Raw genomic sequence first — 72,089 nt, 5'->3', positions numbered from 1 at the left:
TCATTTCTGATTTTGTTAATTTGGATTTTGTCTCTGTTCCCTCTGGTTAGTCTGGCTAAAGGTTTATCTATCTTGTTGATTTTCTCAATGAACCAGCTCCTGGTTTTGTTGATTCTTTGTATAGTTCTTTTTGTTTCATCTTGGTTGATTTCAGCCCTGGGTTTGATGATTTCCTGCCTTCTACTCCTCTTGGGTGTATTAGCTTCTTTTGTTTTAAAGCTTTCATGTGTGCTGTCAATCTGATAGTGTATGCTCTCTCCAGCTTCTTTTTGGAGGCATTCAGTGCTGTGAGTTTTCCACTTAGCACTGCTTTCATTGTGTCCCATAAATCTGGGTATGTTGTGTCTTCATTTTCTAAAAGGTTTCAATTTGTTTTCTTACTTATTCCCTGACCAAGGTATCATTGAGTAGAACATTGTTCAGTTTCCATGTGTATGTGGGCTTTCTATTGTTTTTGCTGCTATTGAAGACCACCCTTACTCCATAGTTATCTGATAGGAGGAATGGAATTAGATTGTTCTTATATCTGTTGGGGTCTCTGTTGTGACTAATTATATAGTCAATTTATAAGAAGGTACCATCAGGTGCTAAGAAGAAGGCATATTCTTTTGCTTTGGGATGAAATGTTCTATAGTTATTTCTTAAATCCATTTGGTCCAAAACTTTAATTAGTTTCACTTTGTCTCTGTTTACTTTGTGTTTTCCTGATCTGTCCATTGAGGGGAGTGGGTTGTTGAAGTCACACACAATTATTGTGTGGGTTATGATGTGTGCTTTAAGCTTTAGTAAAGTTTCCTTTATGAGTGAGGGTGCCCTTGTACTTGGAGCATAGATGTTCAGAATTGAGAGTTCTTTCTGGTAGATTTTTCCTTTGATGAGTATAAAGTGTCCTTCTGTGTCTTTTTTTGATGACTTTTGGTTGAAAGTCTATTTTATTGGATATTAGAATGGCTACTCCTGCTTGTTTCCTGGGACCATTTGCTCAGAAAACTGCTTTCCACCCTTTTACTCTGAAGTAGTGTTTGTCTTTGACACTGAGATGTGTTTTCTGTAGGCAGAAAAATGTTGCATCTTTTTTTACATATCTAGTCTATGTCTTTTTATTGGGGAATTGAGAACATTGATGTTAAGAGATATGACGGAATAGTGATTGTTGTTTCCTGTTATTTTTGTCATAATTTTTGTTTGTGTGTTTATCTTCTTTTGGGTTTGTTGAAAGAAGATTAATTTCTTGCTTTTTCTAGTGTGTAGTTTTCCTCCTTTTGTTGGTTTTATTCCATTCATTATCATTTGAAGGACTGGATTTGTGGAAAGATACTGTGTAAATTTGTTTTTGTTATGAAATACCTCGGTTTCTCCATCTACGGCAACTGAGAGATTTGCTGGATATAGAACAGTTTGGTTTGGCATTTGTGTTCCCTTAGGGTCTGTATGACATCTGCCCAGGCTCTTCTGGTTTTCATAGTGAGAAGTCCAGTGTAATTGTGATAGGTCTGCCCTTATTTGTTACTTGACCTTTTTCCCTTACTGCTTTTAATATTCTTTGTTTGTTTAGAACATTTGGTGTTTTAATTATTATGTGATGGGAGGAATTTCTTTTCTGGTCAAATCTATTTGGAGTTCTGTAAGCTTCTTGTATGTTCAAGGGCATCTCTTTCTTTAGGTTAGGGAAGTTTTCTTCTATAATTTTATTGAAGACATTTACTGGCCCTTTAAGTTGGAAATCTTCAGTCTCTTCTATACCTATAAACTTTAGGTTTGTTCTTCTCATTGTGTTCTGGATTTCCTGGATGTTTTGGGTCAGGAACTTTTTGTATTTTTCATTTTCTTTGACTGTTGTATCAATGTTTTCTATGGTATCGTCTGCATTCAAGATTCTTTCTTATATCTCTTGTATTCTGTTGTTGATGCTTGGATCCATGACTACTGACTTATTTCCTAGGTTTTCTATGTCCCAAGTTGTTTCCCTTTGTGATTTCATTATTGCTTCTACTTCCATCTTTATATTCTGGATGTCTTTGTTCAATTACTTCACCTGTTTTGCTGTGTTTTCCCTTAGTTCTTCAAGGACTTCTTCCTATTTACTTGTGTTCTCCTGTATTTCTTTGAGGGAGTTATATATGTCCTTCTTGAAGCCCTGCTGCCATTCTGTGTGCAGTTTAGCTGTGGATGTATTTAAGAAGCCTTCCCAGCATATCTGTCTGTGGGATGGAGTCACCTCCAGTGAGGATGCCAAGACACCATAACCTGAGACAGAGAGGGAGGTACAAAGAACCTGTCAATGTTCCCATTTGCCAGCCTACTCGTGCAGACCATGGTCTTATAAGATATTTTGTCTCATGTCTCCTAATACATTTCCTTTCTTATTTTCTCTACACTTCACACACATTTACTATTTTCTATTCTTTATCTTAGCATGTGTTCTAGCAAGTGTTCTACATGTATTGGTGTAGGACCCCATCTTCTCATCTTTTCACAAGTATTTCCATTGACAACCTGTCCTCTACATTTGATTGCAGATATTTTTTGCCCTGGCCAAGGCAGTGCACAGTCTCACTTGTATTCTTTACAAGGTACTGATGACATTAAAGCTCCTTTCTCCAGTCATCCCTATCAAAGTATGTTCTCTTTCCAGTGTGGTCAGAAATGTTACAACTAAGTTCTGAGCTTCCACCTTAGCTTTGCAGACTGCCTAGGTCTATGCTTGTCTTGACAGGCACTGATGTCACCATCAAATGGAAGAGTCTTGTGCTGGACACAGCAGCTCCGTTTAAAAGGTCAGTTACTTTCACAGCTACGAATCTGTCATTTCAAGCTCTCCTGGCTTTTGAGGTTGCTGACTTGTCATCTGATGTCATTCTCACAGAGCTATCTTGGAGGGAGGGTTGGCAATCTTTAGTTGTAACATGTAAGACTCGTTCTGGGGTTCACGTGTTTTTGTGATTAGATATTTTCTTTATTTACACTTCAAATGTTATCCCCTTTCCTTGTTTCCCCTCTGAAAACCCCCATCCCATCCCCTCTTCCCCTGGTCACCAACCCACCCACTCCTGCTTCCCTGTACTGGCATTCTCCTACACTGGGGCATTGAGCCCTCAGAAAACCAAGGGCCTCTCTTACCATTGACCATCTGCTAATATGTGACTGAAGCCATGGGTCTCTCCATGTGTACTCTTTGGTTGGTGATTTAGTCCCTGGGAGTTTTGGGGTTACTGGTTGGATCATATTGCTGTTCCTCCTATGGGGATACAAACCCCTTCAGCTCCTTGGGTCCTTTCTCTAGCTCCTCCATTGGAGAATATCTTGATTATGACGTGTTTTTGCGTGGTTCCTCCCTGATCATGCCTATTCACAGTGTATTTGTGAATAGCATTGACTCTAGTTCTGTTGGTTGACTTGTCAGTGCCTGTAGACTTTCTCACATTGCTCTTGGTTTGGTTGGGTGTCCCAAATATCTGGACAAACTCATCCCTTTCTTTACATATTCCTCAAAGTATGGTAGTCTTTATGTCATCTCCCAGTCTAGAAATTCCTTCTCAGCTTCATCTCATCTGCTTCAGTTTTCAGCCATGCTTCTGACTTGATTGAGTGGATCTGTCACCTGCATAATTTCTGTTTGCTCCCAGAGCTCCAACTTCCTTGCCAACTCTCTCACAAAGGAGAAAGTTGGCAAGGAAAGTTATCCACTCGATTGCTGGCCTTTCATCCACTCTGCCAATTTTCTCATCTGGGGCCTGAAATGGTCTGCTTACTTCTTTCATTAATTTGGGTCCTGCACAAGGCTGTGTATCCTCTGAACACTAAGACTCTAAAATGTTTTTCATAAATTTCACACACACACACACACACACACACACACTTTCCTTGATTCTATTTCTATTTGTTCTAGTGTTCTATTTGGAGGTGTGATGACAGTGAATATTTTCTCATACATGTGCGCAGGCGTGTGTGTGTGTGTGTGTGTGTGTGTGTGTGTGTGTGCATGCATTTTTGAATGTGCATGTGTTTGTGTGTTTACACATTGTTGGGTGGATGTTTCTGTCTGGCTTTTAACTCATTTTCTTCATTAATTTCACCTCTTTTATTGTTTCTGTCCGGTTGTTGTCCTCAGCTGAATTTGTTTTCTATGCATTGTGTGGGGTGGGGAGGGAGAGCAAGAACAGCAGATGCAGTGATTGACAGCCCGCCCAACTTAACCTGAAGTAGAACAATTGTGCTTCACCTGTGGCCCCAGTCAGGTCCAGGTCCAGTGGAAGTAGAGAGCTTTTGTCTAGGCAAGCTTTTGTCCAGACTGCACCCAGTTTAAAGGCAAAGGTCTCATGTTCCTTTGACTCTGCATTCCTAGCCAGTGAATGGTAGGGAAGGTTACTTTGTTCAGGGGATTTACAGAGACTCAGCCTCATGCTCTGGTGTCCTGTTTCTGCTTTGTCTCCACAGTCAGGGCTGCCTTGACACATCTAGACCCAAGGCACATCCCTGCAGCTGGTCTAGTTTACCTGACTATGGATTGTATGTTTTGGCTTGTGTTCACATCTGTGCACAGAGGAGGCCAAGGGCATTTTCAGCTTTCTAAATTTTTAATGAAAGTGTTCTGGGTGAATTAGATTCCTCCCCATTCATAGCGGAATGACAGTGGGCCTGGGTCTCATGGACGTGACATGATTTGTACAAGGAACCTATCCCGTCTGTCTTGTGGCTAGGAGGTTCAATGTATTTGGGTCCATCCTGGTTCCTGTTTGGATCCACTGCCATATCTAGGGTCTTGATCTGACAAGATAGCCTTGGAATAAGGATCTTCTTAAGGGTATAGATTTCACCCTGCCTATGGTGAGCATGTAACTGAGCCTGGGTGGTTAAGGTTGCACTGGAATGCTGGCTGGCTTGATTGACTCTAGCACACATCTCAGCTGGACTGGAACAGAGGCACTGAGCTGCTCTGTGGGCCCCAGCCAAAACCTAGGTCCACAGTGCTGCTTCTGATGTGCAAAGATGTATCATTCTGTGACTACATCTCTTTGCTTTTATCTCTCAGGATACTTCAGGATCTATTCAAATTTTCATGTCTGTATCTCCCCAACATGTATCAGTTTTATTTATAAATAAGGCAGCTATGAACATGGTGGAGCATGTGTCCTTGTAACATGTAGGAGCACCTTCTGGGTATATGTCCAGGAGTGGTATAGATCAGTCCTCAGGTAGTACTATGTCTAATTTTCTGAGGAATCACCAAACTGATTTCTAGAGTGGTTTTTCCAGCTTGCAATCCCACCAACAATGAAGAAGTGTTCCTCTTTCTCCACATCCTCTCCAGCATCTGCTGTCTCCTGAGTTTTTTCATCTTAGCCATTCTGACCAGTGTAAGGTGGAATCTCACTGTTGTTTTGATTTGCATTTCCCTGATAACTAAGGATGCTGAACATTTCTTTAGGTGCTTTAGAGCCATTTGAGTTTCCTCGGTTGAGAATTCCATGTTTAGCTCTGTACCCCATTTTTAATAGGGTTATTTGACTCTCTGGACACTAACTTCTTGAGTTCTTTGTATACATTGCATATTAGCCCTCTATCAGATGTAGGATTGGTAAAGGTCTTTTTCCAATTTGTTGGTTGTCGTTTTGTCCTATTGACTATGTCCTTTGCCTTACAGAAGCTTTATAGTTTTATGAGGTTCAATTTGCCGATTCTTGTTCTTCAAACATAAGCCATTGGTGTTCTGTTCAGGAACTTTTCCCTGTGCTCATGTGTTCAAGATCCATCCCCACTTTCTCCTCTATAATCTTCAGTGTGTCTGGTGTTATGTGTAGATCATTGATCCACTTGAGCTTGAACTTTGTGCAAGGAGATAGGAATGAGTCAATTTGCATTTTTCTGCATGCAGACCTCCAGTTGATCCAGTACCATTTGTTAAAAATGCTGTCTTTTTTCCACTGGATGTTTTTAGCTCCTTTGTCAAATATCAAGTGACACTACATGTGTAGGTTCTTTTCTGAGTCTTCTATTCTATTCCACAGATTTTCCTGTCTATCTGCATGCCAATACTAAACAGTTTTTATCACTATTGTTCTGTAGTAGAGCTTGAGGTGAGGGATGGTGATTCCTGAAGATCTTTTGTTGTAGAGAATAGTTTTTGCTATCCTGGATTTTTTGTTATTCCAGATGAATATGAGAATTGCTCTTTCTAAATCTATGAAGAATTGATTTGGGATTTTGATGTGGATTGCATTGAATCTGTGGATTGCTTTCGGCAAGATGGCCATTTTTACTATATTGATCCTGCCAATCCATGAACATGGGAGATCTTTCCATCTTGTGAGATTTTCTTCGATTTCTTTCTTCAGAGGCTCAAAGTTCTTCTCATATAGACACTTCACTTGCTTCGTCAGGTTCACACCTAGGTGTGAAATATTATTTGGGACTATTGTGAAGGGTGTCATTTCCCTAATTTCTTTCTCATCTTGTTTATCCTTTGAGTAGAGGAAAGCTACTGATTTGCTTGAGTTAATTTTATATCCAGCCTCTTTGCTGAAGTTGTTTATCAGCTTTAGGAGTTCTCTGGTGGAAGTCTTGGGGTCACTTAACTATTCTATCATATCATCTGCAAATAGTGATATTTTGACTTCTTCCTTTCCAATTTGTATACCTTTGACCTCCTTTTGCTGCCTGATTGCTCTGGCTAGGACTTCAAGTACTATATTGAATAGATAGGGAGAGAATGGGCAGCCTTGCCTGGTCCCTGATTTAGTGGGGACTACTTCAAGTTTCTCTCTGTATAATGTGATCTTAGCTACTGGTTTGCAGTATATTGCTTTCACTATGTTTATGCCTTGTATTCCCAATCTCTCCAAGACTTTTATCATGAAGGGATGCTGAATTTTGTCAAAAGACTTTTCAGCATCTAAAGCAATGACCATATGGTTTTTTTTCCTTTAGTTTGTTTATATAGTGGATTATATTGATGGATTTCTGTATATTGGACCATCCCTGCATCTCTAGTATGAAGCCTACTTGGTCATGGTGAATTATAGTTTTGATGCATTCTTGGATTCGGTTGGCCAAGATTTTGTTCAGTATTTTTGCATCAATGTTCATGTAGTGTTCCTTGAGTTTCTATGTTGTGGAAACAATTGAAGGGTATTGGTATTAACTCTTCTTTGAAAATCTGATAGAATTCCCTGATAAACCCATCTGGTCCTGCCCCCCCCCTTTTTTTTGATGAGAGACTATAAATGACTGCTTCTATTTCCTCAGGACTTATGGGACTATTTAGATGGTTTATCTGATCCTGTTTTAATGTTGGCACCTGATATGTATCTAGAAAGTTGTTCATTTCATCCAGGTTTTCAAACCTTGTTGAGTATAAACTCATGTAGTAGAATCTGATGATTTTTTGAATTTCCACAGTTTCTGTTGTTATGTCTCCCTTTTCATTTCTGATTTTATTAATTTGGATACCATCTCTGTGACATCTGGTTAGTCTGACTAAAGGTTTATCTATCTTGTTGATTTTTTTTCAAAGAACTAGCTCCTTGTTTTTTTTTTATTTTTTGCATAGCTCTTTTTGTTTCTGTTTGGTTGATTTTGGCCCTAAGTTTGATTATGTCCTGCTGTCTATTCCTCTCGGGGGTATTTGCTTCCTTTTGTTCTAGAGCTTTCAAGTGCACTGTCAAGCTGTTAGTGTAAGCTCTCTCCATTCTCTTTTTGAAGGCACACAGAGCTATGAGTTTTCCTCTTAGTACTGCTTTCATTGTGTCCCATAAATTTTGGTATGATGTGTCTTCATTTTCATTAAATTCTAAAAAATCTTTAATTTATTTCTTTATTTCTTTTTTGACCAAGCTATTATTGAGAAAAGCAAAGTTCATGTTTATGTGTGTTTTCCATTGCTTTTGTTTGAGCTTAAGACCAGCCTTAGGCTGTGGTGATCTGATAAGGTACATGGAATAATTTCAATATTTCTGTATCTGTTGAGGCTCATTTTGTAACCAATTATATGGTTAATTTTGGAGAAGGTACTATGAGGTATTGAGAAGAAGGTATATTCTTTTGCTTTAGGGTGGGATGTTCTATAAGTATCTGTTAGATCCATTTGTTTCATAACTTCAGTTAGTTTCACTGTGTCTCTGTTTAGTTTCTGATTCCATGATTTGTGCATTTTTGAAAGTGGGGTGTTGAAGTCTCCCACTATTATTGTGTGGGGTGCAATGTGTGCTTTGAACTTTATTAAAGTTTCTTTTATGAATGTGGGTGCCCTTGCGTTTGGATTGAGTGTTCATCTTGGTAGACTTTTCCTTTGATCAATATGAAATGTCCCTCCTTATCTTTTTTGACAACTTTTGGTTGAAAGTCAATTTTATCTGATATAAGAATGGCCACTCCAGCCTTTTTCTTAGGACCATTTGCTTGGAAAATTGTTTTCCAATCTTTGACTCTTAAAAAGTGACTGTCTTTGTCACTGAGATGGGTTTCTTGAATGCAGGAAAACATTGGGTCCTGTTTACATATTCAGTCTATTAGTCTATGTCTTTTTATAGGGGCATTGAGACCATTGATATTAAGAGATATTAAAGAAAAGTGATTGTTGCTTACTGTTATCTTCTTAGTTAAAGGCAAAATTCTGGTTGTGTATCTGTTTTTTATTGATTTTTCTACAGTGTGGTTTCCTGCCTTGTGTTGGTATTTTCCACCCATTATCCTTTGCAGAGCTAGATTTGTGGAAAGATATTGTATAAATTTGTGTAGAGTAGGGCCACTGATTCATTTGAGTTAATTTTATATCCAGCCCCTTTGCTAAAGTTGTTTATCATCTTTAGGAGTTCTCTGGTGGAATTTTTGGGGTCAGTTAAGCATAATATCATCTCATCGGCAAATAGTGATATTTTGACTTTTTCCTTTCCAATTTGTATCTCTTCAACCTCTTTTCATCGTCTAATTGCTCTAGCTAGGCCTTCACATACTATATTTAATAGGTAGGTAGAGAGTGGATAGCCTTGTCTAGTCCCTTATTTTAGTGTGGTTGCTTTCAAGTTTCTCTCCATTTAGTTTGATGTTGGCTACTGGTTTGTTGTATATTGCCTTTACTACATTTAGGTATGGGCCTTGAATTTCTGATCTTTCCAAAACTTTTGTCATGAAGGCGTGTTGGATTTTGTCAAATTTTCTCTCAGTGTCTACCGAAATGGTCATGTGGTCATGAGTTTGATTATAGAGTGGATTGCCTTGATGGATTTCCTTATATTGAACCATCGCTGCATCCCTGGGTATGGGACCTTGTAATGTAGTCTGTAGCCTGGTTGAGCAAGACTTACTCTGGAGACCCAGCAGAACATTCTACAAGGGAAAGAACCCATGAGCCATGCTCCTAGACTGCTGATTCAACTCCATAATCCTGTGGCTATCAGTCATGTATGGGCACGCCCCAGGCCCCTAGCATTCTAGCTGGACTCCACCCCTACAGTCACCTGGCTACATCCAGGCTTTCCCCACCCCATGGTTACCTGGTAACCTAGCCTCCTATAAAAGAAGGCTTCTTGCCCCTCCTCACTTTCTCAGCTCTGTTGCCTCTCTCTGCCCTTCCTTGTGTCTCTCTTGTCTTTCCCCTTGTCTCCCTGTTTCCCCTCTTTCCACAAGGTCATGACCAGCTCTCATCCATCTATCATCTCTTTTTCTCTTTACTTCTCTATCTCTTTCTACTTTTCTATAATAAAGCATTGAAACTATGAGCTGTCTCTTCTTATCAAAACCCGCTGTGTAAGAACATGGAGCAGGCCTCAGCATTTCCAGCATCAGGGAAGGACCCAGCCTTTTCTCAGCCAAGCCTTCTCAACAAGTACCTGGGAGGTCCATGCCAGAATGGCACCGCCTTCTGAGCAAGAACCCCCCCCCCCCCACTAGCCAGGCAGTCTCTCCCTCCACAGGTATTCGGGCACCCACCGTCCTTACCTTGGTGCAGTGCACGGGCGTAGCCAGTGTTCCCCTGTGCAGGCCTTGCCCACCAGTGTTTCTCCTATGTGGGCTTTGCCCACCAGTGTTTCTCCTATGTGGGCCCCACCACTGCCCCTGTTTTTTTTTCTCTCCCACACCTGGCATAAAACCTATTTTATCATGATGAGCAATCTTTTTTGAAGAGCTGTTGGATTCAGTTTGTGAAAATTTTATTGAGTATTTTTGCATAGATATTCATAAGGGAAATTGGTCTAAAGTTCTCTTTGTTGTGTCTTTGTGTGGTTTAGGTATCAGAGTAATTGTGGCTTCATAAAACAAATTGAGTAGTGGACCTTCTGTTTCTATTTTGTGGAATAGTTTGAAGATTATTGGTCTTCGGTCTTCTTTGAAGGTCTGAGAACTGCACTAAACCCATCTGGTCCTGGGCTTTTTTTGGTTGGGAGATTATTAATGGCTGCTTCTATTTCTTTAGGGGTTATGGGATTTGTGGAAAGATTTTGTTTTTGTCATAAAACATCTTGGTTTCTCCATCTATGGCAACTGGTTTTTTGCTGGGTATAGTAAGTAGCCTTCTTGTATGTTTATGGGGATCTCTTTAGGTTAGGAACATTTTCTTCTATAATTTTGTTGAAGATATTTACTGGCCCTTCAAGTCTGGAATCTTCACTCTTCTATACCTATAATCCTTAAGTTTGATCTTCTCATTATGTACTGGATTTCTTGGATGTTTTGGGTAAGGAGTTTTTTTTGCATTTTACATCTTCTTTGACTATTGTGTCAATGTCTTCTATGATATCTGCTAAGACTGAGACTGTCTTCTATCTCTTGCTTTCTATTGGTGGTGCTTACATTTGTGACTATCTCTTTCCAAGGTTTTCCATCTTCAGGGTTGTCTTCCTTTGTGTTTTCTTTAATGCGTCTATTTCCATTTTTAGATCCTGGATGCTTTTTCCAACTTCTTCACCTATTTGGTTGTGTTTTACTGTAATTCTTTAAGAGATTTATTGCTTCCTTTTTAAGGGCTTCTACTTGTTTACCTGTGTTCTCCTGTATGTCTTTAAATGAGTTATTTATGTCCTTCTTAAATTCCTCTATCATATTCATGAGATCTTGCTTTTCAGGTATCCAAGGCTTGGTGTGGTAGGAGAACTGGGTTCTGTTGTAGTCAAGCAGCATTGGTTTCTGTTGCTTATGTTCTTATGCTTGCCTCTTGCCATTTGGTTATCTCTAGTGCCTACTACCTTTGCGGTCTCTGACTGGAGCATATCCCTGCTGTGATTCTGGTTGTGTCAGAATTCCTTGGAGTCCAGCTGTCTCCATGATCCTGTCACTCTGTGATCTTGAGATCCTGAGATTCTGAGATCTTGAGTGTGTCAGAATTCCTGGGAGTCAAGCTGCCTCTGGGATACTGAAATCCTGGTTTGACTGAGCTCCTGAGATCCTGTTGTGTAGAAGCTCTTGGAAGGTAAGCTTTCTCTGGGTGTTGCAGGAGTAGGTGGGGAGCCAGAGTCCTGGGTCTGCTCCAGGCAAAGATGCAAGCCGAAAGCAACCCATGCCCCTGGCTGGGTGGCAGTTCGCACTTCCCTGGTTTCTTTGGGGGGTCCTAGTTACTCCAGGTGATGGGGCAGATGTAGACTCAACTGTAGTCTTGGGTGTGTCAGAGCTTCTGAGAGTTGAGCTTCCTCTGTGATCCTGTAATTTTGGGTGTGTCAGAGCTCCTGGGAGTTGAGCCTCCTCTGTGATCCTGTAATTTCGGGTGTGTCAGAGCACCTGGGAGTTGAGCTTCCTCTGTGATCCTGTAATTTTGGGTGTGTCAGAGCACCTGGGTGTTGAGCTTCATCTGGGAATTGTAGGAGTAGGTATAGAGCCAGCATCCCAGGTCTGTTCCAGGCACAGGTTCAAACCAGCCCCTTGATTCATTTTCATTCAGGAGAAAGTTGCTTAGTTTTCAAGAGTTCCTTAACTTTCTGTTATTTCTATTACTGAAATCTAAATAGAATTGATGATGGACTGATAAGATGCAGGAAATTTCAATATTCTTGTATCTGTTAAGACTTCTTTTTTGTCTGAATATGTGTCACTTTGAAGAAATGAGGTAAAGAAAAGAAGGCTTATTCTTTGTGGTTGTTTGTTGTTCTTTTTGTTTTTTTGCCAAATGTTCTGTAAATACCTGTTGTGTCCTTTTGGTTTATAATGACTGTTAACTTCACTATTTTTCTGTTAATTTGTCTGGGAATGATTTGTCCATTAGGGCAGATTTCTCCCACTATGATTGGGTAAGGGTCAATAGGTTTTTATTTCTCCCACTGTGATTGGGTAGGGGTCAATAGGTCATTTAAGGCATCAGAGTGCTTCTTTTACAAATTTGGGGGGATTTATGTCTGTGCATAGATGTTAAGAATTGTAATGCCCTCCTGATCAATTCTGTCTTTGATGAGTATGTAGTGTCCTCTCCTGTCAGAAATCAGTCCAAGAAATGGATTGTGACCAGTTTCTTCAAAAACATGGAATGGTTCTTGGAATATGGCTTCATGCTACTCCCTAGCATAGGGGACAGGAATCACTTCAGTTAATGCTATTCATATGCACCAATGAAAAATATTTTTCCCAAATATGGTTTGATCTTGTGACTCATAACCACACTCATGTGAATTTTCTTATCTCTCAGAGTATAAATTTTCTATTGCACTCAATAAAATTGGCTATTTTATGAAATTTTAGTGTGCTTCATTTATCAGTCCCATTCTCTGAAGTCCCTAAGGCTCTAGAGTAGCAAAAGCAAGCAGGGATATCAAAAATCAGGGTCCTGAAGTTTCTTATAAAATAAGAGTAGGGACCTTCACAGAAGTATGTGAGTGAGAATAATGGAGCAGAAAACAGGGAAGGCTTTGATCGTCGTTTTTAAAGAAAGGAGGGGCACTAATATTAAACACACACCTATTAGATTGCTTGCAAGTTGTTTCTTGTTAAATCCTTGGTTTCCAGAAGAAGAAACGTTAGATGAAGCTTGTGATAGAGTCAATAAAAATATTGAAAAGACAACAATAACAAGCAGAAATATCCCTGCTTTGGGTCCCTTGGGTATTAATTTGGACAACTATATCAAGAGTGATGACAACCCCAGAACATATAATGGAATTTTCTTTAGATAAATATCCTCTATAGCCTGAAACTGATCTTGAAATATTGCTTTTCAAGTACTGAGGAACTTTGAAAATCAAACTAACCTTATATTTTCTCCATTTCCTGATGTGGATTTAAGAAACATACACAAAAGCAAACTTTACAATCTAAGCAAGCTAGGGTAAAGCAGGGAGAGGGAATTAGTTTACCAAGTACTCCCAGACTCATGAGGATTATTTTGTATTTCCAGCGCAGCATCAACAAAATCCACATGTTTATATGCACTAACCTACTTATGTAAAATATTAGGAAGAGAGGCAGATTGTTCCATCCTTGTACATGATCTCGAGAAGCTCATTATCCCAAAGGAAGAAGTATAGCAATTTGAATTGAGAATAAAACAGGCATTTGTGTATCATGTAGGTACTTCACTGTCTTTAAAATTACTTATTTTCCTCAATAAATTGTATTATATTCCCTCATGTATTATAGAACAAGAGTATAACATTTGGAATGGATTCATTTACATCATATGGAAAATATAGTATTAACTTCCTACCTTACTCTTACTGCTCAATCAGTTAACAGAGGAAGGACCTGATGGTATTTACATGGATTTGATCCTTGCTATAACATTCAAATTAAAACAAATGATCAGATCTGCCCCCAGTATCTAAGGCTGTTCCAAGCCCTCTATACACAGGTCCTGCCAGGAGAGAGCTGGTCTCCCAGTAGTGCCCTCACTCCCAGGCTAAGAAGAGAGATTGCCATTTTCTCTCCAATAACTCTCCAAATCAGGACCGCCCAGGAATGCCCAGGGCACAGGAACAGTGGAGGAGCTGGGACATGATCCTTTCAGTCTCCATCTGCACATGGGTGCTGGGCTATTCCACAATCCTCTGTACACAGGTCCAGACAGAAGAGGGCTAGTCTCCCAGGAGTGCTGACACAGGATTACAGGTCCACAGGAGGAACAAGCGCCAGCCAGAGATAGCAAGATGGACTAGCAACAGAGATAACCAGATGGTTAAAGGCAAGCACAAGAACCCTACCAACAGAGATATCCCAAGTTTGACATCACTCAGGACACAGCCTGCCAGGCTTATACCTGTCCCCAGGGCCTGGACAGCTCTGCAGGCCATCTGTGTGCCAGCCCTGTCCTGGGAAGTTTGCCCTGCATAGTGATCAGTGCTTGGAGGAGGTTCCCATGGCATCCTCTGTCTTGTCTCCCAGGCTGACCAGACAGGCAACACCAGATACACAGAGATAACCCAAGTATAACATTGCTTGGGGCAAGGCACATCAGGAATCCAATAGCACCCAAGAATAGGGCGGCACATCAGAAATCTGTGCCAGGGGAAACCCAATCATAAAGTGATGCAGAAATAGCCTTACAGGCTCACAGGAGGTTCAAGCACCAGCCAGCGACAACAGGACCAACTAAAGCCAGAGATAACCAGATGGCAAATTGAACCAACCAGTCTGAACACATTTCTCCAACAGCAGCAAGTCCTGGATACCCCAACACACCAGAAAAACATGATTTAGATTTAAAATCACTTATCATGATGCTATTAGGGGATTACAAGAAGGACATAAATAAATCTCTTGAAGAAATAGAGGAGAACATGAATAAGGTAGAAGCCCTTACTGTGACTTCCCCCAGCACACTGTTCTAAAAGAATAGCAGCCAGCAATCTGATCCGCCTGCCTCATTGAAGAACAAGAAGAACCAGTTTCCAGCCTTCAGGGGAGGGGCTTGGCCTTCCTTTGTATATTGGAGAGATGAATTTAAGATGGAGAGTTGAACCAGAAGCCATGTTTTGGTCTCTCTCCATGTGTTGTCTCTTGCCACCCATTCCTATACCCACATTCCTTCCAGGGAACCCTCTGTTAGAATGTAGGAGTTGGAGTCTACACCATACAAAGGAAACACAAAAATTACTTAAAGAAATTGAGGAGAATATGGGTCAGCAGATAGAAGCCAATAAAGAGGAAATGCAAAAATAAAGAAATGCAGGAGAACTTTGGTCAACAGGCAGAAATCATGAAAGAGTAAACACAAAAATCTCTTAAAGAAATACAGGAAAACACAAAAAACAAGTGAAGGAATTGAGCAAAACCAACCAGGATCTAAAAACAGAAGTAAAAATGACTAAGAAATCACAAATTGGAGACAATGTTGGAGATAAACTTGGGAAGAAATCAGGGATCATAGATGCAAATATCAGCAACAGAATACAAGAGATAGAAGAAAGAATCCCAAATGCCAAAGATACCATAGAAACCATTGACTCAAGAGTCAAAGAAAATGCAAAATGTAAAAAGCTTGTAACCCAAGACATCCAGGAAATCCAGGACACAATGAGAAGACCAAACCTAAGGATTATAGGTATAGATGAGAGTGAAGATTTACAACTTAAAGGGCCAGCAAATATCTTCAATTAAATTATGAAAGTAAACTTCCCTAACCTAAAGAGAGAGATGCTCATGAATATACAAGAAGCCTACAGAACTCCAAACAGACTGGACCAGAACAGAAATACCTCCCGTCACATAATAATCAAAACCCCAAATTACTAAACAAAGAAAGAATATTAAAAGTAGTAAGAGAAAAAGCCAAAGTAACATATAAAGGAAGACCTATCAGAACCACACCAGACTTCTCACTAGAGACTACGAAAGCTAGGAGATCCTGGGCAGATCTCATGCAGACTCTAAGAGAACACAAATGCCAGCCAAGACTACTATACCCAGCAAAACTCTCAATCACCATAGATGGAGAAACCAAGATATTTCATGATAAAACCAAATTTACAGAAATTCTTTCCACAAACCCAGCCTTACAAAGGATAATAGGTGGAAAACACCAACACAAGGAGGGATACTACTCCCTGGAAAAAGCAAGATAGTAACCTCCTTTCATCAAACCCAAAAGAAGATAAGCACTCAAATATAAAAATAACATCAAAAATGATAGGAAGTAATAATCACTATTCCTTAATATTTCTTAACATCAATGGACCCAATTCCCCAATAAAAAGATATAGATTGGATACATAAACAGGACTCTACATTTTGCTGCATACAGGAAACACACCTCACTGTCAAAGACAAATACTACCTCAGAGTAAAAGACTGGAAAACAATTTTAAAAGAAAATGGTCTCAGGAAACAAGCAGGAGTAGCCATTCTAATATCAAGTAAAACTGACTTTCAAACTAAGTCATCAAAAGAGACATGGATGGACACTTCTTACTGGTCAAAGGAAAAATCTACCAAGAAGAACTCTCAATCTTGAACATCTCTGCTCCAAATGGAAGGGCACCCTCATTTGTAAAAGAAACTTTCCTAAAGCTCAAAGCACACATTGCACCTAACACAATAATTGTGGGTGACTTCAACACTCCACTCTCCTCAATGGACTGATCAGGAAAACAAAAAGTAAACAGGGACACAGTAAAACTAATTGAAGCTTTGGACCAATAGTTGTGTGTGTGTGTGTGTGTGTGTGTGTGTGTATATATATATATATATATATATATATATATATATATATATATATATAGAGAGAGAGAGAGAGAGAGAGAGAGAGAAAGAGGGAGAGAGAGAGAGACAGACAGACAGACAGAGACAGACAGAGAGAGAGAGAGAACATTTCATCCTAAAGCAAAAGATTATACCTTTTTCTCAGCACCTTCTGGTACCTTCTCTAAGATCGATCATATAATTGGTCACAAATCAGACCTCAACAAATATAAGAAGATCGAACTAATCCCATGCCTCCTATCAGATCACTATGGAGTAACAGAGGTCTTCAATAGCAACGAAAACAACAGAAAACCCACATACACATGGAAACTGAACAATACTCTACTCAATGACACCTTCTTGGTCAAGGAAGAAATAAGGAAAGTAATCAAAGACTTTTTAGAATTTAATGAAAATGAAGGCACAACATACCAAATTTATGGGAGACAACGAAAGCAGAACTAAGAGGAAAACTCATAGCCCTGAGTGCCTCCAAAAAGAAACTGGAGAGAGCATACACTAGCAGCTTAACAGCACACCTGAAAGCCCTGGAACCAAAAGAAGCTAATTCACCCAAGAGGAGTAGGAGACAGGAAATCATCAAACTCAGGGCTGAAACCAATCAAGTAGAAACAAAGAGAACCATACAACGAATCAACAAAACCAGGAGCTGGTTCTTTGAGAAAATCAAAAAGATAGATAAACCCTTAGCCAGACTCACCAAAGGGCACAGAGACAGTATCCAAATTTACAAAATCAGAAATGAAAAAGGAGGGCAGTGGTGGGACATGCCTTCAATCCCAGCACTTGGGAGGTAAAGGCAGCAAATTTCTGAGTTCCAGACCAGCCTGGTCTGCCGAGTGCGTTCCAGGACAGCCAGCGCTTCCCTGTCTCAACCCCCCCCCCCCAACTAAAACCAAAAAACCAACCAAACAAACAAAAACAAACAAACAAACAAAAAACAAAAAGAAAATCCCCAAACCCAAAAAACAAAACCCAAAACCCCAAAACCAAAAAACCCAACAAAACAAACAAACAAACAACAAAACCCCAAGAAATGAAAAGAGAGATATAACAACAGAAACTGAGGAAAGTAAAAAAAAAAAAAATCATCAGATCCTATTACAAAAACCTATACTCAACACAACTGGAGAATCTGGTGGAAATGGACAATTTCCTAGACAGATACCAGATACCAAAATTAAAACAGGATCAAATAGATCATCTAAACAGTCCCAAAACCTCTAAAGAAATAGAAGGGGTCATAGAAAGTCTTCCAACCAAAAAAAGCACAGGACCAGATGGTTTTCGTGTAGAATTCTATCAGACCTTCAAAGAAGACATATCACCAATACTCTTAAAACTATTCCACAAAAGAGAAACAGAAGGAACACTGCCAAACTCATTCTATAAAGCCTCAATTATGCTGATACCAAACTCACACAAAGATCCAACACAGAAAGAGAACTTCAGGCCAATTTCCCTTATGAATATCGATGTAAAAATACTCAATAAAATTCTTGCCCACTGAATCCAAGAACACATCAAAATGATTATTCACCATGATCAAGTAGACTTCATCCCAGGGATGCGGGGATTATTCAATATAAGGAAATCCATCAATGCAATCCACTACATAAACAAACTCAAAGAAAAAAACCACATGGTAATTTCATTAGATGTTGAAAAAGTATTTGACAAAATTCAGCATCCTTTCATGCTTAAAGTCTGGGAAAGAACAGGAATTCAGGGCAAACCAGTAGCCAACATCAAACTAAATGGGGAGAAACTTGAAGCAATCCCACTAAAATCAGGGACAAGACAAGGCTGCCCCCTCTCTCCCTATTCATTCAATGTAGTTCTATTTGAAGTTCTAGCTAGAGCAATTAGACAACATAAGGATATCAAAGGGATAAAAATTGGAAAGGAAAAGTCAAACTATCATTATTTGCAGATGATATGATAGTATACTTAAGTGACCTAAAAAAATTCCACCAGAGAACTTCCACAGGTGACAAACAACTTAAGCTAAGTGACTGGATATAAAATCAATTCAAGCAAATCAGTATCTTTCCTATACTCAAAGGATAAGCAGGCTGAGAAAGAAATTAGGGAAATGACACCCTTCACAATATCCACAAACAATATAAAGTATCTTGGTGTGACTCTAACCAAACAAGTGAAAAATCTGTATGACAAGAACTTCAGGTCTCTGTAGAAGGAAATCGAAAAGACCTCAGAAAATGGAAAAATCTTCAATGCTCATGGATTGGCAGGATTGATATAGCAAAAATGTCCATTTTGCTAAAAGCAATCTACAGATTCAATGCAATCCCCATCAAAATCCCCACTAAGTTCTTCATAAAGTTAGAAAGAGCAATGCTCAGATTCATCTGGAATAACAAAAAACCCAGCATAGCTAAAACTATTCTCAACAGTAAAAGAACTTCTGGGGGAATCAATATCCCAGACCTCAAGCAGTACTACAGAGCAATAGTGTTAAAAACTGCATGGTATTGGCACAGTGACAGGCAGGAAGATCAATGGAATAGGATTGAAGACCCAGAAATGAGCCCACAGAACTATGGTCACTTGATCTTTGACAAAGGAGCAGAAAACATCCAGTGGAAAAAACATAACCTTTTCCAACAAATGGTGCTGGTTCAACTGGAGGTCAGCATGCAGAAGAATGCGCATCAATCCATTCTTATCTTCTTGTACTAAGCCCAACTACAAGTGGATTAAGGACCTCCACATAAAACCAGACATACTGAAACTAATAGAAAAGAAACTGGGGAAGACCCTTGAGGACATGGGCACATGGGAAAAATTTCTTGAACAGAACACCAATAGCTTATGCTCTAAGATCAAGAATTGACAAATGGGACCTCATAAAATTACAACATTCTGTAAGGCAAAGGACACTATCAAACAGACAAAATGGCAACCAGCAAATTGGGAAAAGATCTTCACCAACCCTACATTAGATAGAGGGTTAATATCCAATATATACAAAGAACTCAAGAAGTTAGACTCCAGAGAACCAAATGACCCTATTAAAAATGGGGTACAGAGCTAAACAAAGAATTTTCACCTGACGAACTTCGAATGGCTGTGAGGCACCTTAAGAAATGTTCAGCATCATTAGTCATTAGGGAAATGCAAATCAAAACAACCCTGAATTTTCACCTCACTCCAGTCAGAATGGTTAAGTTTAAAAACTCAGGAGACAGTTGGTGTTGGCGAGGATGTGGAGAAAGCAGAACACTCCTTCACTGCTGGTGGGAATGCAACTTGGTACAACCACTATGGAAATCAGTCTGGTGGTTCCTCAGAAAACTGGGCATGACACTTCTGGAAGACCCTGCTTTACCACTCCTGGGCATATACCCAGGGGATTCCCCGAATGCAATAAGGACACATGCTCCACTATGTTCAAAGCAGCCTTAGTTATAATAGCCAGAAGCTGCAAAGAACCCAGATGTCCCTCAATGGAGGAATGGATACAGAAAATGTTGTATATTTACACAGTGTCATACTACTCAGCAATTAAACACAACCAATTCATGAAATTCTTAGGCAAATGGTTGGAACTGGAAAATATCATCCTAAGTGAGGTAACTTATCATAAAAGAACACACCTGGAATGCAGTCACTGTTAAGTGGGTATTAGCCCAGAAGCTCTGAATACCAGAGACACAACTCACATATCAAATCATTCCCAAGAAGAAGGAAGGAGAGGGCCTTGGTCCTGGAAAGGCTTGATGCAGCATTGTTGGGGAGTACCAGAACAGAGAATTGGGAGTGGTTTGATTGGGGAATGGGCATAGAGAAGAGGACTTATGGGACTTATGGGGAGGGGGGAACCAGGAAAGGGAAAATCATTTGGAATGTAAACAAAGTATGTAGAAAAAAAAAAAAAAAGAACCCTACCAACAGAAACAAAGGCTACTTGTCATCATCAGAACTCAGTTCTCCTACCACAGCAAGCCCTGGATATACCAACACACCAGAAAAGCAAGATTTGGATTTAAAAAATCTCATCTCATGATGCTGATAGAGAACTTTAAGAATAATATAAATTACTCCCTTAAAGAAATACAGGAGGCCACAGTTAAACAGCTCCATGCCCTTAAAAGGGAAACACAAAAATCCCTTAAAGAATTGTAGGAAAACACAATCGAACAGCTGAAAGAATTGAACAAAACCATCCATGATCTAAAAATGGAAATAAAAACAATAAAGAAATCACAAAAGGAGACAACCCTGGAGGTCTGAAAACCTAGGAAAGAGATCAGGAGTTTTTGTGGTTAGCCCTGGGCTTGTATTTTTTTTTTTTCCAGCATGTGGCATAAACGCCCACACTTTTTTTTTATTCGATATAATTTATTTACATTTCAAATGATTTCCCCTTTTCTAGCCCCCCCACTCCCCGAAAGTCCCTCAAGCCCCCTTCTCTTCCCCTGTCCTCCCACCCACCCCTTCCCACTTCCCCATTCTGGTTTTGCTGAATACTGTTTCACTGAGTTTTTCCAGAACCAGGGGCCACTCCTCCTTTCTTCTTGTACCTCATTTGATGTGTGGATTATGTTTTGGGTATTCCAGTTTTCTAGGTTAATATCCACTTATTAGTGAGTGCATACCATGATTCACCTTTTGAGTCTGGGTTACCTCACTTAGTATGATATTCTCTAGCTCCATCCATTTGCCTAAGAATTTCACGAATTCATTGTTTCTAATGGCTGAATAGTACTCCATTGTGTAGATATACCACATTTTTTGCATCCACTCTTCTGTTGAGGGATACCTGGGTCCTTTCCAGCATCTGGCAATTATAAATAGGGCTGCTATGAACATAGTAGAACATGTATCCTTATTACATGGTGGGGAGTCTTCTGGGTATATGCCCAGGAGTGGTATAACAGGATCTTCTGGAAGTGAGGTGCCCAGTTTTCGGAGGAACCGCCAGACTGATTTCCAGAGTGGTTGTACCAATTTGCAACCCCACCAGCAGTGGAGGAGTGTTCCTCTTTCTCCACACCCTCTCCAACACCTGCTGTCTCCTGAATTTTTAATCTTAGCCATTCTGACTGGTGTAAGATGAAATCTTAGGGTTGTTTTGATTTGCATTTCCCTAATGACTAATGAAGTTGAGCATTTTTTAAGATACTTCTCCGCCATCCGAAGTTCTTCAGGTGAGAGTTCTTTGTTTAACTCTGTACCCCATTTTTTAATAGGGTTGTTTGGTTTTCTGGAGTCTAACTTCTTGAGTTCTTTATATATATTGGATATTAGCCCTCTATCTGATGTAGGATTGGTGAAGATCTTTTCCCAATTTGTTGGTTGCCGATTTGTCCTCTTGATGGTGTCCTTTGCCTTACAGAAACTTTGTAATTTTATGAGGTCCCATTTGTCAATTCTTGCTCTTAGAGCATACGCTATTGGTGTTCTGTTCAGAAACTTTCTCCCTGTACCGATGTCCTCAAGGCTCATGGATCGGTAGAATCAATATAGTTAAAATGGCCATTTTGCCTAAAGCACTATACAGATTCAATGCAATACCCATCAAAATCCCAACCCAATTCTTCACAGAGTTAGAAAGAGCAATTATCAAATTCATCTGGAACAACAAAAAAACCCAGGATAGCTAAAACTATTCTCAGCAACAAAAGAAAATCTGGGGGAATCAGTATCCCTGACCTCAAGCAATACTACAGAGCAATAGTGTTAAAAACTGCATGGTATTGGTACAGTGACAGGCAGGAGGATCAATGGAACAGGATTGAAGATCCAGAAATGAACCCACACACCTATGGCCACTTGATCCTCGACAAAGAGGCTGAAAACATCCAATGGAAAAAAGATAGCCTTTTCAACAAATGGTGCTGGTTCAACTGGAGGTCAACATGCAGAAGAATGCGAATTGATCCATCCTTGTCTCCTTGTACTAAGCTCAAATCCAAATGGATCAAGGACTTCCACATAAAGCCAGACACTCTGAAGCTAATAGAAAAGAAACTGGGCTTGTATTTTGATGCTAATTCTACTCCTCACAGGGAGGGCAGAACCTTCTCCCCACCTTAACTTTTCAAATAAAGGCTTGAGCCAAATGATTGGACAGGAGGTTGGAGGAGGAGCTAAGAGTTTAGGGAAGGAGCCACGAGGAATCAACAGAGAAGCTGCAGAAAGAGCAGCTCTTAGCCTGGAGAAACTAACTGCAAGTTATATGGGATAACATAGATGGAAATAAAGCAGTGTAGTGGGAGATCTGCCCAATCTAGGCTTATATCTTGGTTTGTTAACTGATTGAGTTGAGATTTCTTTTACCAGGAAAGTGGGTTGGATACAAAGTAGTAACAAGTAGTCATAGATCATCAACAACAGAACACAAGAAATAGAAGAGAGAATCTCAGGGGCAGAAAATACCACAGAAGACATTGACACAACAGTGAAGAAAATGCAAAAAGCAAAAAGCTCCTAACTCAAAACATTCAAGACACCCAGGAACAATGAAAAGACTGGAACATAAGAATAATAGGTATAGAAGAGAGTAAAGATTCCCAGCTCAAAGGGCCAGCAAATATATTCGACAAAATTATAGAAGAAAACCTCCCTAACTTAAAGAAAAAGATGCCCATGAATATACAAGAAGCCTCTAGAACACCAAACTGATGAACCAGAAAATAAATTTCTCCTGTCACATAATAATTAAAAATCCAAATGCACAGAACAAAGAAAGAGTATTGAAAGCAGTAAGGGAAAAATGTCAAGTAACCTATAAAGGGAGACCCATTAGAATTACACCAGACTTCTCAACAGAGACTATAAAACCAGAAGACCTTGGGTAGATGTCATACAAACCCTAAGATAACAAAAATACCAGTCCTGGCTACTATATCCAGCAAAACTCTCAATTACCATAAATGGAGAAACCAAGATATTCCATGACAAAACCAAAATTAAACAACATCTTTCTACCAATCCAGCCCTACATGGGATAATAGAAGGAAAAGAAAAGCAAGAAATTAATCTTCTCACAATAAAACCAAAGGAAGAGAACCACACAAGCATAATTATACCTCTAACAACAAAAATAACAGGAAGCAACAATCATTGGTCCTTAGTATCTCTCAACACCAATGGATTCAATTCCCCAATAAAAAGATATAGACTAACAGGCTGGATAAGTAAATAGGACCCAGAATTTTGCTGCATACAGCAAACCCACCTCAGTGACAAAGACAGGCACTAAAGGTAAAAGGCTGGGAAAAAAATGCCAGGGAAATGGTTCCAACAAACAAGCTGGAGCAGCAATTCTTCTTTCCAATAAAATAGACTTTCAATCAAAAGTTATCAAAAAGTTGGGGAAAGACACTACATCAGAGGAAAAAATCCACCAAGATGAACTCTCAATTCTGAACATCTTTGTCCTAAATGCAAGGGCACCCACATTAGTAAAAAAAACATTACTGAAGCAAAATATACAATAAACCTCACACAATTATAGTAGAAGACTTCAACAGCCCACTCTCACCAATGGACAGATCATGAAAAAGGAAACTAGACAGGGATGCAGTGAAACTAACAGATGTTATGAACCAAATGGACTTAACTGATATCTACAGGACATTTCACCATAAAACAAAAGAATATACCTTTTTCTCAACAACTCATGGTACCTTCTCCAAAATTGACCTTATAATCAGACACAAAACAAGCGTCAACCAATACAAGAAGATTGAAGTAATCCCATGCATCTTATCAGATCACCACAGATTAAAGCTGGTCTTCAACAACAACACAAACTAATAGGTAGCCCAATTACATGTGGAAGCTGAATAACACTCTATTCAATGATAACTTGGTCAGGGAAGAAATAAACAAAGACAAGACTATAGAATTTAATGAAATGAAAGCACGACACTTCCAAAGTTATGGAACACAATGAAAGTAAACTCATAGCTCTCTGAGTGACTCCATAAAGAAACTGGAGAGAGAATACACTAGCAGTTTAACAGCACATCTGAAGGTTCTAGAACAAAAAGAAGCAAATATACCTAAGAGTAGTAGATGGCAGGAAATAATCAAACTCAGGGATGAAATCAACCAAGTAGAAACAAAAAGAACTATACAAAGAATCAATCAAAGCAGGACCTGACTCTTTGAGAAAATCAGCAAGATAGATAAACCCTTATCCAGACTAACTAGAGGGGCAGAGACAGTATACAAATAAACAAAATCTGGAATTGTCCCCTCTCCCACAGCATTGAGCTGGACTTCTCAGCCCATCCCATCAGCTGTGACATTCTTGGCTGGCAGCCCCCAGCCTTCTGCTGGTGTTACCTCTGGCCTTTGTTCCGCTGAGAGCAATAAAGCTGTTTTCACCTTGACAACCAAGGCTGCCTCAGGGCAGTCTCACCAGGAGACCAGCAGAGACCTGTGAGGCGTGAAGTCCTTTATCCCAGCAGGCGACCCGCTGAGAAGAGGGGCCAAGGAGTTCTTGGCCTTCTCCTTGATGTGGGAGGGGGGGGGACAGGGTTGTTTTCTAAAGGCTATATATATTGACTAAATATTAGTAAAAATGAGTCTCATTCGGCAAATGTCGTTCTGACTCATTTCTCTTTTGTCGCCTTCCTGTTTATCCCCAGAATTCTCTTCCAGGTCTCCAGTTCACAAGTGGCCGCGGGTGGCTACAAAAAGGGAGACAGCAACAGAAACCGAGGAAATTGAAAATATAATCAGATCCTACTACAACTGTCTATACTCAACAATACTGGAAAATCTTCCTGAAATGTACAATTTTCTAGACAGATACCAGGTATCAAAGTTAAATCAGGATCAAATAAACCATCTAAATAGTCCTGTAATCCCCAAGGAAATAGAAGCAGTCATTAGAAAAAACAAAGCAAACAAACAAACAAACAAAAAACCTCAAGACCAGATGGTTTTAGTGCAGATTTCGATCAGCCCTTCAAATATCTAATATGAATATTTCTCAAACTATTCCATAAAATAGAAGGAACAGAACCCAATTATCTTTATATGAAGCCACAGTTATACTGATACCTGAACCACACAAAGACCCAACAAAGAAAGAGAACTTCAGACCCATTTCTCTAATGAATATTGATGCAAAAATATTCAATAAAATTCTTGCAAATGGAATCCGAGAACACGTCAAAACAACCATTTATCCTAATCAAGTAGGATGTCCTTGATCTTACCTGTTAATGTGTCTGTTTTATGACAGTCCCATGCTGTTTTTATGGCTATAACTTTGAAATTGGGAATCTTGAGATCTCTGGTGTCTCTTATTGTTCAGGCATTGGATGCTTCTGTATGAGGCAGGGATAATAGGATGGGATAGAGGAAGGAAGGGTGGAGAAGAAAATCTTTCCGATCTCTTGGAGATTGGGTCAGAGAGGAAAGAGAGACTGCAGCAGGTGTTCTGCTAAATTGTGATGATGAGACTGAGGAATTGGATCTGGAGGAGCAGAAGGAGAGGTGCAGATCTTCATCAAAATATCTGCTTCCCTGGAGGCAGGAACAAATCAACAAGTGGAAGGAAGGGGATTCTGAGGGGAATAATTGTGGGATCTGCAAGAGATTGGCACATACTTCTATAAGTGCTCTACTGCTGATCTGGGATAGGACTAGGAGACTGGGTCTGGATAAATTAAAGGACAGGTAAAGATATGCAGTTAGTCTACATGTTTTTTTGATAGGAGACCCATCTTCATTTTTTTGGGAATCTAATAAACTTTGTAAAGAAATAACTGCCATGTTTATTGAATGCTAAATCCCAAACTTTTACAAATTAAGAACCATGACAATAAGCATGTAAGATCTTGGGGGGAAATTATATAAGGGGACGTGTCCTGGAGGAAACTTAAAAGTCAGAGACCATAGTTGGACTGTTCATTTTCTTTGACCAAAAGACAGCACAGAATAGAGGGGCACCAGTATGGGTGAAATTCAACACAGTGGGACTAAGTGTTGGAAAGGCCAAGGACATCAGCACAGACATGGTCAGCAGCCGGTGGCTCGGGTTCACACTCTGGGTTATCCAAAGTGATAAAATGGAAGCTAGAGAGTTAAAGAAGAGAAACATGGTCGCTAGGATCAGGATGGTTCATGTGGCTCTGTCCTCATGGGCAGGCTTTGGGGACAGGCTGTGGCTACAGATATACTGAACTCGCTGTTTGTGCTTATATAAGACAAGGGCCATGGAGCCACTGGCCCAGGCCATGATGACCAGACACATAATATCACTTAGGGATAAAATCACTCCTGCTAGTAAGAAACCCATTGTCTCAGGCATGGTGGAGGAACAGTATCTGTGGATTTCTTTGGCAGTCAGATTTTTACTGTTCTGTGGGGCATGTGCAATCTTGGTTACATGGACACTGAGCATGAGGTGCAGGATCCAGCAAAGGAAACAGCAGGTGCCAATCCACTTTGAGGATCTAATTCTGAGGCTCAGCCACCCAGAAGTATTGGGGTGAAGCTTAATAGCCTGAAAGCCACTGAGAAGGGAGGTGGTGCTGAGGGAGACCCCTCTGGCCACTCTGTACAAACAGAGGATAAGATTGCACTCAGCATCCACCAGAAAAGATGTCAACCCAAAAATGACCACTATCCTAGGGATCCTTTTGGAGAGAAGAACTAGGTTGTTTGCTATGATGAGCTGATTGAGAATCAAGTTTGTGGGTCTCATCACTTGTGCAGTGAAAACCGGGAAGTCATGCAGATGAAAGAGGAAGGAATTGCCAAAGATTCCAACAGTGGTCTGAATGACGAACATCATTCCCCAGTTTAAATTAATGGAAACTAATACATCCATTTTTATGAGAAGGCTGTGAGCTTCCTTTATTTGAACCAGAGAAATACAGAGATGGGTTGTTACTTACAGTGGTTTGAATGAAAAAAACTCCAGACACTTATGGTATTTGAATAGTTTCTTCACAGTCGATGGCACTGTTTATGACATTATGATCCTTTAGGAGATGATTCCTTGCTGGAGGAAAACCATCACTGGGAAGGAGAGAGGAAGCCTTGAGTATGGAGAGCCCGACCCCATATTCTGCTGTTTTTCTTGTGTCTTTAATCATCCTGCCTCCTACTCAATTCCCGCATGTGGTAGGCAGAGGCAGGCACATCTCCATGAGTTCAAGGCTAGCCTGATCAACATAAGGAGCCCAGGCCAGCCAGGACTACATAGTGAGACCCTGTCTCACAAAGCAAAGCAAAAGAAACAAAAACAAGGAAACAAATAATTATATAATAAAGAAGTCTTACCTTATTGCAGAAATTATTCATCTAGCAGTGAGGTATTGTTTACATTGAGTTTAAGCAGATTTGTTTAGCACAATTCCACAGAATTCAACAATGAAATAAAATACACACAAAATGTTAGGTGATTGTAAATGATTTCACAAGTGTGTATTATACGTCCTATATTCATAATCTACATATAGTTTTTACAAGCCTTTGTTTTTGGTTTTTGGATTCTGAGATCAGGTCCTACTCCATTTCCTTGGCTGGCCCAAGCTACTGAGCAGTCTTCAGCTCTACCTCCTGAATGCTGAGAATACAAGTGTGGGCCACCTCACCCAGCTTAAATACCTATCTTACCAAAAGCACTCTGAGGGTCCTGACAAATTAAAAAAGCCATCTGTACATCTTAGGAATGTATTCAGACTCTGTGCACAGAAACAAAAAGAGGCACAAAGTACATGTGTGGATGGAAACTTAGCACAGAGGAATCCCAATGGCAAAGACTTGACGTCTATTAAAAGAAATTAATATATGTATATATGTATTATACTTGTGTGTGTATGTATGTGTAATACACACACACACACACACACACACACACACACACACACACATACACACTCACACGCTCATTTGCTACTATTAAAGCAAACCCAAGGCTGGGATATTCTTCAGTAATGGAGCACTTGGTTCACTACTCCTTATCAGAAAGAACACCATCAAACACTGCATAACAAAAGCAAAGTCAAGAAACTGGCATTTCCTCCCATTGATGTCAGACAAGGCCATACTCTGCTACCTGTGTATCTGGAGCTGAGGGTGGGTGGGTGGATGGGTGGAAGAGCTCCCTCATGGAGGCAGAGGAGAGGGAGGAGAGGGAGGTTGTGGGATATGGGGCCTTGTGGAGGGGTAACTGGGAAGTGGGATAACATTTGAAATGTAAACAAATGGAATGATTAACGACAACAACAACAACAACAACAATAATAATAATATGATGATGATGATGGTGATGGTGATGATGAAGAATCTGGCCTTTATGAACCAAATAGTGGGGAAAATCAAGATTTCTCTTGGTAGCAGAACTCTATCTTTGCTAAGTGTTTATGGTCTCCTATGTATAGTAAGTTCATCTTTTGTATGAGTCAAAGTTACAGAAGTTAGGTGGCATTATTTAAAGTAGAATAAAATCAGTTCATGAAATTTAATATGCAATAGGTGTATGGTACAATATGATGTTACATATGTATATTATATTATTAAAGTGACCAGGTGGGAGGAATCCACCTCTACTTCTAGCATCCCTCAGGCAGAGGCAGAAGATATACACAAGTTCAGGGTGGACCTGATCCACACAGGGTGTTTCAGGCCATGCAGAGCCACATTTTGAGAACCTGTCTCATCATAAGCAATTCCAACTCAAATCAGTAATAGAAGAACACCAATCTAAGATATAATGATTTTCCTGAAAATTAAAATTAGGATCCATCAAAACAAGAATTGTATCTCTTTTTGTAACAAAAATTTGTTTAAAAATTAATGGTATTGCATTATAATAAGTTAAATAACTAATATTAAATTTTGGAAAACACAAAAATCTAGATAAAATTACAGGTGCAGTAAATGAAGAAAATGCTAAAAGTTGAAATGCTTCAAACAGATACACAAATGTTTCTATCGAGGCTCTATCAATTTGGTCACATGATAGAGCCACAGGTAATGTATGTACAGATTGTAATTCATCATGCCCCAGAATCCTGCACATTTCTTCGTGAAGTTTCAATGACATTCTTATTACATTTTTGAAAAGGTGTCTTTACTTGGACCATGTAGGTCTTTGGAAGTTTCTATTCTAATGGGATCAGTTGTGTCGTTAGATTCATCTTACTTAGCAGAGCAGGAAGAAAGAAACAGGGCATGTGTGGATGGGTGGCTTTTACAGAAAATGTTCAGCACAAATCCAGCTAAGAATAGTATGCTCCCACAGGCTTAAAAATCTCATGTCAATCCTGGCAAACTTTCAGGTTGAACAAAGTAGACCATTTAAACCCAGTAGTTCCTGGCTAATTCTGGACAATGGTTAGAGCCTATTTTTAAACAAGTTTGTATATTCATGCTATGCCTTAAAGATTTTTAGAGAAAAAAAATCTATCAGAAAAGGAGGGGGCAGTTAACCAAGCCATATTCACTGGGGCAGTAGCCACCTCAGTCACACTCAGAGCGGGAGCACTGGGGGGCATTTCATCCCTGAGAAAAAGACTTGACACACCCTGTGGTCGTCCTGCTGTGAAGTGATTATCATTTTACCCTTCAGTGCAGTGACAGTGTTCTACATGGAGACTAGAAATCATCTCAGAGAAACACCTGCACTGTGTTCAAATTCCTGAAAGCATTAGAGCATTAGTGACAGTTCAGGCCCAGGCAGGGGATACAGAGAAAACCACCATCTGAGATGGCTCAGAACACCAGGTGGAACTGGTGAGGTATATGAAGGCACTGAAGTCTAGGAAGTGGGAACAAGCTTGGCTGTGAATCTTGTCACCTTGTGGTCTTTACTACTCATGTGTGATTATTTGTCAGTCTTGAGAAGTTTATATCATTCAGACCTAAAAGAGGGAAGGTGGAGTGGGGTGGGCAGCCGTGAGCTGCTAGGTCTGACTGTGTTTGTAGACAAGGGTTGGGCTGATCTGACTCTCAGAAGTGAATTTGGGAAAACTACCATTCACAGACGTTAGTGTGCATTGCATGATATTCATAGTGTATGGGATGCACCATGAAATGGGGGAGGGGGGCACAGAAATGGCTTACTGGGTGAAAGCATTGCTGCCAGGCCCTATCGCTTGAGTTTTATCCCCCATGACTCACAGTTTGGAAAGGAAAACATGACTCCTCATATTGTTCCTTGGCCTCACACATATTGTAGGTGTATACATGTGTATGTACACACACATACACACACGCATACACATGTGCACACACACACAAGTGCACACAGGCACACACACAAACTGATTAAATGAATAAGGCAATCAATAAATGTAATTTTAGAATTAAAAGTAGATTGGCAAAGAGTTGCTCCTATCTTGTTAATATTATAGCCAAGCATATAAAAAAACTAATATGATGCAGGATAGGAAGTGATTTACAGAAGAGACTTGTGCCAGACTGTGGGAGTGCACGAGGAAAAAATAAAGGAAGACTTCCACTAAAACTGCATGGTAAGGAGGCATCTCTTTGACCAGCAGATATTTCAAACAAAACTTAAAAAGCTTAAAATTGTATATGAAAAAGCTTACCCATATGCATGAAAAGAGTTACAAAAATGGAATCATATTTGTGGCTACTCCTAGTAATATGAATATTACTCACACGTAATATTCATGCGAGTCATACATATCTCAACACATAAGATTACACAATGATTTGTCTCCCTCTATTTATTGGTTACAATGAATATAGCTGCTATTAACAGATGTATACAACTTTTATGAAATACCCATTTGATATTATCTAAATGTTTCGGTCCTCTCAAAATGCAGATGTTGAAATTGAATCCCAGATGTCCCTCAATGGAGGAATGGATACAGAAAATGTGGTATATTTACACAATGGAATACTACTCAGCAATTAAAAACAATGAATTCATGAAATTTTTAGGCAAATGGTTGGAACTGGAAAATATCATCCTAAGTGAGGTAACCCAATCACAAAAGAATACACATGGAATGCAATCACTGATAAGTGGATATTAATTAGCCCAGAAGCTCTGAATACTCAAGACACAATTAGCATATCAAATGATTTCCAAGAAGAAGGAATGAGAGGGCCCTGGTCCTGGAAAGGCTTAATCCAGCAATGTAGGGGAGTACCAGGACAGAGAAGTGGGAGGGAGGTGATTGGGGGATGTGTGGAGAGAAGAGGACTTATGGGACATATGGGGAGGGGGGAACCGGGAAAGGGGAAAGCATTTGGAATGTAAACAAAGAATATAGAAAATAAATTAAAAAAAAGAAATTGAAAACCCAATTTAATGATGGGGACATGTTTTAAGATACACACCATTTGATGATTTCATTACTATGTGAATGTGGTAGCATGCTAAAAATGCATGGGATTCTCACCCAACATGGCCTTTGGGTGTGAAGACCCAGTGAATCATGCAGCTTCTGCTGGTGAAATGCAGCAGGTTGATTTGCAATAAACTTCTTAGATAAATGGAAGTATTTATTCAAATAACAAGGTAAGTACAGTTAACGCATCAGCAAGCAAAATAGTCATTTGGTTATCATAATCAAATATTATCTGTCACATACCAGATGCATAGCTTTTATGAACCTGTTAGTGCACTAGGTTTTTATACCAACATCTCCCAAAACCACAAACCATCTTTTCAATATGCGGTGCTTAGCACACCACTAGGTGAGAGCAATCTTTCAATATCTTTATAATCTCATGAGAATGTTGCTGTGCCTTCAGCGTGTCAGTCCCAAGGTGTCATCATGTGGAATAGAATTAATGGCCTCATAGAAGAGAATATGAGTTAGAATATGACTTTACCTCATGGGGACACATCCAGAAAGTGCTATCTATAAGCAATAGACTCTCACCAAGCATGGAACCTACCAACAATTTGACTTGACTTTATACATATATGAAATAATAATAATTAGAGAAGTCATGAGTTAGAGAGAGGGGGAGGGAAGGAGGGAGGGAAAGAAAGAATGAGAGAGAGAGAGATGAAGGAAGAACAGGCAGGACTACAAATGATGTAAATGTAGTGCTCATATATGAAATTCTCCCAAAAAAAAATAAAAATAAAAATTCTTAAATGAGGAGAAATGTTCATCTCCTTAGCAGAGACTAAGAGGCTAAGTGTGTATGATATTAAATCATCTACTTTGTCTGCTAACAGTTCTTGTGGGGATTCTCTCTCAGAGAGCACATGGTACAATGAACTTCAGACATGCCCACTAACAATGCATCTTATCCTAATCTTATCACAGGGCTATGAATCTGTCCTTTTTGGCTAAGCTGTACACACACACACACACATATATATACATATACATACATACATATACATACATAGTATAGATACATGTATGCATGTATATAAGTGTAGGGGTATATATGTGTATATTATGTATATGTGTGTGTGTGTGTGCATGTGCGTGCACGTGTGTATGTTTGAAAGGTTGTATGTAAGGAAGTGCCTCACAAACATGCCTGGTGGCTGTTGGTGCTGTGAACTAAACATTGGTCCTCACTAAGTGAAGCAAGTGCTCTTAACCACTGAACCATTTTCCTGGTCCCTGCACTTGTCTTCTGGAATACAGCTACTTATATCATAATCTCGTAATTTCCAAAGGACAACTACGTGCCTGGTTTTTTGCAAAGACTTATAATGTCGTATTTAATGAGTGGAATAATTTAGTTCTAAAAGTCAAAACCAGGCAATAATTTAATATCCTGATGGGCCTGTCATAGTTTCTTCTGTGGAGAGGTTCAGAAAAAGTTGTACTATGTAATGCAGAAACATTTCCAAGGCTGGAGACATCAGGAATATATTTTATTTTCCTAAGAGTGTCTTAAGATGTTACGCCTCATAAGAATATTCTGAGTTGGGAGGTGATGGTGCACGCCTTTATTCCCAGCACTCAAGAAGCAGAGATGGGTGCATCTCTGTGAGTTTGAGGCCAGGGTGGTCTACAAAGCTAGTTCCAAGACAGCCAAGGCTACACAGAGAGACTCTGTCTTGCAAATGTGAAAAAAGAAAAAAAATATTCTGGTGGCAGGTCAAGAGGGACGTGAGGGAGAGGGGGGTCAAAAATTCTGTACAAATAATGTCATTTTGGAGAATTATGCATTTTCTATCTGCTTTTCACTGTGGATGTGGTGTGTGTGTGTGTGTGTGTGTGTGTGTGTGTTTCAGGTTGAATCATATTATGGAATTGGTGACAAGATCTCAGATCTCGTTGAGGGTACTGGGAATCTGACTGAAACTTAGCATAAGACCTTTGCCAGTGGTGGAGTAGCTTGAATGCCTGTTTTGCTATATCTGAATCCAGCCTTCAGATGACTGTTGCAACATAGTTTTCTAAATGAACACACTTGTCTGTGTAAGCAAACAGGCTTTAGAACTTGTAGATGCTTCTGCTATACTCAAAATGTCCTGGAAGTTTGGGTTCTAAAAAGTTGAACCAAACTCTCAGAGCACTAAAGTCCCTGGGATTTTTTTTTCTTTTTTTTCTTTTTTTAATATTTTCTAACCTTTTGTGAAAGAGTGTTTGCTTACGCGTGTGTGTGTGTGTGTGTGTGTGTGTGTGTGTGTGTGTTCCATGTGTGTGCAGGTGCCTGAGGAGACCAGGAGGTGTTGGATTTCCTGGAACTTCAGTTACAGGTGGTTGTGAACTGCCATTTGGGTACTGAAAACTGAATCCAGTCCTGTACAAGAACAACAAATGCCCTTAACTACTGGGCTAGCTCTTCAGGCCCAAAGATAAATATTTTAAATAATTATTACATTTATTTTTTTAAACCAGGAATTAAATTGTGTAAGTATAACCTAAAGAGTATTTCATCGGGAATTTATAACTAGGCCACACCTGGTGATGAATTCCATTTTTTAAGAAAAAATGTAACGGGTATGGGTATATGTGTATCTATGAATTGTTTGTAGGGCTGGTCCCTGCAGAGGCCAGAAGAGAGACAGATCCTCTGGAACTGAGGTTACAGAAAGCTGTGCGCTACCGTATAGGTTTGTGGAACTGAACCTGGCTATTCTGCAAGAACAACCAGTGCTCTTCACTGATGACCCAGCTATCTAGCTCAGATCCCAGATATTAGGTCTCAAACCTGAAAGAAATAGCTAACTGAGGTGCCCATTTAACATTAGCTAAGTGGAGGGGCCACCGGGTTCTTCCTTAGCCCCCACCTGTTGCAGGGGATGACTTTCCAGCTCAGGAGCTGGGCTGCCCTGCCTCCAGATGCCCTTTACTCTATAATCCAGCCATTTTGTTACATGACCTGTTTTTCTACCCTGTCTCTCCCTATCTCTCCCCGTCTCTCCCCATCTCTCCCCGTCTCTCCCCATCTCTCCCCATCTCTCCCCATCTCTCCCTTTCTCTCCCCATCTCTCCCCATCTCTCCCCATCTCTCCCCATCTCTCCCCATCTCTCCCTATCTCTCCCCATCTCTCCTCTCTCTTAGCATGGCCTTGCTCACTCTGGACTCTGTCTGGCTTTGCTCTCCTCATCTCTACAACAAACCTCCTCCACCATATCTAGGAGCAAGGCATATCTATTTTTTAATTTTGTAAAATTTTCTTTCAGCAGTATCTTGACATTTTTGTGTTTGGGGAAAACGGAAGACATAGTGAGTATATAAATTTTTAAGGCAACTGCTTCTTTGGATGTTGAACAAGAAATATTATGTGGAAAGTATAAAATTGGATCTATGCGTTGGGCACACTCACTAGAAGATAGGCAGGAGAGCGGTGGTCTGTGGGAGCAAAAGGCAAGGATGTCCCTGTAGCTGCCTCTCTAGGACAGGCTAAACATTCTCATCTTCCATATAATGTACCCAAGCAACACTGTTTTTGTCTTGTCGTTAACTGAACATACAGAGAGTTACAAATTTTGTTACCAATGCTTTTGACTGAAAGCATTTGAGCAGCAATAAAAATGTATATTATAGCCTAGACAACAGTTGTCACACGCATGTATGTATGTGTACGAGTACAGGTACAGGGTACAGGCACGGGTATGGGTATGCGTGCGTGATGTACACACACACACACACACACACACACACACAATGGGTAAGGGGTTGTTAAAGGCACATAGGTGAACCAAAAATACCTGAAACACCATAAAGTCTCATGAGAACTGCATCATGGAGTCCCTGAATGCATATAATGCATATATAAATACACAGATACAGATATACAGGCACACATATGGCTCCTAAACTGCTATATGGAATACGTTTATTTGAATTGTTTTCTTTGTAGCCTCTTGATGTACAAAGAACTTCATGGTGTCTGAAATAAGATACCATCACAGAGGTTATCACAGAGGTTAACAGATCCCAGAAACACTGGAATAGCTTTATTTGAGTATCTTTCTCTCGCCAGAAAGCTGTAGTCACAAACTCACATCAGCATGCCTGTTTTCTTTTAAACTAAGTTCACAGGGGTCAGGTTTGGAGGCAAGGTACTTGCCTGGGGAGCGATGGAAACTACATTTCCCAGGATGCAATACGCGAGACGATGGGGGAGTTGAGCCAATGGAAATTCGGCATTTATTTTTATTTCTATTTTTTGGTTTGTGTGTGTGTGTGTGTGTGTGTGTGTGTGTGTGTGCACGGTCGCGCGCGTGCGGTTCGTGTGTCTGGAACTGGACTTCCAGCGTGGTCTTCTTGGAGGTCGTTTAGCCGTTTCTGGGGTTTGTTGACCTAACTGGAAGCTCCGGCGAGGTGGGTCGTTCGGGTGGCAGAGCGCTTAGAGCTGCTCCGCAGTACAGAGGCCCTGCGGAGGCCCAGCGACTCCGCCCACATGCTCCGAGCCAGGCCTAGGGAAGAGACCTCGGTGACCTTGCATCCTCTGCAGAATCCAATGGCTGTGACCACTCACAGGAACCTGGCCCAGGTAAGTGCTGCATCCTGCGGCTCCCACGCGAGCGCTAGAGCCCCGGGAGAGGCCCCACCATGATCCGGAAGCTCCTAGTTGGTGCCCCTGGCAGGAGGCACCTGTGTGCTAGGGTTTGTGAGTGTTGCAGAGATGACGCCTGGAAGGGCGGCTAGGCAGGGAAGATATGGAGTCCTGGTATCCAAGTGTTTGTAGAAGCAGTTGTGAGTTCGATTTGCATCTGAGGAATTTGAGTTTAATTCTTCGGACACCGAGAGCCACTTGAGAATTGTGAACAGAGATCCTGTTCGGAAATAGTATTCTAAATTTTCCTGAAGTTACTCAGAGGAAGGACAAACAGGAGGAGGAGACATGAGGGGCAGGAGAGAGTAGTGCCACAAGTCTGGCAGCTCTCAGGTGAGGTTCAGAATTGTGGACCGCTGCATAGACAGAGTTTTAGTCATCCCAGACCTTCAAACCCCAAGGTGATCAGGGTCACTGTGTGACTGGAGCCTGTGAAGACGCCTGCGGCTGCTAGATTCTAACAGCCTCCTCCTTTTCCAGGGTTCCCTGACTTCAGAACCAGTTACAGAGCTTGGCCTGGTAAGTAGATCCTGCCTTCACCCTCATGCCACCCATACAATTTTGGGGTTAGTGGTTCTTGGTCTGTATCTCAGTGCACCCTAGGAGCCCTGGGCATCGCAGGCTTGAACAGGTTAGGTACCTAACCCAGAGATGTATAGGCTGTGCGTTGTATGAAATTGTTGGCAAGCGTGAACAGAAGTGTAGAAGGTTGCTTCTCTCAAAGAAGTGTGTGCCAGTATGTGCCTATGCCTGAAGGGGAGACTGAGTTACTTAGGCATGTGCAGAATGATCTTCCTTCTCCTTGGAATAAAGATCAGTGAGTTGAAGGCATCAGACCCCAAATTATAGGCATTACCTGGCTTCCACTGGTGATTGTTGGTTGGTGTCTTAGTTAGGGTTTTATTGCAGTGAAGAGACCCCATGACTCTGGCAACTCTGAGAAAGGAAACATTTAATTGGAGTTGGCTTATAGTTTCAGAGGTTTAGTCTGTTGTAGAAATATTTAATCTCAATCAGGGGTTTTGCACCGCCTTTGATAATTTGGTTCCTGGATAAAAGACAGACAACTTTTATTATTATAATAAGGCCTAATCAGCACTAGAGCTGGGCAGATATCTATCCTCTGTGCTATTAGAATCTGTTTCTCCATCAATAACCCCAAGGTATAATTTGCCACGTTCCACCTGGGCAGCTCTTAACTTCGGTTTGCCAGCCCTCGTGGCTGTGTTTTCGTGATTCACCTACCCCATGGTGGCTTCCTCTTCTCTTCACCATCTTCTCTCTCTGTGTGTTTTTGTTCAGACCTCAAGCCTGAGAACCCCAAACCTGGCCTTTGTCTCTTCTGCCCAGCCATTGGCTGTCAGTATCTTTATTTAGTCAAGGAGAAAGGTCATGTTGTATGTCTGTGTGGGTTCCCTGTTGGCAGCCAGGCCGTGGGCATCAGTGTTTAGCATCACGATACATAGTAAATGACCAAACCTCAACATTAGTTCATCAGTGTCCTGGTGGGAAGCGTGGCAGTGTGCATGCAGGCATCCTGCTGGAAGAGCTGACAGGTTTACATCGCCATCTGCAGGGAGCAAAAGGAGACTGTATGTTGGACATAGCTTGAGCATTGGAGACCTCAAAGCCCGCCCCCATGGTGACACACTTCCTCTAACAAGGCCACACCTCCTAACAGTGCTACTCCCTCAGGGTCAAGTATTCAAACACATGAGTCTATGGGGGCCAAACCTATTCAAAACACCACAGTGGGTGAGGTTGACCCAAAGAGTAGCATCAGCTAGGATAGCATCATCACAGGGTTGAGGCTGCTTTGCAGTGGGGTCTGTGAGAGGTTGGGGAATCCCCTAAGAACTCTCTGGATCCTATGTGTTGAGTAACCAATGGGTAGGCCAGGGGGCTGCTTTCAGTGTGTAGCTATTGTTATATGAGAACAAATATAGAGAAGTGTGTGGAACAAAAAGGTCTAAGTTTTTGAGGTGGAAGTGCAAATTGATGATCTCAAGGTCTTGACATAGTAATGAAAGTTGCACATCCTTGTTTGGTTATATATGGGATGAAGGGTGGGCAGGACTACTGGGCAGTTCTGCAGCAGCTCTCCGTGTCAGGGCCAGAATTAGATGTAGCCTATCATCCTTCTATGTATTGGTGCTGCACACGAGTAGTGAGTGAAAGTGAGAGCCCAGGGTAAGTGGTACTCAGGCCTGTATTTCCTCATGGGCAGATAGGATTAGATGGGAGATGGGCATGACATTGGAGTCTTTGGAAGGAAATGGATCATAAACTTTTTTCCCTGTCATTCAAGGCCATGTAATCCTGAGGGTGTGGCTGTGGGAATGTAATCATACAAGAAAAGTACGATTCAGAGTGCTGTGTGTGGGACTAGGGAGATGGTGCAGTGGGCAGAAGTGCTTGTTTTTCTTGGATGAGGGCCTGAGTTCAGATTTCCAGCACCTGGGCCCTGTGGACCCTGTCTGTAACCTCAGCACTGGGGTTGAGGGTCGGGAGCAGAGACAGGAAGATCTCTGGAGGTCACTGGCTAGCCAGTCTGGCTAATCTGGTGAGGTCCAGTTTTATTGAGAAGGCATATCTTACCAAATAAGGTAGCAAACAATTGAATATGACACCCAACATTGACCTCTTGGATGCACAAATGTGCAGAGGTAAGGTGAACTAATTGTCCCAGGAGCAGTAAGTTAGGAATCATAGGATAAAGAGGTGAGCCCATATTCCTTTGGTCTGGAAGATTTTTAGCGTCTTCTGGGTTATTGTCTGACAAGACAAAATTTAAGTTAGCCTATCTTCTCTCTAGCCATTTTTCTTCCTAACCAGTATCTGTGATAAGTCACAGCATTGATAAGAAGGGGGGTAGTAGCCTTCATCCTAGGCCTTGAGGTTATATTTTATCTTTCTGTTTATCTTCCTGTGTTTCCATGGAAGGGTACAATATCAATGGGCAGAGAATGGGCCTCAGTGGGTGAGTGTCTCCTATGATATGGGACGGAGAATATAGAGAGCAAGAGATGCGTACTGGGGCAACAGAATTGGAGTGCTTCGAATTAGAGTGCTGAAAGAGAAGCTGATTATACGCTGAATTGTTTCCATTGTGATAGGATGTTTCCTTTGAAGATGTGGCCATTCACTTCTCCCAGGAAGAGTGGGTGCTCCTTGATAAGGCCCAGAGGCTCCTGTACTGCAGTGTGATGCTGGAAAACTTGGCACTTGTGGCATTTCTGGGTAAGGTCCTCGCATGGCTCCCAGTGTCCAGAGTGGCGTCTACCTTTATTTTTACCCAAGAGTGATTGCTATCTTAGGAGTCATAACAAATCTCAAACTTTCTCTTCAGCATCCTATGCCTTGGTTTCTGCCTATTTTCTGTAGTTGTCATTTCTTTCTTCTTTTTTTCTCATTGGAGACAGTGTCTCTCTATATATCCCCTGATGTCTTGGAACTCACAATGTAGACCAGGCTGGTCTTGAACTTACCAAGATCTGCCTTCCTCTGCCTCCCCAATGCTAGAATTAAAGGCATGCACCAGGCTTAGTTGTCATTTCTTTATGGCTGCTTTTGTGAAGAATTGCCAGTGTTGTCATATGTATTCTCTCTCTCTCTCTCTCTCTCTCTCTCTCTCTCTCTCTCTCTCTCTCTCTGAATATTTGCATTTCTCCATGTGTTTGGAGATGCAGGAAAGGTCTTGATTGTTTCATAGAGTTGATAAGTCACGTTGTCTTAAAGGAGACCAGGCCTTGCAGTGGGCACCTAGGGAAGGGCATGTTCACATGGTATCAGAAGACAGCAGAGTGTCCTCAGTGTTTTAGTAAGGGTACAACCCATATCTCACTTCCACCTTTACTCCACATTTAAAACTTTGGCATCTTGTAATTGCACCTGCAATTTTGGTTCTTGGCTACCTTGATGCTCTGTTGTGTTCTTAGTTTTTGTAACTGCCCACAGTTACATCAAACGGGTCACCTGGAAGGAAAGCTGGAGATGAAATACAATGGGTTTGTGAAACAAATAAGGAGCCAAGACAAGTTTTCTGATCAAGGCTCAATGTTTTAATGGGGGGGGGGCTTCAAATATAAAGGCGGGGGAAACCCTTCCCCCAAAGACTGGAACTGCAGTACCGGTTTGGTTGCTCAACAGGTGGCTAGTGTCTCAGGAAACTGCAGGTCCTTGAAGAACAATGGGCTAGACGTCCACCCTAGGTGGGAAGTAGTGGCGAGCACCGAGGTCTGAAATTCCCACTGGAAGGCTGGGGGGAGGGCACAATTCCTCCCTAATTATTAGTTTTAAGATGAGAAGGTAACAACCTGGTGGATAGTGGTAACAAGGGAGAGGAAGCATTGACCTGGCCCTCCTAAATCCTTTATGGTGTCTTTTATGGAGGACAGTGGTTGTTATTCTAAGAAATGCCTTTAGACACCAACCTCTATGCAACCAGGTTTGCTTCACAGGGATCTCAGAAGCAGAAAACATGGTCCTCCCCTTGCAGTGCTTTGCCGGGCACCTCCCACTGGTGCCCTTGCCCGCTTGTAAGCAGACATACATAGATCTGAGTTCTATGTAGCTCCAGTAGGATGTCCACTTACAGTGGGCTCATCAAGACCACGGTCTGCTAAGTCGAGTAGGATGATAATATACTTGTATAGGTTTTGATGCCAGGGAGTCGATTTGTTGCCAAACACCCTGCAAGTGTCTTTGAGCTTTTCCCTGATTATAGTGACTATTCATTGTAAATTTTAGAAGTAACACATCTATTGATACTTATCATGGCATTTGAGATGACTTACTTCTAAACTCTGGACCAGCTCTCCAATAATTTGAATGGTATAAAGAGCATCAACTTGTTATTATCAATGTTATTGACAGATCTATCCAGGTGTGGTTCAAAATACAGTTCAAACTTAAGATCTATGAAAGGTTAATAAGGCTATGTAGAACTTATGAAGGCATTAAAATCTGGCCTGCCTACTCCATACAAAATTATTATGGATTCAGAAGGTTGTGTTTTGCTTTGCATCCTGATAATTGTAAAACATTTATTGGCTAAGACATTGCTCTAAGCTTACCACAGGAGGACTTAAGCCTCTGTTCTCAAGTGGATTCAGATTAACTGGCAAAAGACAAATAACTTTACAGATAGTAGATCTTGGACAGTTTAATTTTGCTTCTACCATTGTAGCCAATAAACTTGTGAAAAAGTGGCAGCAGGCCTACACTGGAACAGCTCTTTTTAACTTTTATCACTCTTGAAATTATCTTAATTAAAAAATATGGGTAAAATGTTCTATAAATGTCTATTAAATCCATTTGGTCCATGACTTCTGTTAGTTCCACTGTGTCTCTGTTTAGTTTGTGTTTCTCTGATCTGTCCATTGATGAGAGTGGGGTGTTGAAGTCACCCACAATTAGTGTGTGAGGTGCAATGTATGCTTTGAGCTTTAGTAAAGTTTCTTTTACAAATGTGGGTGCCCTTGCAATTAGATCATAGATGTTCAGAATTGAGAGTTCTTCTTGGGAGATTTTTTCTTTGATGAGTATGAAGTGTCCTTCAGTATCTTTTTTGATGACTTTTGGCTGAAAGTCAAGTTTATCCAATATTAGAATGCCTATGCCAGCTTGTTTCCTGGGACCATTTGCTTGAAAAATTGTTTACCTTTTACAATGAGGTAGTATTTGTCTTCGACACTGAGGTGCATTTCCTGTATGCAGAAAAATGCTGGGTCCTGTTTATGTATCTAGTCTATTAGTCTATGTCTTTTTATTGGGGAAATTGAGTCCATTGATGTTAAGAGATATTAAGGAATAGTGATTGTTGCTTCCTGTATGTTATTTTTATGTTTGTGTGGTTTTCTTCTTTTGGGTTTGTAGAAAGAAGATTACTTTCTTGCTTTTTCTAGGGTGTAGTTTCCCTTCTTATGGTGGCATTTCCATCTATTATCCTTTGTGGGGCTGGATTTGTAGAAAGATATTGTGCAAATCTGATTTTATCATGGAATACCTTGGTTTCTCTATAGTGATTGAGAGTTTTGCTGGGTATCATAGTCTGGGTTCACATTTGTGTTCTCTTTGGGTCTGTATGAGATCTGTACAGTATCTTCTAGCTTTCATGGTCTCTGGTGAGAAGTCTGGTGTAATTCTGATATGTCTGCCTTTATAAGTTACTTGCCCTTTTTCCCTTACTGCTTTTAATATTCTTTCTTTGTTTAGTGCATTTGGTGTTTTGATTATTATGTGATGGGAGGACTTTCTGTTCTGGTCCAGTCTTTTTGGAGTTCTGTAGGCTTCTTGTATATTCATGGGCATCTCTCTCTTTAGATTAGGGAAGTTTTCTTCTACAATTTTGTTGAAGATATTTACTAGCCATTTAAGTTGTAAATCTTCACTCTCATCTATGCCTTTAATCCTTAGGTTTGACTTTCTCATTGTGTCCTGTATTTCCTAGATGCTTTGGGTTACAAGCTTTTTGCATTTTCTTTGAATGTTGAGTCAATGTTTTCTTTGGAATCTTCAGCATCCGAGACTCTTTCTTCTATCTCTTGTATTCTGTTGTTGATGCTTGTGTCTCTGACTCCTGATTTCTTTCCAAGGTTTTCTATCCCTTTGTGATTTCTTTATTGTTGCTACTTCCATTTTTAGCCCCTGGATCCTTTTGTTCAGTTCCTTCACTTGTTTGTGTTTTCCTGAAATTCTTTAAGGGATTTTTGTGTTTCCTCTTTAAGGGCTTCTACTTGTTGACCCATGTTCTCCTGTATTTCTTTAAGGGAGTTGTTTATGTCCTTCTTGAAGTCATCTATCAGCATCATGAGATGAGATTTTAAATCCAACTCTTGCTTTTCTTGTGTGTTGGGGCATCCGGGACTTGCTGTGTTGAGAGAACTGGGTTCTGATGTTGCCTTGTGGCCTGGCTTTCTGTTGGTAGGGTTCTTGTGCTTGCTTTTCACCCTCTGGTTATTTCTCCTGTTAGTTGGTCTCACCTGACCGGCTGGCGCTTGTCCCTCCTGTGGGCCTGTAAGGCTGTGTCCCTACTCCTGGGAGACCAACTATCTCTGGCAGGGTCTGCGCACAGAAGGCTGTGGGGCGCCTGACATGCAAATGGTCACCAAAGACTCCTGTCCAGCTGCCCCACTAATCGTATGTCCTGTGTTCTCTTAGCTGTTCCCCTCCAGAGAGATATTGGAGAGAAAGTGGAGCACTTAACCTCCATGCTCAGAAGTGGAGGCACTGCTGGGAGATCACTCTCTCTGTGGGCTGTGCACAGAAGGCTGTGGAGTGCCTGGCTCTCTGGGGCAAATGGCAACAAAAGGCCAAATCGATCCATTCTTATCTCCTTGTACAAAGCTCAACTGCAAGTGGATCAAGGACCTGCAGATTATACCAGACTCACTGAAACTAAAAGAAAAGAAACTGGGGAAGACCCTTGAGGACATGGACACAGGGGAACATTTCCTGAACAGAACACCAATAGCTTATGCTCTAAGATCAAGAATTGACAAATGGGACTACATAAAATTACAAAGTTTCTGTAAGGCAAAGGACACTGTTAAAAGGACAAAACAGTAACCATCAAATTGGGAAAAGATCTTTACCAACCCCACATCCAACAGAGGGCTAATATCCAATATATACAAAGAACTAAAGAGGTTAAACTCCAGAGAAACAAATAACACTATTAAAAAATGGTGTACAGAGCTAAACAGAGAATTTTCACCTGAAGAATATGGAATGGCTGAGAAGCACCTAAAGAAATGTTCAGCATCCTTAGTCATCAGGGAAATGCAAATCAAAACAACCCTGAGATTTCACCTCACCTCAGTCAGAATGGCTAAGATCAAAAACTCAGGAGAAAGCAGGTGTTGACAAGGATGTGGAGAAAGAGGAACACTCCTCCACTGCTGGTGGGATTGCAAGATGGTACAACCACTCTGGAAATCAGTTTGGCGGTTCCTCAGGAAATTGGGCATAATACTACCAGAGGACCCTGCTATACCATACCTGGGCAAATACCCAGAAAATCCTTCAGCATGTAATAAGGACACATACTCTGCTATGATCATAGCAGCCCTATTTACAATATCCAGAAGCTGGAAAGAACCCAGATATCCCTCGACGGAGGAATGGATACAGAAAATGTGGTACATTTATACAATGGAGAACTACTCAGCTATTAATAACAGTGAATTTATGAAATTCTTAGGCAAATGGGTGGAACTGAAAATATCCTGAGTGAGGTAACCCAATCACAAAAGAACACATATGGTATGCACTCACTGATAAGTGTATATTATCCCAGAAGCTTGGAATTCCCAAGACACAATTCACTGATCAAATGAAGCTCAAGAATAAGGAAGATCAAAGTATGGATACTCTGGTTCTTCTTAGAAGGGGGAACAAAATATCCACAGAAGGAGATACAGAGACAAAGGGTGGAGCAGAGTCTGAGGGAAAGACCATGCAGAGACTGCCCCACCTAGTGATCCATCCCATATACAGTTACCAAACCCAGACACTGCTATTGATGCCCACAAGTACTTGCTAACTGGAGCCGGATATAGCAGTCACCTGGGAGGCTCTGCTAGTGCATGACAAATACAGAGGGGGACACTCTCAGTCTGCCATTGAAGTGAGCACAGGGTCCCCAATGGAGGAGCTAGAGAAAGGACCCAAGTAGCTGAAGGGGTTTGCAGTGTTGTACGAGGAACAACAATATGAGCCACCCAGTACTCCCAGAGATTCCAGGGACAAAATCCATCAACCAAAGAGTTCGCATGGAGAGACCCATGGATCCAGATACATAGGCAGCAGAGGATGGCCTTGTTGGACATCAAAGGGAGGAGAGGCCCTTGGTCCTGGGGAGGCTTGATGCCACAGTGTAGGGGAATATCAGGACAGGGAAGCAGGAGGGGTGTTGATTGGGGAACAGTGGTAGGGGAGATGGGTTATGGGATTTTCAGGGGGGGGGACCAGGAAAGGAGACAACATCTGAAATGTAATAAAGAATATATCTGATAAAAAATCCTTGATCACTAGCTTCATCTGGGGACTTCAGCTCAGTGTAGACACATCCCCAATAGACGCATCCTGGTGAAGGCTGTTGGCTGAGGAATTGCTTAGAGAGCCTGCTGGTGTTTTCCTGCACCTTATTCCCATGTGTTTTATCTGGTGTAATAAACCCATTCTGTATTTGAAAACAGCTCCCTTAGTATGTCTGCAACTCATTTGTTCTTAGAACATTCCAGTGCTTTCATTGCCTCTTCTCCATTATTTTTTCTGTGATAATCCCTTGTCTATGTAGCACAGGCTAATCTCAGACTTATCGGCCCCTTTGCGTCAGATCCCCAAGTATTTAGAATGGTATGTTGTTGTTTTTTGTGTCTAGCTTACCTTTGTGATGTGCGTTTCCCTCTCTAGGATTATTTCATTAGCATGTCAACATGTATTTTTCTGATTTCAGGTTCCTGTTCTGGAATGGGGGGTGAAGACGTAACTTGTGTGCATAATGTGCCTGCAGAAGGGGTGGTGTGTGAGACAAGGCCATCTCCTGAGGAGAGTCATCTTGAGATACGTGCTTCAGCTTTAGAAAACATTTTGCCTCAGACTGAGTTCCTGAGCACATACCCCGTGCAGACATTGTGTTTGAGCAGAACAGGTTCCAGTTTTAAAGAAGAGAATAACTGTCGCTGGAGGAGTTACAGTGGAGTAAAGTCCTATGAAGGGGATCCTCACAGGACTTCCGCTGTGCCAAGCTGCAGATCCCATGTGTTGACCAGGCCATTCATCTGTGGGAAGGATGGGGAGGAGGCCATCTCCTCCACAGGCTGTGGTCAACAGCAGGCTGCTTGCAGTAGTGAACAGCCCTCCACAGCCTGTCATCAGCAGCAGGCCACTTGTAGAAGCGAACAGCTTTACAGCAGTGGTGAGTATGGGGAAGTGCTTTTGAATGGAGAGAGGCATTGTAAGGATGGTGAATGCCAAAAAGGTTCAAGCTGCAAACATGCCCCTGCTCAGTGTCCCAGTACCTCCTCTGAGAAAAGGCCAGCTGAGAATAGCAAGTATGAGAAAGCCTTCTCCTGCAATTACAAACGTGCTCAGCACCAGGACAGTCACTCCGGACAGAGGACCCATGAGCACTGTCAACATGAGAAGTCCTTCAGCAAAAAGTGCCGTCTCAATACACGAGACAGAATTCATCCTCAAGAAAGGCCCTATAAATGTACTGAATGTGGAAAAGCCTTTATCTATAAATCTGAACTCATTTACCATCAGAGACATCACACTGGTAGAGTACATTATGAGTGTGTGGAATGTAGAAAATCCTTCACGTACAAATCCAATCTCACCGAACACCAGAGAATCCACACTGGAGAAAAGCCTTATCAATGCGAACAGTGTGGAAAATCCTTTAGACAAAACTCTAGCCTCTTTAGACACCACAGAATTCATACTGGAGAAAGGCCGTACGAGTGCTATGAATGTGGGAAATCCTTCAGACAGATCTTTAATCTCATCAGACACAGGCGAGTCCACACTGGAGAAATGCCTCACCAATGTGGTAATTGTGGGAAAGCCTTTAGCTGCAAAACTGAACTCACTCAACACGAGCGAATTCACAGTGGAGAAAAGCCATATGAATGTAGTGATTGTGGAAAATACTTCAGGCAGTTCCCCAACCTCATTCGACACCGGAGAGTGCACACCGGTGACAGGCCTTATAAGTGCAGTGAATGTGAGAAATCCTTCAGTCGCAAATTCATCCTCATCCAGCACCAAAGAGTTCACACTGGAGAAAGGCCTCACAAATGTGGGGAATGTGATGCATCCTTCACCCGAAAATCTGACCTCTTCCAGCACCAGAGAATCCACAGTGGCACGCGACCTTATGAGTGTGAAGAATGTGGGAAGTCATTCAGACAATGTTCTAGCCTCATCCAGCACCGGAGAGTTCATACCGGAGAGAAGCCTTATGAGTGTGTCGAATGTGGGAAAGCCTTTAGTCAGAGTGCTAGCCTCATTCAACACCAGAGACTGCACACTGGAGGAAAAACCTTATGAGTGTAGTGAATGTGGGAAGTCCTTTAGCCAGAGTGCTAGCCTGATTCAACACCAGAGAAGCCACAGTGGAGAAAAGCCTTATGAATGTAGTGAATGTGGCAAACCTTTCACCCATAAGTCTGACCTGATTCAGCACCAAAGGGTTCATACCAGAGAAAGACCTTATGAGTGCCATGACTGTGAGAAATCCTTTAGCCGTAGATCGAATCTTGTCAGACACCAGCGAGTTCACACCTAAGAAGACTCTTTATCATGTACGAATTGTGCTGCTAAGGGTGTTCTTTATTGTGTCTAGGGGAGGCGTACACAGGTGGAAAGTGCATAAAGATTTATGCCTGCCCCCGATTGGACAGAGGTTGGAAGTGTGCAGCCTTGTGAGTTTTGCCTTTACAAGCAGCTGACTAATAATTTGTGGCCATTCTCTGGGAATCCCAGGTATGGATCTGGCTGGTGTACATCATCCTGACCAGTATTTAATACTTCTTTCAGATTCGGCTCAAAAGTAGAAAAGTGCTGTTTTAACAGGTGTAGTAACACTGGAGAAGACTCACAGCCCTTTCTGAGTTCAGAGATTATTTATCTGGGCTTCGGAAGTGGAAGTTATTTCAAATATGTGGGAAACTTTGAGAAGACTCATTACAGTTTTTAGATGCCCAGGGCCATGTCCTGATTTATGTCATTCGCAGTATCTGTGATAGAAACCCTGTCACTCTGATCACTTAGAAGATTATGAGTCTGATTATCCCTGCTAAGTGCTTAGAGGTACAGACCTCTCTGCTCTGCTCTGGCTTTAGCCTTGAAGACCCTTTTCCTTTTTAGAGCAGCAATCTTATTTAGAAAGTGTGGTCTGAGTTGTACTTTCAACTTTTCTAGGAAAGATAACCTTGTTCAGGACAGGTTTTGTTTTCACACTGTGCTCTGATTATTTCCAGGCTGGAACTCACCAACTTGTGAAACACTTGCTGCACATTACTCTGGCCTAACTTTTGAAAAGGGAGTTTGTTTATGCTCCTTTGATCTGGAAGGTTCTGTGCATTCTGTGGCCTGACTTGTCAGGTGACCTGTGATGTCAGCATGGAGGGTGGACCAATTCCATAGATATCTCCACTTTGTTTTAGAAGGTGTGGTAGAGCTGCAGGAAGCAGCTGCATGGAGTATTAGTCTAATTTTCATGGCTGCTCCTGCCCTCACAGGAAAGACTGTTGGGTTTTGGGTTCCTGACTTACTGAAGGTACTATGATTTTGGGGAGGCAAGAAGTCTTCATGAAGAGGAGTGTTATGACAACCCCAGGTATTCCTGCGCCACCTGAACAATTGGATTCACTTTCCACCGGGATGTCACATAATTCCTAGCGTTGTTGAAGGTAATCTCTTCAGCAAGGTTTGCAATGGAGCCATTTGCTATGTGTGAAGCAGTGCATAGGGTAGTGATTGGGACAGGGACTGAGTTAATGGATATGAAAATAATCCTGCATTTCTTTATTGTGCGTATGTGTGGCTTGGCGTACACGGACTGTGGTTCACGTGTGGCAGTCAGAAGGCAGCTTTTGGAATTGATTCTAGTCTACCATGTGGGCTCCGAGATTGGATCGAGGTCATCAGGCTCTTGGCAAATGTTTTAACCTGCTGAGCTGTCTCTCTGACCCTGGAACGTGCTTCTGTTAAAACTTCACCCATAGATGTTCCAGTGATTTTGTGTGAGTTGACAAATACACAAGATCTTTATAGCTATTTCCTGTGGCTGTGAGCTTTTGTCAGAGAAAACACTGAGATGATTTTTGTGGATTCCTCTGTCCCTCTGGCTCTGGCATTGGCAGAGCCGTACAGTCAGAAAAACAAGGGGAGGAAGGTGATTCTGTGAGGTGGGGTATAATTCTGACTTGTCATTTGAAGGGCAGTAACTTTTATTACTTACCAAGATTGTCTGTCAGTAGAGCTGTGACTCTCAGATTCTCAGAAGACAGATGACAGAATCCACACCAGGTTGTGAAAAGTTTTGAGAACAGCAGGTTATCTAGGTATACTGTTTTGTGCTACTTTTTACAGCATTATTTATGTATCGTCTGGATGATTGATACTTCAAGGGCATAGCATGGCACTGTGGCATATGCCTACAGTTCCAATTTCTAGAAAAGGCTGAGGAATGAGGAGTCCATGAGCCCAGGATTTTGTAGCTCAGTAGGGGCAACATAACATGACTCTATCTAAAAACAACAGGTCAATTTGGTAAAGTCTTGAAATCATTACAGTTATGAAAATGAATTTGCCTCTCATCTGTATATTTACAACATGCCCCTTTATATTTTCTACCTCTCCTGGAAACCAGTGATTTTTGTTTTTAATTTAAACTTTATTTTTAGATGTATGGGTATTTTCTCTGCATGAATATATATGTACCTAGTGCTTGGGGAGGCCAGAAGAGGGAGAAGGATCTCCTGGCACTGGAGTTACAGATAGCTGTGGGCAACCATGTGGGTACTGGAAACTGAGTCCATGTTCCTAGTGGTCTTAACTGCTAAGCCATCTCTTTAGACCCTGCTTTGTCTTAAACAACAGATTAGTTTACATCATTTAGAATTTTAAATTATTGCCATCAAAACATATATGCATATATATATATGTTGTATAATTATTTGAAGATTCAACAGTGATGCTCATATAAAAAGTTGTTACTGTTGCTGAATAGTGTTTTGTATGTATCAACTACTGCTTGTTTATCTATTAATTTATTTAGAATTTTTTTTGTAGACTTTTCATATGACAACTAAAGCTGCTGTGAATATGTCAGTGTGTTTATATAGCTATGCATTTTAAGCACCTTGTGTTAATGACCCAAATTGTAATACAGGAGTTACAGGTGAACATTTTAAGGACAGTTTAGGCAATGCCAGCTGTGATGCTTGCCCCGTCTTGCATTCTCACCAGCAGAACATAAAAGTGGCTGTTCCTCTCCACTCTGGCGCATTCATCATGTAAGATATCGCCCCACTTGGTGAGTCTACTGTGGCATTTCTCTGTGTGTTTAATTGTATTTCCTTAAGAATTCGAAATAAAACACTTTTTTTCATGTGCTTAATTGCCGCTTATATATCTTTAAAAAATAACTATTCATGTATTTTCTTATTTTCCTTCAGTGAAATTATTATTATTATTCATTATGTTAAGACCATGTCTCTCTATGTAGTCCTGGCTATTCTGGAGTGTGCTATGTATACTGGGTTGGACTAGAACTCTCAGAGATTCTCCTGCCTCTGCCTCCCTGTTTCCCAAGTGCTGAAATTAAAGCTTCATGACACCAAGCCAAGCCCAGATCCAGATAGGACAGTGTAACAACAAAGATACACAGGATTTTGCTCATGGTTTAGCGTTATGAATGGTATTTTGTCATGTAGAACAATTGCTTTTGAATACTGGAAAAAATTTTCTTTAAAGTTTTTGTTATATGTACAGTGAAATGCCTATGTTGACCGTAGATAAGTTTAACATACATTTTAAACAGGCCACCCATCAGTTTCTTAAGTTAAAACTATATTAAGCTCAGGTTTGAGGCCTCTCCCAGTTTCCTTCTGTCAGTTCTGCTGAGATGTCCATGCAGTCTGGGAGAGTGTGTAGTAACAACTTTTTATGACTTCTGTTTCCAGCATATTGACTGAATTGCTGCAGATGGCCCCAAGATACAGGTATTAATTAAACATAGTGATTAGGAGTGGTAGATATTAAAACAATTGTGATATAATTTATTAGACCTGTGTACCTTTAAAACATTTTTTGTTGTCTTTACATGTCTATATCCCCAAAGCAAGTGTCCTTCCTGCTCTTTTAATATAGGTTTTTCAGTGCATCCAATTACTGATAAAATGACTATTTCTTTTAAAATAATTAAAAATTGGTTATCTCCTTACTTGTATATAGTGCAGTATGGACTCATCCTCCCAGCTGTCGTCGTGCTTTCTCATTCTTCCTCCTCTTGATGATCTCCTTCCTTTCAGCTAGTCATCCTTCTGATTGTATATGTGGCATGCACGTGTGTGTGTGTGTGTGTGTGTGTGTGTGTGTGATCTCCTTCCTCCCAGCTAGTCATCCTCCTGATTGTATATGTGGCATGCACGTGTGTGTGTGTGTGTGTGTGTGTGTGAGATCTCCTTCTTCCCAGCTAGTCATCCTCCTGATTGTATATGTGGCATGCGTGTGTGTGTGTGTGTGTGTGTGTGTGTGTGAGATCTCCTTCTTCCCAGCTAGTCATCCTCCTGATTGTATATATGGCATGCACGTGTGTGTGTGTGTGTGTGTGTGTGTGTGTGTGTGTGTGTGATCTCCTTCTTCCCAGCTAGTCATCCTCCTGATTGTATATATGGCATACACGTGTGTGTGTGTGTGTGTGTGTGTGTGTGCGTGCGTGTGTGTGCCTGTTTTCATGTATTCAGAGGCCACAGCAGCAAGTTGAGTGTCCTCTGGCATTCTCCTTAGTCTTTGAGACAAGATCTCTTATTGCATATAATGTCTTGATTGTATTTGCTTGCCACTCCCCTTAATTCTTCCCAAATTTTCCCTCTACCTTTCTACCCTTTCCCAATTTCCATTTTCCCACTTTTCTCTCACTATCTTTGCCTGTCTGTCTCCCATAAGCCCCTGTCCAATTAGTTTCCCATATGTGCATGGGTGTGGGGCCACCCACAGGAGTATGAGCAACTTATCATGGTCCATATTAAAGAAAATGAACTCTTCCTTATCCATTAATAGCTCCTCAGCTAGAAGCTCATGAACCCTTCTGTTCTTCCTTTTGGAAGGTCTACTGGCTTGATTCCCCTGTATGCAGGCCTTGGGAAGACAACATTAGCTTTTGTGTTCAAGAGTGGAACAGCCCTGTCATGTATAGAAGACACTGAAAACTTCTGAACTCACAGGGATGGCAAGAGGGCTTAGCAGTTAAAAGTGCTTGCTGCTTTTGTAGAACACCGGGGATTGGCTCCTGACACCAATGTCAGACAGCTGAAGGGGGAAAAAGGAAAATTAGCAAGGGTCACCTTCCCCTATGCCATCTGCATCGCAGACTTCTAACTTCACACATTTTGTTATTGTTCCTCTTGTTGTTGGACTTTTGTGCCTCCTGCATAAATCCCTATAATATTTGGCCTAGTCCAGGGATCAGAAAATTTTCTTCCCACCTCCTCGTAATTGCCTCCTTGGATTTGGTCATGTAATTTGTACATGTTTCTACTGACATCTAATCAGGGCAACAATGTTTAAAAGTGTTTTTAGCCCCTTGCTGTCATAGACCTAGAGTAGACATGAAAATCTCTGGTCCAGTGAGGAGGAATCCAGAGAATAATAAAGCTATAAATTAGGAAGTAGAGTCTCACCACCACCACAGGACAGATTAAACTCACAGCTCTGTTCATCTCCACGGCATCACAGGACATATAGGTGGGTGACCCTTGCTAATTTTCCTTTTTTCCCCTTCATCTATTGTTTTTCCTTTTTTTTGTGCTTTTCTTCTGTCTCTTAAAAAGATTACCTTATTTTTAATCATGTGTTTGTTGGTGGACCTGTGCTGTATGAGTGCACGAGCCTGCGGGGTCCAGAACAAGATATTGAATACCTGGAGGTAGAGTCACAGATGGCCGTGACTCACCTAATGTGGGTACTGGAACTGAACTCAGTTCCTCTGCAAGAGCAGTACACACTCTTAACTGCTGAGGAACCAAAATGAGACGTCAGCCCCTCTTTTCTCTTTTTACTTAAACACCATTGGGCTGAAAGTTATGAGAATTGAGATGAATATTTACATGCCAACTTCTCAGCATAACGTCGCTCACTAAAACTGACAAAATATTGTCAAGATTTCCAGCCTTTGTATGAGGAACTGACTGGATCTGAGGAGACCCACCCATGCATAGGTAGATGGAGCATACATGATGAATCTGCTTCTTCTTTACTGTGAACTGTACGTGAAAACTGACCGGAATGGCTTGTGCCTGGTGTCCTGGCCCTGTACACCCCAGCTGGTTTACTTCAGCTAGGATGGCCAGACGGTGAGCTTCAGGCGTCCAGCATCCCTGTGTCCCATTAACCCTGGCCTTACAAATTTGTACCACAATGCCCAGCTTTTATGTAGGCGCTGGAGGTCTTAATTCAAGTTCTCGTGGTCTGTGCCAGGCACCTGACTGGCAGAGCTATCTCTCCTGCTGTTTTACTTATCACATTAACATGTTATGCAGTTTTCCCCCCTCATCTGTTGTACCTATAATTTAAAAACTTTGTCTTCTCATTTTGTCCCAGAGTCCCATCTCTCTCAAATTTGCTATTTTTCTTATGAAGTCTAACTGCCCTACTTTGTCTTAAAGACTTGATATTTTGTTTTCCACTTGATCCATTCTATTTATAAGGCTTTCCTCTGAGTTTTCAAATCAGGAGATAGAATTTTTCAACTCCACATCCATTTCAGATTGAGCTCTCTACTGTGGCTTTATTCCTTTATTGAATTTGGCTTCTAAATACTGGATTGTATTTATCATTTTATTTCACTTAATGTTTGTGTTTTTTCATGTTTATTCTCTTTATGTTTTTTGAACTGTTTCTTTGTGTCTTCTTTAAATCTCTGAATTGTTTAATAAAGTTTATGATTGTCCTTTTAAAAATCTGTAGAATAAAGTAGGTCAGTGGTTCTCTGCCTTTCTAATCCTGCACCTCATTGATACAGTTCTTCATGTCATAGTGATCTGCAACCATGAAATTATTCTCATTGTTACTTCATAATTGTAACTTTGCTTATTTTTTCAGTCACAATGTATCTGTGTTTTCTGATGGTCTTAGGCAACCCTGTGAAAGGGTCATGTGAGCCCCAGGGATTCATGAACTGAACTAGGTGATTCTCATTGGAGAACATTTTGATAGGACTTGTAGATATTGAAGGAGACATCCTGTTTTGTTCTTCATGATGTTTGTGTTTTTTTTTCAGTGAGACCTGATCATGTGAAGTTTTTGTTGTTGGCTGTGTGTCTAATGTGGACACATTAAACTAGGCTGCCTAGAGTCTGTACCTCTTGTCCTACGACTGGAATCTGGGAAGGAACTCACCAGAATGGTCTAGCGGATTGGGTGTGGGACTCAGGCTTGTCTGAGAGTTGGGATGAGTGCTAGATGCTTAGGGATGAGACTGACTCAAGAGGCTGGGCAGAAGCACAGGTGTGGTTTCCAGGTTGGACCTGGAAAATGGCTAGAGCTTGGGAGAAGGGGATACAGTCTTGCAGGGGAGGAGGGAATTAAACAGAAGATAAGTTAGTGATACGATGACTGATGTAGTACAGATTGGCCTAGAGCTCACTATGTAGGTAAGAGTCACCGTGAACATCAGAAGTACCTGCTTCTACTTCCAAATGCCTGGGATTACAGGTATGTTCCAATACATTCAGCCTGTGTTGATCTTCACTCAAGTTCCATGCTTATGTGTGTGCTATGCAAGCATTTGACCAACATATCATCACTACTTAAAAAATTCTTCCATTAATTCCAATTTTGATTTACTCAGATGAATCATGCAGCAATTTTGCCTAACTAGCTTTGTTCTTACTATCAAAGCTATTTTAAATTTCCTATATCATTGGATATGTGATGGTATCTTTATTCACCCCTACACCTCATGTTTATCTTTTCAAACATCATGTGAAAACACCGTCTCCTTACATGATCCAGCTCAGGGCACAGACTCTGCACTGACGTTTTTATGGAAGCCTTGGGTCATTTTGGTGAATGATCTGGAGCTAGAATTGGATTGAAGCTAGATCTGCAACATGGGTATGACATTTGGTTTGATCTTTGATCTCAGTGTTTGACCCTCAGGAAAATCCACGAATTAAGTACAACCAGAAATATGCTTCTTGTTCCTGGAGTAAGGGACGTTCAAGATTTCTTGGTGTCATTTCTATGGAACTTTCAGGACTGGATTGCACAGTGTGAGTCTTGTGCCAATAAGAACTGGTAACTTCTTATAGAGGTGCCTGGAAGCAGACATAATAATGGTTTTGCACAGTTGTGGTTTTGGTAACTATTGTGGTCTTGTTTCTGATGAATGGAGATTGAGTTTGTTCATATTCCCTGGGAAACAATTACATCATTATGTTAGAAGAAATGAGATGACAATGATAATTCTTTGATTTTAGAGAAGACTATGAGATAAACACAGCAATCCCCAATGACTGAAATAAACTTGAGAAAGCAAAGTTGAATAATGGTGAGAAATGTTAAAACCCATATTATTTAGATGTCTCTATTATTAAATATCATGACATGTACATTACCCTATTGTCAAAATCATAACTGTTTATATGAATAAATGCAAGTTTTTTTAATAAAACATTAATCTTTGAGAAATCTTTATATACAGGACAACTTGAAGACTTTTTAAGTGGCTATTGTGTTGGTGGGAATGAAACCCAGAACTTTGGTAGGCAAGTTGTCTGCCGAGTTAAGTCATCTGTTTTTATTTATGTACTCTAATAAAAGTAGTTCATACTTGTAAGTTTCTCTCCCATGTTAGCCTAACATAAACAACGGTTTTGACTGTGAGAAAATGAGATCAGAGCATTTGGCAGTGGGTACGATCTTCACCTTGCAGAGTGCAGTAGGAACCCTGGGCAGTTCTTCAGTTCTGCTTCATTGTTTAACCCCTGAAATGACTAAAAATAGTTTGATGCTTGTAAAGCGCTTGACTAGTGCCAACTGCTTGTGTTTTCTTTCTAGAGGCATTCCTAAGGTAATGACAGACTTTGGAATGAAATATTTCCCAGATGGCATTGGGTATAAACTTGTACTTTATCTTTCTTGAATGCTCCAGGGGATTTCACTGTGTGCCACACCAAGCAACCACAATCAGTCCTAGTAAGATGAGTTGGATAAAACATAAACACAGAGCCATCAAGGACATGGGTCCTTCTATTTTACCATGGAAAGTTTTTATTTTTTCTTCAATTCTATTGAATAGTTTTGTTGGTATAATAGTCTAGTTCAGAAAACCCTTACCTTAGCCTGTACCCTGAAGGGCTCCTCCCTACTCTTCCTTCTAGCAGCTGCACATTCTAGCCTAATGCTGAGATGTTGATCTGTTTGGAATTGCTCTGTATGTTGATTCGGATACAAGGATTTCTTTCCTTCTTCCACATGCAGACATCCAGATTTCCCAAAACCATGTATTAAAGATGGCAGCTTTTCTCCAATATATATTCTTGTGATCTTTGAAAAAATCAGGTGCTTGTTTTGAAAAAAGCAGCCTTATATCTGGGTTCTCAGTGGATCTCACTGAATAATGTGTCTACTTTTGTGTCAGTGCCAGGCTGCGTTTTCCACTGTGGCTCTGTGGTATTACTTGGAATCTGATATGGTGATTCTTCAGGCAGTATTTTTCTTATTCAGAATTTCCATTGGATATTTGAGAGGTCTTTGTTAACATATAAGACTTAAATAGTTTTTTCAATGTTTGTAAATAATTATGTTGAATTTTTGATGCAGATTGCATTTAATCTGAATATTGTTTTTGATGGGATGGCCATTCTATAATATTAATCCTGCCAGTCCATGAGCATGGGGTGGGTCATTCTAATTTTGTTATTTCTCCAATTTCTTGAAGTTTTTGTTCTTTATGTCTTTCTCTTCTTTAGTGAGATTTATTCTAAGATATTTTGGGAGCCTATTAGGTATGGTAATGTTTCCCTGATTTCTTTCCTGGTATGTTTGTTGTTTCTTATAAATGGACCCATCCCATGGGCAAACACCAGTCCCTGACACTATTAATGATATTCTCTTATGCTTCCAGACAGGAACCCAGCATAACTGTCTTCTGAGAGGTTCCACTTAGCAGCTGGCCAAAACAGCTGCACACACCCACAGCAAAACTTTGGATGGAGGTCAGGCCCTTTTATGGAAGTATTAGGGGAAGAAGTGGCAGCCCTGAAGAGATAGAAATTCTATAGGAAGAACTAACCTGGACCCTTGCGAGCTCTCAGAGACTGAGCCACCAACCAAAGAGCGCACAAGGATGGACCAGGGCCTCTGGCACATGTGTAGCAGATGCGCAGTGTGGGAAAATAAAGTGGGGGTGGGGGTGGAGCCCGCACAGGAGAATATAGGTTATAGGGGAACACTCGCACTGGGGTAGGGAGAGTAGGGTAGTACGGAGCACAAGACTGCCTGGCTAGTGGGGAGGGAGGTCCCTGCTCAGAAGGTGGGGCCATTCTGGCATGGACCTCCCGGGTACCTGTTGAGGAAGCTTGGCTGAGAAGAGGCTGGATCCTTTCTTGGTGGCTGGAAATGATGAGGCCTGCTCCATGCTTCTACACTGCAGGTTTGGATATGAAGAGACAGTGCATAGTTTCAATGCTTTATTATAGAAAGATAAGAAGAGAAGAGGAGATAGAAAAGTAAAGAGAGAAAGAGTAGAGGGATGGCTCTGACCACGTGGAAAGAGGGGAAAGAATGGAGATAGAAGGGGAACAGAGAGAGGGGGGCAAGAGAGGAGAGAGAGAGAGAGAGAGAGAGAGAGAGAGAGAGAGAGAGAGAGAGAGAGAGAGAGAGAGAGAGAGAAGAGGCCAGAGAGAGATCGAGGAGGGGCAAGGAGCCTTCTTTAATAATGGGCTGGGTTACCTGGCAGTGGTGGGGTGGGGGAAAGCCTGGCTGTAGCCAGGTGACTGTAGGGATGGATGGAGTCTAGGTAGAACGCTATGGGCCTGGGGCGTGGCCATACATGACTGTTGGCCACAGGATTATGGAGCTGACGAGTCAGCAGTCTGGGAGCATAGCTCACAGGTTCTGTCCCTTGTTCTACTGGGTCTTCCAAGTGAGCCTTGCTCAACCAGGCTACAGACGGCCCTACAAGGTCCCACAGTCTCTATATGAATTTCTTAACAACTGGATCAGAGGCTATTCCTAAAGCTATAGCCTGGCTGTGGAATTCATTCTCTAACAGGAGTGCCTTGTCTGACTACAGTGGGTTCACCTAATCCTGAAAAGACTATGCATTAGGTCAGGAGAGTGGGGGAGGGGCACAAACCCTCTCAGAGGAGAATGAGGGGACATGGAGTGAGACATTTTGTGAGGGGAAGACCAACCGGGAGGGGTGGCAATGTTCAGGATGTAAATAAACAAACAAACAAACAAACAAACAAACCACTGGTTTTTGGTGTTAAATTTGTATCTTGCTTTTTGATGAATGAATTTATCAGCCTCATATCATCTACAAATAAGATACATTGACTTATTTTTTTCCTGTTTATATTTCTTTAACCTCCTTCACTTGTCTCATGCTAGCTAAGACTTCACACACTATGTTAAACAGAAGTGGGGAGAATGGACGCCCTCGTCTTGTTTCTGATTTGCTTGGACATGCTTCAGGTTGTATTCATTTAGCATGACTGGTGTGGCATGTTGGGCCTCTATCATATTGCTGAGCCTTCTATATTCCAGGATTCTCTAGGGCTTTTATTTTTGAAGAGACAGATTTTTCAAAGGCCTTTTGTGATTTTAATGATCATGTGGTTCTCCTTTTGAGTCTGTCTATGTAGTGCATTACATTTATTGGTTTTGTAACGTTGGACCACCCCTGCATCTCTAGGATAAAGCTGATTGAATAACGGTAGATGATCTTAATGTATTTGGAAAATTAATAAGCCAAATAAAATTCTTAGTAGAAAGCTTCATTAATAGAATGGATCAGGCAAAAAACAGAGAGTGAGGTATGAAAGACTAATTTGAATTTAGTTTACAACTATTTTACTGAGCCTTTTTGCATCTATATTCATCAAGAAGATTCGCCTATAATTCTGTTTTTTATGTTGAATCTTTGTCTTGTTTTGGCATCAAGGGAAACACTGGCTTTGTAAAAAGAATTTGGAAGCATTCTTTCCTTACCTACTTATTGGAACAATTTGAGGAATGTTAGTATTAGTTATTCTTTAAGGATCTGGTAGGTCCATATGCTGGGTCTTATATTTTCACATTTTGAAGAGTTTAAACATGTTTAGTTTAATATAATTGCTCATTCTTTATTATTTGTTTTTAATATTTTAACTTTATATGGCACAGAGGGTTTCTTTTCTGGTTCTATATATTTGGAATTCTGCAGAATTCTTGTACAAGCATTTCTTTTCTGGGTTTAGAAAAAAATGTGAAAATACTCCCCATGCCTTCACCACAGTTTTCTCGTTTTGCCATGCCTATAATCTGAAGGTCAGATATTTTAGTGGTGTTTTAGAGTTCCTCCAGTCTTTGTTCATATTTTTCTCTTCGATTTATTATTGATACTTACTACATTATCCAGTTCTTCAATCTTGACTTCCATCCCTCACTCTTTGTTTTCTTCCTGTTCCCTGTTCTTCTATGTAAGCATTTACAATGTGAAAAATTGAGATCTGTTTCCACCTGGTTTCGAACTGGCGACCTTTCGCATGTTAGGTGAATGTGATAACCACTACACTACGGAAACACCCATCCTGTTCCCTTTTCTTGATAAGGCTCTCTACTCAGGATTTTATTTGACTTACTATTTTTTTCCTTGCAGCATCATTTCAGGTCAGGTTTTCCTTAGCATTTCTACTGTTATTCTCATATCTTACCGTTTCCTTTCCCATTTCATTCATGTTTTTGCTCTTTTAGAGTTTATCCATGCCTCTGAATTATTTGAACACACTTAAAATAACTTTTTGACTTCTTAGTCTGTATGTCTCCTGAGTTGCTTCCAAGTAATCCCCAGCAATTCTAAGAGGATAAAGCTTAAACAGAGAGTCACCAAGTACATTGTTCCCTCTTGTTCTTTTAGCTGGCTGGTGCACCTGCTTCTAAACAGCAGGCTTAAGGAGGGAATCTGTGAATCTCACTATGAAAGGGAATTAGAATGGACATTGTGAGTGTGTGTGTGTGTGTGTGTGTGTGTGTGTGTGTGAGTGTATGTGTGTGTGTGTGTGTGTGTGTGTGTGTGTAGGCTATTGAATGGGTTCATGTATGGGAATGGGAACGGGGATCAGGCTGGGGGGAAGAAGGAGGCATAGATTCCTGGGAGAGACAACAGGAATCTTGGCACTGGCTGGGGTGGGTGGATTGCAGGATCTCTGGGATAAGCTAGAAACACAGAGAAAAGGAAATTCCCAGAAATCTATGAGGGGGATTGAAAAGGATCAAGATAGTCTATAAAACTTATTGAATAACTAATAAAGTGACAGAAGTAAAACTTGAGGAAAAAAAAACACCAAAATTGATGTTGCAAGTCAGTAGAAGAACAAATGCTAGGAAGAAAGCATCAGAGGAATGAGTGGATATGAGATAGTAATGGGGTATGAATATGATGAAAGAATACAGTATACATATATGAAAATGTTATAACAAATTCCATTATTCTGCATAGTTAATACATGCTTTAAAAGGAAGAATTAACACTTCATCATTTTCTGATACATATGGACATATGTGTCCACATATGTTGCACATATAAAGTCACAGAAAAATTCTACTGAATGAACACTGGGTGAAAGGAGAAATAAAGAAATTAAGTACTACTCAGCTATTAAAACCAATTACTTAATGAATTTCACAGGAAAATGGATGGAACTTGAAAATATCATCTTGAGTGAGGTAACCCACTCACAAAAGAACAACAAATGGTATGTACTCATTGATAGGTAGATATTAGTCAAAAAGAAGTTCGGAACACCCACGATACAACTCACCAATGATATGAAAGCCAAGAAAGATGATCACACCAAAGTGTGGATACTACCATCCTACTCAGAGTGAGGAAGAAAATAAACTCCATGAAGGAGAGGGAGTGAGGGATCTGGGAGGAAAAGAGGAGGAGGAGAGAAAGGGGCAGGGGCAGTTCAAATATCGGAGGAAATTGGGGAGAAGAACAGAGGCTCAGAATTTGAAAAGAGGTATGTAGCAGTTGGGAACTTGGAGTGGCCACTAGAAAGTTCCTTATACCAGGTAGTCCAAATGTTCCCAGGACCCAACAGGGAGGAATATAGCAGAAATACCCAACAAACAGGAGATAGAACCTGTAGAGACCATATACAGTAGATAGGCACAGGCCTATCTACTGCAGGGTGGGGCTACCCACCCACCTCAAAAATATTAATACAGAATTCCTCATGTCAAAAGGAAATGCAGGGACAAAGAGTGGATCAGAGCCTAAAGGAATGGCCATCCAGAGACTGCCCCATCTAGGGATCCATCCCTTCTGCAGACAGGAAACTCAGACATTACTGCTGATGCCAATAAGTGTTTACTGACAGGAACCTAGTATAGCTGTCCCCTAAGAGGCTCTGCCCGAGCCTGACCAGTACAGATGCAGATATACTCAGCCAACAGCAGATGAGCTGAGCAGAGAAGATATTAGGGCAATGGAGAAGTTAGGGCAAGGAGTCTAGGAGCTGAGTAGGTTTGCAACCCCATAGGAAGAAGAACAATACCAACCAACCAGAACCTCAAAGCTCCCAGGGATTAAACCATCAACCCAAGAATGTACATGGGGCGGGGACATGGCTCCAGCTGGATATGTAGCAGAGGATGGCCTTTTCAGGCATCACTGGGAGGGGAACCCTTTGATCCTGTGGAGGCTTGATGACCCAGGGTAGGGAAATGCTAGGGCACTGAGGCAGGAGTGGGTGAGTGGGTGGGGGAGCACCCTCATAGAGAAAGGGGGAGGGGGAGAAAATAGGGAGTTTGTGGAGGGGAAACTGGGAAGAAGGATAACATTTGAAATGTAAACAAATGACCAATAAAAAATGGAAAGAAAAATAACTTCTCTATTTCAAAGAAATTGATTGAAAAACAAACCCTGTCTTATGTGACACAATGGAAGTGGTGCAAGGAGGAAGGGTCCTAGCAACTACGAACTTTTATAACGAAATTAGAAGGATCTCATATTAGGGAGTTAACAGCACACCTAGAAGGTCTACACCTGAAATAATGAAACACACACACACACAAGAGGAATAGAAGGCTGGAAATAATCCTTCCCATATGAAGGTATGAAATCAATAAAATAGAAACAAATAGAATAATATAAAGAATCAATGAAACAAAGATTTGGTTCTTTGAGAAAATAAACAAGATTGACAAACCCTTGTCCAAACTAAGTAAATGACAAACAGAATATTCAGAGTAACAAAACTAGAAGTAGAAAGAGAGACATGATAACAGACACTAAGGAAATCCAAAGAATCATTAAGTATTACTTCAAAAACATGTACTCCACAAAATTGGAAAATTTGAATGAGATGGTCAATTTTCTAGCCAGATGCCACTTAAGAAAATTACACAAAGATCAGATAACAATTAAAATAGACCTACCACTTTGAAAGACGTACTGCAGTCATTGAATCTTGCAGAAAACAAAAAAGCCCAAGGTCAACAGTTTTGGCAGAGAATTCTGTGAGTCTTTCAAAAATTAATACCAATTCTCCTCAAATTATTTCAAAACTTAGAAACAAGGAATATTACTGAATTCATTTTATGACTCATGGTCACTCTGCTATTCAAACCACACAGTTTCAACAAAGAAATATGGTTATAGACTATATTTCCTCATGAACACTGATGCAAAAATACTCAATGAATTGCTCACAAATGAAACCCCAAAACAGGATAAAACAAAACAAAACAAACAAAACACCAAACACCATAATAGGGTTTGGTTCATAAGGGTTCACCTCAGAGATGCAGGAACAATTCAATGTAGGAAAATTTGCCCACATAGTCCACCATAGGAAAAAACTGAAAAACAAATAAACACACACACACACACACACACACACACACACACACACACACACACACACAAAATCATCTCTTTAGATGCAAAAAACTAAAAGAAAAAGCAAAAAAGCCTTTGACATAATCTAACACCACTTCATGATAAAACTCTTGATGAGATAGCGATACAAGGAACATACTTAAGCATATTAAAGATGATTAAAAGCAAGGTGAGAAGCTACATCAAATTAAATGGAGAGACATATATAAGGAATTTCACTGGAATGAGGAACAGACCAGGCTGTCCACTCCTTCCATACCTATTCACTACAGTTCTTGATATGTTAGCACACTTAGAAAACTAAAATAGATCAAGCAGATACAAATTGAAAAAGAAAGAAGGAAAACCATCACTATTGGTAGATGACACAATACAACACATAAATGACTCCCAAGTTCTACCGTAGAACTCCTACAGCAACTAAATGTCTTCAGTGAAGTGACTGGACATAAAATTAATTCAACACAAAACAAAATGATACATCTTTTGGACCTCAGGTTCGCTGTATTCTAAGATCCAGACTCAGGTTATTGAAATTCCAAGTCAAGTACTCTTATTTACTGAAATATCTTTTTATCTCATGTATGATTAAAATTCAAGAATGTAGCTCATGTGAGAGGACAGTGAGTTCCAACTTGGAAGAAACCAACACCAGAAGCTTACAGTCTTCCACAGAGGAGTCCCTGACACACTCCACCGTGTGGTTATTGGTTTTCTTCTTTCAACTTATTGGAATCCCCAGAGAGAATTCAGATCTTCATATTGGGAAGTAAGGCATGCTATGCTCTGAGTCAATCTACTGGCCACTTTCGGATGTTTGAAATGTACTCCAAGTACTAATAAGTAGGCATTAGTTGAAAAAACCTGGTGATGCTGTGCAATGGAATGTTATTCATGGAGAGAGACCAAAAGGGCAATTGCCTTCCAAAAACTGATTCCACAATGACTGTAAAGAGGAAATGAAGTTAAATTGTGTATCCAGGCACATAGGAATAGAACCGGTATTCTGTCCAGATGGAGGTAATAGACTTAGGCTTCTTGATGGATTCACTATCAGTTCACACTGACAGGTAAATGTCTACTAAACAGGCAGGGAAGGTTGTCCATGTTGAAAGGCTTAATAAGAGAAGAGGGGTAAACCTGATGTCTGCCGGATGAATCCTTGAAACCTTCAAACCTTTCTTTTTTTTTTTTTTATTTATTCTGGGTTACCTCACTTAGGATGATATTTTCCAGTTCCAACCATTTGCCTAAGAACTTTATGAATTCATTGTTTTTAATTGATGAGTAGTATTCCATTGTGTATATAAACCACATTTTCTGTATCCATTCCTCCTTTGAGGGACATCTGGGTTCTTTCCAGCTTCTGGCTATTATAAATAGGGCTGCTATGAACATAGTGGAGCATGTGTCCTTATTGCATGCCGAAGAATCCTCTGGGTATGGTATGCACTCACTGATAAATGAATACTAGCCTAGAAGCTTGGAATACCCAAGACACAATGCACATATCAAATGATGCCCAAGAAGAAGGAAGGAGTGGCCCTTGGTCCTGGAAAAGCTCAGCACAGCAATCTCGGGAATACCAGGACAGGGAGGTGGGAAGAGGTTGATTGGGGAACAGGGAGAGAGAAGAGAGCTTATGGGATTTTCGGGGAGGGGGATCCAGGAAAGGGGAAATCACTTGAAATGTAAATAAAGAATATATAGCTATGCAGTATGCTACCCTAGGTACCAGAAGAAGCTTGCTTCTGGACAAGTGCTTTTCAACCTGTATGCCATGGTTCCATGAGGGCCATACAGTAGATATTCTGCATATCAGTTATTTACACTTGATAACTAACAGGTGATGATTACAGTTATGAAGGAGCAATTAATATAATTTCATGGTTTGGTCAGCACAATATGAGGAACCATAGTAAATGGTCTAGCCTTAGGAATGTTGAAAAGCACTGATCCAGATTATCCTCATGTGTTTTAGGTTTTCACAGTTTTATGCAAGTACCTTGTCAAACTAGATGGATAATTGTTTCTTTGTAAATTTTTTGTTGTGTTTTGTTTTTTTGTAGGGTATGAATGAATGTTTTGCCTGCACATATGTATATAATTTTTAATAGGTTGGTTATGTAGAATTGCTACAACACAAGTCAACTGAATAAAACAAAGAATTGAATTTCCATGTCTTCTCCAATACTGGATAGAATATGGTTTAGCACTGAACCTTTGTCTCCTCAATGCTTCTTTCTGAAGTACATAGAATAATCCAGGAATTATGGAAAAAGTTCCTCACAAATATTCTTAATAGTTTTCTTTTAAATTTATTTTCTATATTCTTTGTTTACATTCAAAATGATTTCCCCTTTCCCGGTTCCCCCTCCCCATAAAGTCCCTTAAGCCCTCTTCCCTATGCCTATTCCGCAATCACCCCCTCCCATTTCTCTGTCCTGGTACTCCCCTATGATGCTGCATCAAGCCTTTCCAGGACCAGGGCCCTCTCCTTCCTTCTTCTTGGGAATCATTTGATATGTTAATTGTGTCTTGAGTATTCAGAGCTTCTAAGCTAATTAATATCCACTTATCAGTGACTGCATTCCATGTATATTCTTTTGTGATTGGGTTACCTCACTTAGGATGATATTTTTTTCACTTCTATCCATATGCCTAAAATTTTCATGAATTCATTGTTTTTTATTGCTGAGTAGTATTCCATTGTGTAAATATACCACATTTTTTGTATCCATTCCTCCCTTGAGGGACATCTGGATTTTTTCCAGCTTCTGGCTATTATAAATAAGGCTGCTATGAACATAGTGGAGCATGTGTCCTTATTACATGCTGGGGAATCCTCTAGCTATATACCCAGGAGTGGTATAACAGGGTCCTCCGGAAGTGTCATGCCCAGTTTTCTGAGGAACCACTAAACTGATTTCCAGAGTGGTTGTACCATCTTACAATCCGACCAGCAGTGGAGGAGTGTTCCTCTTTCCCCACATCCTTGCCAACACCTGCTGTCTCCTGAGTTTTTGATCTTAGCCATTCTGACTGGTGTGAGGTGAAATCTCAGGGTTATTTTGATTTGCATTTCCCTAATGACTAATGATGTTGAACATTTGTTAAGGTGCTTCTCAGCCATTAGAAATTCTTCAGGTAAAAATTCTTTGTTTAGCTCTGTACCCCATTTTTAAATAGGGTTATTTGGTTCTCTGGAACTCAAGTCTACCTTCTTGAGTTCTTTGTATATCTTGGATATAAGCCCTCTGTCAGATATAGGGTTGATGAAGATCTGTTCCCAATTTGTTGGTTGTTGTTTTGTCTTTTTGACAGTGTCCTTTGCCTTACAGAAACTTTATAATTTTATGAGATCCCATTTGTCAATTCTTGATCTTAGAGCATAAGGTATTGGTGTTCTGTTCAGGAGCTTTCCTTGGTGCCCATGTCCTCAAGGCTTTTCCCCAGTTTCTTTTCTATTTGTTTCAGTGTGTCTGGTTTTACATGGAGGTCCTTGATCCACTTGGGCTTGAGTTTAGTACAAGGAAATAAGAATGGATCAATTTGCATTCTTCTGCATGCTGACCTCTAGTTGAACCAGCACTATGTGTTGAAAAGGCTATCTTTTTTTCCACTGGATGTTTTCCGCTCCTTTGTCAAAGGTCAAGTGACCATAGGTGTGTGAGTTCATTTCTGGGTCTTCAATTCTATTCCATTGGTCCACTTGTCTGTTACTGTGCCAATACCATGCAGTTTTTAACACTGTTGCTCTGTAGTACTGGTTGAAGTCCAGGATACTGATTCCCCCAGAAATTCCTTTACCATTGAGAATAGTTTTAGCTCTCCTGGATTTTTTGTTATTCCAGACGAATTTAAGAAATGCTCTTCCTAAATCTATGAAGAACTGAGTTGGGATTTTGATGGAGATTGCATTGAATCTGTATATTGCTTTTGGTAATGTGGCCATTTTTACTATATTAATCCTGCCAATCTATGAGCATGGAAGATTTTTCCATTTTCTGAGGTCTTCTTCAATTTCCTTCTTCAGAGACCTAAAGTTCTTGTCATACAGATCTTTCACTTGTTTGGTTAGAGTCACACCAAGATACTTTATATTGTTTGTGGCTATTGTGAAAGGTGTCATTTCTGTAATTTCTTTCTCAGCCTGCTTATCCTTTGAGTATAGGAAGGCTACTCACTTGCATGAGTTGATTTTAAAACCAGCCTCTTTGTTGAAGTTGTTTATCAGCTGTAAAAATAGAAACAGAAGGAATACTACCCAACTTGTTCTATGAAGCCACAATTACATTGATACCAAAACCACACAATGATCCAGCAAAGAAAGAGAATTTCAGACCAATTTCCCCAATGAATATAGATACAAAAATACTCAATAAAATTCTTGACAATCAAATCCAAGAACACATCAAAACGCTCATTCACCATGATCAAGTATGCTTTATCTCAGGGATGCAGGGATGGTTCAATATAAGTAAATCCATCAATGCAATCCATTACATAAACAAACTCAAAAAAAAAAAAAACCACATGGTGATTTCATTAGATGTTGAAAAAGCTTTTGTCAAAATTCAGCATCCTTTTATGCTAAAAGTCTTGGAAAGAACAGGAATTCAAGGCCCATACCTAAACATAGGAAAAAGTAAGATACAGTAAACCGGTAGCCAACATTAAACTAAATGGAGAGAAGCTTGAAGCAATCCCACTAAAATCAGGGACTAGACAAGGCTGCCCCCTCTGTCCATAGCTTTTCAGCATAGTACGTGTTTTCTAGCTAGAGCAATTATACAATATAAGGAAGTCAAAGGGATACAAATTGGAAAGGAAGAAGTCAAGCTATCACTATTTGTAGGTGATATGAGAGTAGACTTAAGTGACCCAAAAAACTCCAAGTTGATCCATTCTTATCTCCTTGTTCTAAGTTCAAGTCCCAATAGATCAAGGACCTCCACAGAAAACCTGACACACTGAAACTAATAGAAAAAAAACTGGGGAAGAGCCTTGAGCACATGGGCACAGGAAAAATTTTCCTGAACAGAACACCAATAGTTTAAGCTCTAAGATCAAGAACTGACAAATGGGATCTCATAAAATTAAGTTTCTGTAAGGCAAAGGGCACTGTCAACAGGACAAAATGGCAACCAACAAATTGGGAAAAGATCTTTACCAACTCTATATCCAATAGAGGGCTAATATCCAATATATACAAAAAACTGAAGAAGTTAGACCCCAGAGAACCAAATAACCCTATTAAAAATGGGGCACAGAGCTAAACAAAGAATTTTCACCTGAGGAATATTGAATGGCTGGGAAGCACCTAAAGAAATGTTCAACATCCTTAATCATCAGGGAAATGCAAATCAAAACAACCTTGAGATTTTACCTTACACCAGTCAGAATGGGTAAGATCAAAAACTCAGGAGATAACAGATGCTGGCAAGGATGCGGAGAAAGAGGAACACTCCTCCACTGTTGGTAGGAGTGCAAGCTGGTACAATCACTCTGGAAATCAGTCTGGAAGTTCCTCAGAAAACTAGGCATAATCTTACCTACCAAAGGACCCTGCTATACCACTCCTGAGCATATACCCAGAGGATTCTCCAGCATGTAATAAGGACACATGCTCCACTATTTTCACAGAAGCCTTTTTTATAGCAGCCAAAAGCTGAAAATATCCCAGATGTTTCTCAATGGAGGAATGGATACAGAAAATGTGATATATTTACATAATGGAATACTACTCAACTACTAAAAATAACTCATGAAATTCTTAGGCAAATGGATTGAACTGGAAAATATCATCCTGAGTGAGGTATCCCAATCACAAAAGGACACAGTGCTTACTGATAAGTGGATATTAGCCCAAAAGCTTGGAATACTCAAGACACATTTCATATATTAAATGATGCCCATGAAGGAGAAAAAACAAAGTATGGATACTCTGGTCGTTCTTACAAGGAGGAGCTAAATACCCACGGAAGGAGATACAGAGACAAAGGGTAGAGCAGAGTCTGAGGGAAGGACCATCCAGAGACTCCCTCACCTAGGAATCCATCCCATATACAGTTACAAAACCCAGACACTATTATTGATGCCTACAAGTACTTGCTGACCCGTGCCAAATATAGCTGTCATCTGGGAGACTCTGCTAGTGCATGACAAATACAGAGGGGGACACTCTCACCCAGCCATGGGACTGAGCACAGGGTCCCCAATGGGGGAGCTAAAGAGAGGAACCAAGACCTGAAGGGGTTTGCAGAGCCATCACAGGGACAATATGAGCCACCCAGTACTCCGAGAGCTCCCAGGAACAAAACCATCAAGCAAAGAGTACACATGGAGTTAACCATGGATCCAGATGCATAGACAGCAGAAGATGGCCTTGTTAGACACCAAAGGGAGGAGTGGCCTTTGGTCCTGGAAAGGCTCGATGCTGCAGGGTAGAGGAATACTAGGACAGGGAAGCAAATGAGGGTGGATTGGGGAACAGGGGGAGGGGAGATGCTTATGCAATTTTAGGGGGTGGGGGTACCAGAAAAGGGGACATTTGAAATGTAAATAAAGAATATATCTAATAATAAAAAAATAACTTCTTGCCAAACATGACTGATGTGTATTTTGCTTAGTTTTACTTTTCTTATAGAAACCTTTTTCACTGTTATGTTTTTCTTTGAAGCATATAAGAATGATTTGTTTGAAGGTTTGTATGTTGTTAATGGGTTTTTCTTTAGATTTAGCCAAGAAAACACATTTAGCTACAAAGTCTTGAATGTCCAGGTCATCTCCAACACTGACTAGGATATTGCTTAGCATTGAGCCTTTGTATGCTTCTTCAAGAAAAATACTGTGCACTCAGACAACACACAGAAAAAGGGTTCTTCCAACTCTTCCCAATTGCTTTCTTGAATATATCTGTGTAATTTCTTCTTGTTTATACTTCAAGATAATATGATGCAAAAGTGATTGGAAAATAATTTTCAATATTGCAGGTAGGTTATGGATATACAGTTGTTATAAAAATAATAATTAGTCTGTTTGGAAAGAGGCTAGGATATAATAAATTTTAAGTTGGAAACACATATCTGATCATAATCACAAAACAAAGTAAACCATTCCCCATGTAATTTTGGGTGTACAACATTAGAGTGTCTTTTCTTTCATATCAAGAGAGTGGAAACAACATACTTTAGAAAAAGATAAAGTAGGGCACTTAGATCTGTTTCTAGTTTATTTTAAGTGAGATTTCAAAATTGGTCATGTGTAATGGGTTCACACCCTGCTATGTGAAGGCTTCTTCTTGCTAGGATAGACTGCTTTCTTCCTTGTAGAGTCTGCTTCTTTCTACAGAAAATATCCTCATGTAATATGGAGTCTGCTTTCTACTATATGACAGCAATACAATGAATGTGAGAGCTGCTTCCTTCTAGATAAAGTGTCCCCGTTTTTTAGGAAAGGTGCAAGTATAATTCATTAGGAAGCAAGAGCTTCCTTTTGATAGTTTCCATTTTCAGGCTGTAATATCTTTTTCTGTTGCTTTTCTTTTGCCACTTACCTTCATTATACACCTAGGTTACAAATCCTATGTTCAGAACTAGACATTTAAGGACTTCTTAAGATAATTTAACTAATTAAATAACACAAGTCTGTCTAAAGAATATTTAGCAGTGTATATATATTTTTTTTACTAATAAAAGGAAATAAATATGTACACTTATTTTTTTATAATTCTGCAGAAGAATTCATGTGGAGTGTTCTTCAAGGAAGATTTTTTTCCAATGGTAAGCACAACAGAGTATTAGCCACACTCATCTTAAGCTCCATGAATGGATATCACTGGAAGAAAACATTTCTTTAATTTCAGCACCTCAAAATTGTCAGGATCCTGAATATAATTGCTGATGAAACTCAAAAGGAGGAAGTTGTCTAGTGGTGAGTTAGCCATCTTTTAATAAATATTTACTTTTATGTGAATACATTTTTTGTCCATATATATGTATATGTACCACATGTGAGGCTAATGTCCATGGATGTCAGGAAAAGGTTTAGGAACCAAATCGTTTGTTTGCTGTGCTGCAAGTGCCTCCTGGGAACTTCTCTGCAAAAGCAACAATTGCTCATGTCTCCTGATCTAACTCAACAAGCTCAGAATAGTTATTTAGGGAAAAGTATTTTTTATTCATTGACAAAAATCCTACATGATAGCTCACACTAGAAGGATTTTTCCAGTCACTAACAATATAAGTTCTTCAATGCACATGCAGTGGAGTTCTCTATAGCATGAAGCCAACAAAGAATGGCACACACGGCATAGATGAATCATTTCAAAACCTTGCTCTGGAGCACGGAAGACATGCAGAGTGACTATGTTTCTACTCTCCCATACTCCGTAACACTTGGAAATTTTTGAGTGCAATGTGGGCATGCCATAACAAGATATGGTTAAGGAGAACGCCTTCTTTTAGATATAAAAAGAAAACATCCGGGGGTGGGGGGAATAGCAAAAGAAGACCCAAAGACAGTGGGAAGAAGACCAAGGGAATCAAGATGACACTGTCTCATGAGAAGAACCGAGAGGAGGAACCTGAGAATAAGAGGGCAACAGCCGATGAATAACGTTTATGACAAATTATTTTAAAATGTCAAATTACT

The 72,089-nt window shown here is 40.5% G+C and overlaps 2 pseudogenes; one reads left to right on the top strand and one right to left on the bottom strand.

Annotated features, from left to right (window-relative positions):
* Nucleotides 1-26,482: 26,482 nt before the first annotated feature.
* On the bottom strand, nucleotides 26,483-27,436 carry LOC127669823 (vomeronasal type-1 receptor 1-like; annotated as a pseudogene).
* An 8,801-nt stretch (nucleotides 27,437-36,237) lies between these two features.
* LOC127669856 (zinc finger protein 551-like) lies at nucleotides 36,238-54,132 on the top strand (annotated as a pseudogene).
* Nucleotides 54,133-72,089: the final 17,957 nt, after the last annotated feature.

This window comes from Apodemus sylvaticus, chromosome 19, assembly GCF_947179515.1.
Source record: "Apodemus sylvaticus chromosome 19, mApoSyl1.1, whole genome shotgun sequence".
NCBI lineage: Eukaryota > Metazoa > Chordata > Mammalia > Rodentia > Muridae > Apodemus > Apodemus sylvaticus.
This window is presented reverse-complemented; position numbering and strand designations above follow the sequence as displayed.